Source organism: Furipterus horrens, unplaced genomic scaffold (assembly GCF_987537825.1).
Source record: "Furipterus horrens unplaced genomic scaffold, mFurHor1.1.pri manual_scaffold_1, whole genome shotgun sequence".
NCBI lineage: Eukaryota > Metazoa > Chordata > Mammalia > Chiroptera > Furipteridae > Furipterus > Furipterus horrens.
This window is the reverse complement of record NW_028327171.1, coordinates 136,894,276-136,959,733: the sequence shown is the minus strand read 5'-3', so window position 1 is coordinate 136,959,733 and position 65,458 is coordinate 136,894,276. Positions and strand designations below refer to the sequence as shown.

The window sequence follows — 65,458 nt, the reverse complement described above, 5'->3', positions numbered from 1 at the left end:
AAATAACATGTAGCTGTGAACGTGGCAGGGTTTTTGTCTGTTAGGGAAAGACTGCTGGAGAGTCAGAGAGCCTCTTAAAGGGCAAATGCACAAAATTTCACTTGCAGCCACTTACCCTGGGCTCCCACAGAGGGAGGACAGAGTGGACCAGAGACACTTGAGAAGAGTCTGGGGTTGATGTCTCTGGGGAGAAAACTGAAGGAACAACCACCAGGATCCCTGTGCTGAGTCATTCCCCATACTGCAGAGCACTAGATTTTAAGAGAGTCAGCCTTAGGGGAAGCAATAGCACCACCCACAGGAATGACTCTGCACTCCTCCCCCATGGGGGAGCTTAAGCCCAGCTGCTGATTACAGTTTCATTAGGTTAATAACTTATCAGTTCAACAGCTGATTATTTTGACAACTAAGGCGTAACTCTGGAAGCCCTTTGATGCTTTAGCTGACCCTCCCCTGGGCCCAGTGTCAATAAAAGCCAGATTTGTTGCACATCCTGGTTCTTTCTGCACACAAACAGATCCAACAGAGCGAGCTGCATGCTGTGGATCACTGACAGCCCCCAACAGGTTACCCAGGGCCAGTTGCAAGCAGTGTCAACAAATACACCAGGGTATTGCACATCTACTTAATACATAGAATCAAATACCAAGAAGTAGCCAAAATAGAAAGTCAAAGAAACAGAACCCAAATGAAAGAACAAGAGAATTCTCCAGAAGATGAAATGGAGGCAAGCAGTTTATCAGATAGAGTCTAGAGTAATAATGATAAGGATGCTCAATAGCACGAAAAAAAGATATAGAAACTATACACAAGGACCAAACAGAAATAAAGAATGTAATATTTGAAATAAATAATGCCCTGGAAGGAATAAACAGTAGGTTAGATGAAGCAGAGGATCAAATCAGTGATTTGGAAAACAAGGTAGAAAAACACCAAGGCAGTGCAGCAAAAAGAATAAAAGAATTTTAAAATATGAAGAGAGCTAAAGAAACATTTTGGACAACATGAAGCATAACAGCATCCTCTTGATGAGAATACCAGAGTGAAAAAACACCAAGGAAGCGATCAAGAAATTATTTGAAAAAATAGTGACTGAAAATTTCCCTAATCTGGTGAAGGAAAAATACATATAAGTACAAGAAGCTCAGAGAGTTCCAAACAAGTTGGACCCAAAGAGGCCTTCACCAAGACACAGCATAATAAAAATGACAAGGCTTAAAGACAAGGAGAGAATCCTAAAAGCTGTAAGAGAGAAGCAGGTAGTTGCCTATGAGGGAGCATCAATAGATTGGCATCTGATTACTCAACAGAAACATTTCAGGCCAGAAGGGAGTGGCGTGAAATATTCAAGGTGAGGAAAAGCAAGAATCTACAACCAAGGCTACTTTACGCAGCAAGGCAGTCATTTAAAATCAAAGGAGAAATAAGGAGTTCTCCATACAAGAAAAAGCTAATGGAGTTTGTTAACATCAAACCAGTACTGCAACAAATGTTAAAGGGCTTGCTTTAAGATCAAGAAGAAGAAAAAGAGGAAGGAAGGAAGGAAGGAAGGAAGGAAGGAAGGAAGGAAGGAAGGAAGGAAGGAAGGAAGGAAGGAAGGAAGAAAGAAAGTAGAAAGAAAGGATGGAAGGAAGGAAGGAAGGAAAGAAGGAAGGAAGGAAAAAGGAAGAAGGAAGGAAAGAAAGAAGGAAAGAAAAAAGGAAACAGGTTAACAATAAAATGGCACTACATATGTATCTATCAATAAGCACCTTAAATGTAAATGGCTTAAAAGCTCTGACCAAAAGACATAGGGTGGCTGATTGGATAAGAAGACAAGATTTATAGATATGTTGCCTCCAAGAGACCTACTTCAGATCAAAAATTACACACACTGAAAGTAAAAGGATGAATAAAGATAATTCACACAAATGGAAAGGGAAAAAAAAGCTGTGGTAGCAGTACTTATACCCACAAAATACACTTTAAAACCAAGACTACATTAATAGACAAAGAAAGACACTACATAATAATAAAAGGAACAATTCAACAAGGGGATATGACTCTAGTAAACATTTACACACCCAACATAGGAGCACCTAAATAGGTGAAGCAAACCTTCATGGACATAAAGGGAGAAATTGACTGAAATAGAGTCATAGTTGGGGATTTTAATACCCCATTGACTTCAATGAATTGATCTCCCAGACAGAATATCAACAAGAAGGCAGCAGCATTCAACAACACACTAGATCAAATGGATTTAATTGATATCTTCAGAGCATTTCATATTTTTCAAGTGCACATGCAATGTTTTCTAGGATAGACCACATGTTAGGACACAAAAGAAGTCTCAATACATTTAAGAAGTTTGAAGTTATATCAAGCATCTTCTCTGACCACAAGCTACAAAACTAGAAATCAGTCACAGGAAGAACACTGAAAAGCAAGCAAAAACATGGAAGCTAAATAACATGTTATTACATAATGAATGGGGCAACAATAAGATCAAGAAATAAATCAAAAGATACCTTGAAACAAGTGAAAATGAGGATACAACAATCTAAAATCTGTGGGACACTGGGAAAGTAATCCTAAGAGGAGAATTCATAGCATTACAAGCCCATCTCAAAAAGAAAAAAAAAAAAAAAAAAAGAAGAAGAAGAAGAAGAAAAGAAAGAGAAGAAAAAACTCAAATGAACAATCTAACTTCATACTTTAATGAACTTGGAAAAACAAAAAACATAGCCCAAAATGAGGAGAAAAAAAAGGAGATAATAAATATCACAGCAGAAATAGAGTCTAAAAAATTATACAGAAGATCAATGAATCCAAGAGCTTGTCCTTTGAAAAGATATACAAGATTGACAAACCTTTAACCAAACTCATTTAGTAGAATAAATAAATAAAGAGGATCCAAATAAATAAAATCAGAAATGAAAGAGGAGAAATAACAACTGACACCAAAAAATACAAAGGATTATAAGAAGTTATGAACAACTATTTGCCAACAAACTGGACAGGCTGGACAAAATGAATAAATTCCTAGAAACATACAATCTTCCAAAACTAAATCAAGAAGATCCAGAGAATCTGACTAGACAGGCTATTACACCTAGTAAAAATTGAAACAGTAATAAAAAAACTCCCAACAAACAAAAGCCCTTCACCAAATGGCTTCATTGGTGAATTTTACCAAACATTCCAGGAAGAACTAACACCTCTCCTTCACAAACTATTTCATAATATTCAAGAAGAGGAAAGGATCCCAAACTCATATTACAAGGCCAGACTTATCCTAATTCCAAAACCAGATAAAGACACTACATAGGAAAAAAAAAAATCATAGGCCAATATCTCTGATGAACATCAATGCTAAAATCCTCAACAAAATATTAGAAAACCCCTCTGACTCTGAGCGCGCACTTTCCCTTTCCACTAAAGGCTGGGGATTGCATTTTCCCCCGCTGGAGCTAAAACACTGAAGATGTCTCACTGGAGCGGAGTGGGAAACCCATTACAGGGCAGGGCAGAGCAGAGCGGGCCAGACCATAAGGGGTCACTGTCTAACTGCAGAAGTGCTCTGGTCCCAGGGCAACTTGTCCCAGGGCCTCCTGGCCCAAGGGCTGCCTAATAGCAGTGCTGTGTTCACAACCTGCTGTCACAACTGAGGTGAGTCACAGCCATGCTGTGTCACAATTGAGCTACTTTCACAAAATAATGTGTCCTTCTTTATCACACCCCAAGCTGGAGATTTCTTTTGGTGTACAATTGAAGCCAATAGCCTTCTGTGAATAATTAAATGCATAACTAAAATTAGGAAATCTGTCTTCAGAAAAGGGGGAACTAAACCTAATTAGGCTCATCTGCTGTCTGGAAAGTGGATTTCAATTCAATTTATCCCCAAAGGATAAAAATGTATTAATGATGGTCCACATGTCTTTTCATTGGGTAGGGCTACAACATAGCAGTCACTAAAATACTTCTGGAAAGTCTGATTTTTGCTACTTGGAAAATCCCCACAGAGTCCCATAGGCATTCAGGAACCCGTCCTACTAGATGAATTCTATCCCAGGTGTGCAAACTTGGCTGATACTGCAGCATTCTCATTGTACTCATTGTCCCCAGTCCTCTTGTTTTATAGAACAATTTGATAAGATAGGTAAAAGGCGACTGGTAAAATCTGTTGACTCTTTTAATCTACCTTGGCCTAAAGTCTTTCCCTCGGTATTGCTTAACTTAAGATCAATTCCTCCTGGCTGCTGTGGCTCAGTGGATTGAGCGTCAGCCTGAGAGCCAAGTGTCACTGATTTGATTCCCAGTCAGGGAACATGACTAGGTTGCACATCAGGTCTCCAGTTGGGGGCGTGAGTGAGAGGCAACCACACAGTGATGTTTCTCTTCCTCTCTTTCTCCTCTCTCTAAGACTAAATAAATAAACAAATAAATAAATTATTTAAAAAAAAAATTTAAAAAATGTATTCAGAGAAAAGGCGTTCTACAAGGATAGGAACACAAAGATGACAGATTTCTTATTAGAAGTAAAGGAATCTAGAAGTAGTGGGAAAAAATCTGTAGAGTATTAAAACAAACAAAACCAAAGCTTTCAACCTAAAATTTTTTATCGAATGATAATATTTTTCAAAAAGGAAGACAATATAAAGGCATTTTTAGAAACACAATTTTGAAATAATTTATCTCAACAGACTTGCACTATAAAAATGTTAACACAAGTTCTTCAAGGAGGAGCAAAATAATCCTCATGGGAACCTGGCCTCTACAAAGGAATAAAGAGCACAGGAGATGGTACTGCATAGGTAAAATAGTATTTTTATTACTTAAACTTCTTTAAAAGAAAATTCAGTATTTTCTAGATAAAATAGTGCATATTGTGTGGTTTATAACAGTATAAAGAAGAAAAATGTATGACTATAATAGCACAAAACCTGAGAGAGGAAAACTAAAGTACACTGTTTTAAGGGTCTTATTTTATTCATGAAGTAATGTAATGTCACTTGAAGGTAGACTGTAAGAAGTTAATATATACCCTATAAACCCAAAATAAGTACAAAAATAAGTTGTACCTCAAAAGCTTAAAAATTTGGTAAGAAGGCATAAAAAATATATAAGACAAAAATAGTAGGGGAAAAAAAAAAGAAATATGGGATAGATAAAAATAGAAAGATGGTAGTTTTAAACACATCATATCATTCAGCACATTAAATATAAGTGGTTTAAACTCTCCCATTTAAAGTCAGAGATTTCCAGATCGATTAAAAAGATCCAACTGCAAAGTGCTTAAAAAAAAACATTTATATATAAAGATTCATTCGGCAGCCGTCCGTCTCGAGAGACGATGGTGTAGCTTCTTAAGTGTCTATCTGTACCGCCAAGAATGGTTGTGCAGTCCGACTCGGGAGTGACACGGTATCTGTCTCCTCCCGTGTTGAATCGACATCTTACGATGACACTGGAGTGTCCTCTCCAGTGAAGCTGAAGCTACAGAGCCTCGAGAGATGATGGTGTAGCTTCTTAAGAGTCTATCTGCACCGCCGAGAATGGCTGTGCAGTCCGACTCGGGAGTGACACGGTATCTGTCTCCTCCCGTGTTGAATCGACATCTTACGATGACGCTGGAGTGTCCTCTCCAGTGAAGCTGAAGCTACAGAGCCTCAAGAGACGATGGTGTAGCTTCTTAAGAGTCTATCTGCACCGCCGAGAATGACTGTGCAGTCCGACTCGGGAGTGACACGGTATCTGTCTCCTCCCGTGTTGAATCGACATCTTGCGATGACGCTGGAGTGTCCTCTCCAGTGAAGCTGAAGCTACAGAGCCTGGGCAGGGTGATATGGAGGGTCTGCTGTTGCCCATGCAGCAGACCCCCCCTCTCTTCGCAGCTGAGGGATCCAAGGGAAAGAACACAATAGATTAAAGGTGAAGAGATGAAAAAGAACATATGCTACTAACATTAATAAAAAGCAATCAGGGAAGTCTATACAAATGTAAGACAAATAGATTTCAGAGCAAAAATAAGGCCAAATAAAGATATGTCTTATAAACAAAAAATGAGGAAACTTACTGTAGCATATGCACACTATAAGAAATGTACAAGATTCCTGGCTGGATAGCTCAGTTGGTAACAGCATTGTATGAACATACCAATGTTGCAAGTTCAGTCCCTGGTCAGTGTACATACAAGAATCAACCAATGAACCCTAGTGCTCTGTTGGTGGGAATGTAGACTGGTGCAGTCAGTATGGAAAACAGTATGGAATTTCCTTAAAAAACTAAAAATGGAACTGCCTTTCGACCCAGCAATTCCATTGTTAAGATTATACCTGAAGAATCTTGAAACACCAATTCAAAAAAACCTATGCACCCCTTTGTTCATAGCAGCGCTATTTACAATAACCAAGTGCTAGGAACAGCCTAAGTGCCCATCTGTAGATGAGTGGTCAAAAAACTGTGGTATATTTACACAATAAAATAATAGGCAGCAGAAAGAAAGAAGAAATTCCTACCATTTGCAACAACATGGATGGAACTAGAGAGAATTATACTTAGAGAAATAAGCCAGGCAACAAAAAACAAATACCATATGATATCACCTGATATAGGAAAGTAATGAACAACATAAACAAATGCACAAAATTGAACCAGAGGCATGTAAACAAGAGGAAGACTAACAGTGACAAGGGGGGATGAGGGAGAGATAGAAGGGGAGTAAGTAAGGGAAAAGTCTAGTCAAGGAACTAGTATAAATGACCCATGGATATGGACAATGGGGATTGACTGTGGGGGAAGGGTGGGCTGAGTGGGGGAGAGCAATGGGGGAAAAAGTGGGACAACTGTAATAGAAAAACAATAAATAAATCAGAAAAAGAAAAAATGTCCTTTAGTGAATACAGAAAAAAAAACAAAAAACAAGCAGATATTGGGAAAAAAATAAAAGAATCAACCAATGAATGAGTGAATAAGTAGAACAATAAAATTCTCTCTCTCTCTCTCTCCTTCTCTCTCTCTCTCTCTCTCTCACTCTCTCTCTCTCAAATCAAATTTTGAATTTTTAAAAAATTACTTTAAATAAAAAAGATATGTATAAGAAAGTTTTTACTAAAACTTGTATCTACACAATAGATTGAATAATGCTAGAGGTCTGAGGGAGGAAACCTAAAATATTCCCCTCAGCCCAAACTAAGTATAGTGGGCAAAAGGGTTTTGGACAGGTGCGATGTGCCTTGCACACCTTCCTCCAAAGAGCCTCGCCCCCTCCCTCCAATATGGGACATTAAAAAATTAATCCTTGCCTTTTGTCATCTAGTGGTTATGGATCGAATGATGCCTTTAACCCTGTTGCCAAATCTGTTGCCCCCAGAATACAACAAGAATGTCAGCCTGTTAAACCAAGCATGCTGTGGTCTGGGGACAGCCAACTGACCTGGAGTCTGCAAGATGTTTCCCCATGTGGGAAGGCCACCTTCCCCTCCACACCCCCATTCTTATTAGAGATTTCTGGACCCAAGGGTAGGTAGGACAATGACCATGTCCAACTTGAAGCAGCTAGAGGAGCACAAGACCTTCGACCATGGTCCTTTATAAGACTATAAAGGGCTTAAGTCTGAGAAGGGGAAATTGTTATTTTTTTTTGTTGTTATAAAAAATTAATTAATTGAAAATAAAAAGGAATATAAGAAATGGTGAAGCCAAAGAACTTGTATGCACGACCCATGGACATGAGCTAAAGGGGCTGGGATTGCTGGGGGAAGGGGGTTACTGGGCAGAGGGGAGCAAAGGGGGAAAAATTGGAACTATTGTAACAACATAATCAATAAAATATACACAAAAAAGTCTATACCATGCAAACCAAAAAAAAAAAAAAAAGTAAGATAATTGTTTAAAGAAAAACCAAAATTAATATATTGTAGGGCTTATAAAATATGTCAAAATAACGTGTATGTTGCAAATATAAATTGTGGTGCATAAAATGGAGCAATGCTGTTTTGAAGCTAGACTGTGATAAGTTAAAGATATATTGGAAGCTGTAGGGCAACTGCTGAAAAATAAGAATAATATAGTTAATATGAAATCGAGCAAAATAAAATAATAAAAAAGACTTAATCGGAACTTTTTAAAAAAGGAAATGAGAAAAATGGGACATATAGGAAGATCATAGACATAATTAACCAAAATGTAATTGTAACTAGTTGTAATCTAAGTAGAATCACACTCCAGTTAAAAGACAGACTGTGCCAGCTGGGATAAAAACACAAGATTCAACTATATGCTACTTATCAGAAACCAATTTTAAGTATAAATATACAAGTTAAAAGCAAAATGATTTAAAAAAAAACAGAACAAACTTTCATGATAAGGTGAAGTGGCTAAATTAATAACAAAATAGAATGCCAAAGAAAGATTGTTTTTTGAGATAAAATGAGAAATTTCATTATACTAAAAGGTGAAATTCATGAAGAAAACATAACAATCCTAAATGTATATTTATCCCATAAAAGAGCTTGAAGCCTACATGAAGTAAAATTGGACAGAACTTAAATTGAAAACTGATGTAGCTACATTACAAGTGAAGATTTCAACATTCCTCTCCCAGCAATTGATAGAACAAGCAGACAGAAAATTAGTATGCATACAGAAGACTTGAACAACACTATAACCCAACCTGATTTAATGATCATTTACAGAACACTCTACCCAACAAAAGCAAAATGACATTTTCTCAATTGCACATCTGCCATTTACTAAACCAGACCATATGCTGGGCTATACAAGTCTCAATGATTCATTTAACCTTCCTATAAAATATATACTAGTGTTACTTTCATTTTGTAGATGAAGAACTGAGGGAAAGGAAAGTTAAATAAGTTACTTATTTGTTAAGAGTACGAGATATTTGAACATCATGCTATTTCAGAGCTCATTAGCTTTACTTGGAGTTATTTAAAATATTGCTCAGACCACCATCTTCAGTTCCTATGAGGTTCATGATGTAGTCAGATGAGTGGGAAGTAGTGCAAAACAATTACAAAATTGTGATAAGCTGGGCTGACTTGGAGGAATAAAACATGTTTAGCTGATATGTTCTTAATTTTTGCCTCTTTTCCTAGCATAATTATTAATAGTGTTCCTTTCACTCACAAAGGTTTGCTGATTTGGATTATAAATACCATGGTTTCAAATTTAATAGGCTTCCTTCCTTACTAAATTCAAGACAGATTTTTGGAAATTACCATATTCTGGCAAGTCACATGGAAAAAAGCAATGAAAAAGAAAGAAATATTGGAAAAGCCTCATCTGATAAGGCTAAACCTGGGAAACTGGCATCCCAACTACTTTGCAGGAAGAGAAGGATGTTTGACCTCCTTTCTTGATGGAGTTCTGGATGATTATCTGGTGAAATATTCTTAGAGAGAGGAAGTGAGAGGTCAGAAAGTGGTGGTAGAGGGATTGATTGAGAAAGAAAAATCTACTCATTTGAATATGCTTTTAGCAGAGATCCGACCATTGTCATCAACTTTAACCTTTTTATGCCTGATTCCTGATTTCTTTTTGCTCAAGAACGATAGATAAACACAGGAAAAAAGAAACATCCCCTAGTCTAGTTACAGTTCCAATTGTCATATCACTGGCACCATCACAGGACTTTAGTTTTTCCTCCTTTTATTTGTGAATAGCCATCCATTGTAACAAAATACACATTGTAATATAAGGCAGCAACCTCCAAAGTAAACACAATATGACAGGATGTTTGATGGTCAGCAAAATAATCAAAATTTGAATTTAATTTTTGCAAGACTAATGGTCTAAAAAGCGAGATCACTTACTCTTAGGAAGGAATAAAAAAGTAACAATTTTAAAGATAAATTGGAAACAAAAACTGAAATGTTTTAAATAAATAGTAAAACATTAAAATTCCAAGTCAATCTGTCCAGAGTACCAACTTGATGCTGTCACAGAATAGAACTGTGCCACCTTATAAAAAACAGTTTCAATACAACTTTGTTTGTCTTGCTATGAGGACTGATATCCAATAAGAAATGTATTATAGCAGCAAAACTTTTATTGATGTGAAGAAATAGCTCCACATTTTAAAAAAGACAAAATTTTCTTTTATCACTAGGCCTAATGAAACTATTTTTATGGTAACTTTCTATTGCTCTCTGGTCATTAATTTGCAAACATTTCTAATATAAATGAAATTAATGACAAAAAATATACATAATTATAAATGCTTTCAATTTCTCTTTATTCTTCTGCTAGTTAATGGGAAATAATTTGGAGTGTTAAATAAAACAAACCATTAGAACAAAATCTCTTCACAAGTATACATATTTTTGCATAGGGTTTTCTTGACCACTCAATAATAAAAATGGAAAAACATAAGCTATTTTATTATCCATCCTGTTATAAAAAATGAGAAGGAAGTGGAGAGAAGTAGAACTTAAGTAATTAATAGATTGTTGTGAGTTTTTTGTTACATCTTTGTTGGCATGAGAACAAACATGTAAGAATATGTTAAATGTGGTAATAATCTCAAAAATAAAATTTAAATTGACTGATTGGGGTTCCATGGTAATTCTTTGAATAATGTCCATATCTATATTTCTAGCATGGATGTCAAAGTTTTTGTTTTTCTAATTTCCAGAGCAGCAAACTCCACCTGGGATATCAATCTGTTTTTGTTTTCTTTCCCTCCCCACCTCTTAAACAGATAATAGTCTTCACAATCTTTCACTCAGATTTCACAGTTATTTGGCTTAGCATTTTTATAATTTGGGTAAAATCTTAAATTTAGAACTGGAATATAAATTCATGCATTTTATTTGAAAATTCTAATCTACAGATAATGCGTCTTTCACAAATAGAAGTGGCATCTTTGTATTTTCACATTCAAAAGAATAAAAAGAGGACTCATGCTTTTTTAATTTGTCATGTTTTGTCTCTTTTATTTTAATGAATTTGTAATTCAGCAGTATAAGGAATATTCTGGTTAACTAAGAAATTATTATGGCTTGTAATATGAAAAAAGGAGAGAAGTTTTTCCCAAAAAAAAACTTTGGAAAAAAATAAAGAAATAACAGTAATACAATTTTTAAACAATTAGTATAGAAAATACAAATATGAGGTTTGTCCAGAAAAAGCTCTTAATGCACAGTGTTTGGTATTATTTTATTATTGTTATTATGTAGTTAAAGTAGACTGTGACATTTAAATCAGAATAAGTAATCAAAATCTAATATTTTATTTCAAAAACCTTTTTAGTAGATATTTTAGGTTGAGTGCCTACTTACTATTTCTCTCGCTTTCACATCCAGATTACTGTAGAGTGGGAATCCATTTTCAATGTAACAGCTGAGGAATTGCATGAAAGCCATTAAAAGAAGGCAGGTCGTTTCCCTGTACTATATTTATAAAGGCAGGGAAGTGGAGCAGTACATTATGAAAGCTTTTCAAGAACAGGGGCTTATACAAAAAGCACTTTCTGTTTTTATTTTCAGAGATTAATACTACTAGATTAATGTATCTACTAAGAACCTACACTGAGAAGAAAGGCAGCAATCCCATTTACAAAAAAAAAAAGTCAACTTTCAAAAAACTGTTTATATATTTGATAATTCCAAGATAATTTTTTATAATAATGTTATTGTTTAATGACTAACACTCTGATACATGATCATTCAAATAACTTACTGAGTTTAATTTCTACTTAGTAACCACTTCTCCAACACTTGAACATTGTGTCATCAACTTTATTAGATGAGATATTCTAAAATATTTATTAGTTACTTATTTCTACATAATAAATTGCCCCCCCCAAAACTTAGTGGTTATGAACAACTCATATTTTTTCTATTTAATACTTTGTAATAATCATAAATCTGAGCACAACTTAACTAAATCCTCAGTTTTATGGTCCCCCAAGCCCTGACCAAGTAGCTCCGTTGGTTAGAGCATGATCCTGATATACCGAGGTTGTGGGTTTGATCCTCGTTCAAGGCACATACAAGAATTAAGCGAATTTATCAATGACATCACAGACAGGGGACTGATTTCCAAAATATATAAAGAGCTGATACGACTCAACATCAAGAAAACAAACAACCCAATTAAAAAATGGGCAAAGAACCTGAACAAACACTTCTCCGAAGAGGACATACAGAAGGTCCATAGACACATGAAAAAATGCTCAACATCATTAGCCATCAGGGAGATGCAAATAAAAATCACAATGAGATACCACCTTACACCTGTCAGAATGGCCATCATCAACAAATCAACAAACAACAAGTGCCGGCGAGGATGTGGAGAAACGGGAACCCTACTGCACTGTTGGTGGGAATGCAGGCTGGTGCAGCCACTGTGGAGAACAGTATGGAATTACCTCAAAAGATTAAAAATGGAATTGCCTTTTGAACCAGCGACTCCACTAGTAGGATTATACCCGAAGAATCTTGAAACATCAATTCAAAAGAACTTATGCACCCCTATGTTCATTGCAGCACTGTTTACAATAGCTAAGTGCTGGAAACAACCTAAGTGCCCATCTGTAGATGAATGGATTAAAAAACTGTGGTACATTTACACAATGGAATACTATGTAGCAGAAAGAAAGAAGGAACTCCTGCCATTTGCAACAACATGGATGGAACTAGAGAGAATTATGCTTAGTGAAATAAGCCAGGCAAAGAAAGAAAAATACCATATGATATCACCTAATACAGGAAACTAAAGAACAACACAAACGAAGGAACTAAATAGAACAAAGAGCAGAATAGCAGTCAATAGGGGGGAGGGGAGAGGGAGAGAAGGGGGATAAGTAAGGGAAGGGTTTAGTCAAAGAACCTGTATAAAAGACTCATGGACATGGACAATGGGGAGGGATATGATTGCGGGAGAGGGGGTGGGTTGGGTGGGGGAGAGAAATTAGGGGAAAAGGGGACAACTGTAATTGAAAAACCAAAATAAAACACACACACACACACACACACACACACACAAAGAATTAAGCGATGAATGAATAAATTAGTGGAACAACAAATCAATGTTTCTCTCTTCCTCTAAAATCAATAAATTAAATAAGTAAGTAAATAAAGTCTCTCAAAAGACTGCTTAATCAAGATGTTAACCAGGGCTACTCTCATAAAAAGCTTGAATAGGGAAGAATCTGCTTCCAAACTTAAGCAGTGGTGGCTAGGATTTAATTTCTCAAAGGCTTTTTTGGTCTGAGAGCTTTCATTCTTTGCAGGTGATTGGAAAGGCGCCACCCTCAGTTCCTGGTTATGAGGACCTCTCCAGTTTGATTCATCAGAGCAAGCACACAGGAAGAATAAGAGGGTGCCAATAAGGCAGAAGTTATAGTCTTCTATAAACTTATCTTGGAAATTAAATTTTTGTTTTGTTCTAATCATTAAAAGCAATCACTAGGTCCAGCCCACACACAGTAATGAGGGACTTCACAGTAGTGTAAATACTGAAAGCAGGATCTTTCAAAGATATTTTAGAAGGCTACCTGTCACAATCTCAGACCATTTTGTAGATTTGTATGTAAATTATGCTAATATGTCATGATTAAAATATTTTTTCAGAAAACTATTTTTGCTTATTTTCAAAAATGATTTAGATTTTTTAAACTGTAATTTGATAGTCACTATTAGTACAGTGCTTTTTAGAGATTTAAATGTAGATATTTTCTTATAATATGGGAGGTAGACAGGTGATTATGTTTTCCCCCCCCTGAATGATGTATCTGCCATACAAGTAAAAAATTGCTCATATTACCAATGTACCTGTAATCATTTGCTCAGAATGCCAACACTCTTTCTCAAGATTTCAGAATTTCCAAGGGTTTTCTACTTTCCAATTTTTTAATTATGTTCTAGATTTTCATCCTTGAATTTTAGGGCATTTAAGTGACTATTTTTTAAAATGATGAAATTCACCCACCAATTCCAACATTTTATTATTTCCCTATCATTTATTCATTCTCATGCCAACACACATACTTACATATATTTAACTGATGTGCCACTTGTTCAGAAACTCCTTATCAGACTACTTTATTACATATAACTCTCTAATGGTAGTACATCCTAAATTATTACTTATGGCTATAATTGGCTTTTATTCTTCTTTAGGGCTCACCCCATGGCAGCAAGCTGAGCAGAGAAATATAAACTTTTGGATTTGCATCTTATTTCTTGCCTCATTAATTTCATTAAGTTCCAAACTGATACATTTTGCAATTAAAATATCATTTACATTTAATACCCTGAATCACTTTTTTTGCATTTAAACATTTTAATTGTATTTGTTGAGTCCTAGTTCTAAATTGTGTTTGTCATGTCTTAATTAGAGGTATCTCATAGGGATACAGGAGTTAACTGAACAGTAACACAACCAAATAAGAAAGTTTTCTTTCAAAGAACTTGGAAAAGGGCTTCATGTATCTGGTATACAATGTAGATTTCCTATACTGTCTAACTAAAGTTATGTGTCTAAGATCAATGAATGGTGTATACAGATAACTACTGATTTATATAGGAAGATCAAATCTAGGTGCCTGAAGAGGAGGTCTTTCTTTTTTCTTACATGTATAGACTGTGTGGAATTTGTAACGAGTCTCATTTAATAAGAGAAGATTTTATTTTACTGTTTACTTACAATAGTGATACAAAAATGGTGACCAGAGGGAAAACAAAGTATGTAATAAATCTTAACACCTTTGTTGTTTCCCTGAGAGAACAATAACCAAAAAATAAATAAACAAAAGAAAGCAAAACAAAAAAAAGAACAAAATACAGAATATACTTTGAAAGGCAGAAAAGCGTTTTTGACTTCTGCTATTAATGATGATGATGATGATTTAGGACAACAGTGATAATAACAAAAACAATGTACAGCATGGTTACTATAGTTAATAGTTTATTTGTATATTTGAAAATATTATATATTTGAAAAGCATATTTGAAACTTGCTAAGAGAGTAAATCTTAAAGTTCTCATTATAAGAAAAAAAAGTGATCATTTAAAAGAAATAAAAACTGTCATCACAGACCTTTAAAAGGACACTGAAAGTTAAGTATTAATATCATAGGTTCACAAATGAGGATATTTGAGATTTATAGAGAATAAAGAGTGCCTAACCCAATGCTTCTAAAAAATAGCAGAGCAATATTCAAACCTAGCTCTGTCTTTCCGTAAAGTGAGGATCCTTTCTATCTTTTCATGTTGCCTGTCCCAAAGACACTCACTGACATTGAGAGTTACAGTTTAACTTATTATTTCTATAGCAGTAGTCACATAGAAAGTTCAATTTCTGTAACTCTTTCCTGAAAACTGTTTGGAATTTGTATTTTCTCTTCTTTAAAAAATGATATTTTAAAAACCCAAATATAACTCTACTACTATGTGGACATATTCAAAGAAACTGAAACATATTGTGAACAAAATATAACAAAATTTATCTTGAAAAAAAGATAAATCAAATCGTGGATACTAAACTCTGACTCCTATCACCTGACTAAAATTCCGAGGCTCAACAAAATGTATGAATATGAGTGGACTCATTCAAGTTAAGATAAAACAACACGACTCTGACACTTTTTCTGACATCATGATGATTTTATAAGTGCTGATTCACTTCTTGCTAAGAGAAGACATTAAGACCATGAGATTGGAGTCAAACATGGAACAAATCTCAGTTTTTCAATAGCCATGTAAATTATATTTAACTTCTTAATAATATTTTTTTTAATGTAGAGATTGTGCACAACAGTGTTATTGTGCACAATAAAGGAATGATGTACTCTATGGATGGACATTATATTATTGCCATTATTATCATCCTCAACATTGATGACTAAAAGATCATCACCAAAAAAAATTAAAATTAAATAAGTATGGCAGAGAACACTACAATGATGATAAGAAATATACAGGTTGAACTTCTCTGTTTCATTCTTCTAGCCTTCTGATTTTGGGTGTTCTGAACACTTACTTCCATTTGGAATGTAAATCTTTTCAACAAAGGTAGCTTTGATTAAGTCCTGCAAGTTCTTGGGTAAAATTTCAGCCAGCTCTCATGGTCTTCAGTACATTTTCACATTATTTAGTCTCCCAACTCTCTTCAATCGTATTAAAAGCAAAGCCCTTATGAACCGTGCATTTTTTTGGTTGGGGCGCTCTACATCATTTGCTCCTCATTTTCGTACCTACTTTAAGTGTAGGTAGTTTTCCCTGATGTTTCTTTACTTTTCTTAAGATAAAAAATTTGGATTTTTTTTGCTTAATCTATGAAGAAAGGAAAGTACTTGGTTTTCAGGCTTGTATCTTTACCCTTAATTTGTTTAAAGATATTTTGGTCATATTTGAAATCTCATTACTGGCAAGGAAACTTGAATATAACAACATTTTCTAATGCTGAATATAGATAACATGTAGCACTTGCTCAGAGGTCTTAATACATAGATGTCTAAGCTATTAACTTCTGCCAAATCATCATTTATTTTGCCAAAAGTGCACATCATTTAAATGGAGTCAGGATTTTTTGCAAAATAACATTCACATTCAAGCTCGCTAAATGCATCAATATGTATTAACATTTTTGGGTTTGTTTCTGTTTTCCCTTTGAATGACTTAGGCATACTGTCAGTCTTTTACTTTTTCATTTTTTAAAAAATTCTATCTATCTTTTAAAACACAACATTTCGTACATCCCTCAGTTTGTTTTAGTCTACCCTTAAATAAACTGTTAACACTTAGAAATAAAAACCTCAAGTTATATTGATACAATTTTAGTTTTAGAGAAAGCAAAGAATGGTAGAAAGAATCTTATTACTCAAGCTGCACTGAACTGGTTTTGTGTTTTGGCTTAGCGTAATTAAATTGGTAAGCTTGGGCACATTTTTAAATATATATATATTTTTATTTATTATTCCATTCATGTATCTTAAATATAATGAAAATATTAAACTATCAATAGAAAAAATTGATTGAAAATACTAGATAACATAGAAGAAATAAATTTGTTTCATCTGACAGAGTAGATTTTATTATTACAGAATTTAGGACATTATGGAAGCAGAGATAGATATTCTAGACTGGATAACTCAATTTTTCTTCCAACCTCTTCCTAGAGTGGACTGTGTTACCCAGTTCCCATGTAGCTAGAATTCCAAGAATGACTGTGAAACAGAAAGTGAGCAGAATGAGACTGGGAAGACCAAAACTTCTAGAAAGCACATCACCAGAAGGTGTGGATTGACTAAGGCTAAAAGTGGTGACAGTGGCTTCCTGATGTGGTAGCTTCTCAAATGCAACAAGGTTGAGTGGTCTAAAGCATGGGTTAACAGCATCACTCTTGGTTGACCAGTTCTACAGTAATAGTCTTGGAGTTATTCCTAGAATTTCTGCCTACCCACCAATCCCATGCACAAAGGTACATATAATACTCCTTAATGAATTATTTTCTACTCTTTCACTAGAAAAGATTCTGTTTCTACAATAATTGACCAGTACAACAATGGTTTATATATGAAGAAAAAATAAAATTCTAATTTATTTAAATCACTGGCTTTTTTTTTGTTTTGAGGTGGGGTTGCCTTGTCACTTTAGTTAAGCTTTATGATTGAAAAAGTTATGTTCAAAAAAGAAAAGTTATGCTTAGGAACTAGAACTTATGTGGAAATGACTAAAGGAATAAATAGTGAGTTACATATTAATAATCAGATATTGAAGAATAGAAGTCAAGGGTAATTGAAAAAAATCAAGATAGTGAGGTATCTGGCTTCTCTAGGTCAGTATTACAAGCCCAGACATTCAAATTCTTACTCTGTTTTTCTACTCAGATATCCAGTTAACCTAGCACTATTTATTAAAAAGATCATCATTTCCCATCATGTCGCAGTAGCACCTTATGTTAAATCAAGGGACTGCATATGTAGGTTGGCTCTGGGTTCTCTTTTCCATTGTCTTATATGTATCTAAGTGCCAAAACCATAATATTAAATATTGTAGTTTTATAAGTATTTTTTTAATTTGCTAGTCTTTGTTCTCTTTTAAGGTTTTTACATTATTATTCTATATAAACATTAGATTCAACTTGCTACTTTCTAATATATATATGTGTGTGTATATATATATATATATATATATACACACACGTATATATTTTGGAGATCTTTTTGACTGAGGTGGTTTTGACTCTACTTTATTTTGTTAGAACTGACATCATTAAAATATTTATTCATCCAAATTGAGAAAATAAAGTTTCTTAAGTTTATTGAAATAAATTAAAATATTTTTCAATAATGTTTTATACTTTTCTCTAAATAGGTCTTACCCATCTTTTATTACACTTATTCCTAACTATACCAGGGTTCTTGCAGCAATAGTTAATTACATAATTTCTCAATTTTACCTTCTAATCATTGCTAGCACATAGTTAACTGTTACATATTGATCGTATATCCAATTTATTTTCTAATTCTAATAGTTTGTCTCTAAATGCTTTGGATTTTCTAAGTGTACAATTATAACCTTGGTAAATGACCATATATTGTTCCTTTTACATACCTAATAACTTTACTTTTTTTGTTGCTTTATGTTGTCTTGTACCTCAGATAGTGTTGAAGGGTGTGTTGATAGTGAACAGTGCTATTCACTTATGATATAAAGGAAGAAATTTAGGGGAGAAAAAAATGTTACTGTACTATAGCACAGGAGCCCCAAACCAGGGAGCTACTTAAGTGTTCATGATAGTCTGAAAAAACCACCCAGTGGTCTAGCCTATGTGGACATGCCATTTATTACATTACAGCGGTATGCACCGATGGTGGTGGGTTAGTTAGAGAGAGACTTTACCTCCTCCAGTCTGGGGCTCATTATATGGGGTCCCAGACAAAAGAGGCATGTGTCCTACTCATGACTGTGTACTACATCACCTCAGTGTTTACATGCAGAATGGTCAAGGAGCAGTCACAGGACCAGAAGCCACTCCCAAAAGGAGATAGGGAGATAAGGCAGGAGCTAGAATTCATTCTCAAAACAATATACAGTCTCTCTGTGTAGGGGCCCTCTGGCCAGCCCTGTCACAGGTGGTGGGAGGGCCTTGTATTAACCCCACATGTACCCTTCTAGGCCCTTGACTGAGAACACTTTAATAAAAGACAAATGTTTTCAGAGCTACTTTTTGTGTGTCTGCTGTTTCTTATAAATATTCAGCTTGAGATCATTCTTATGCCAAAGAGACACATTTTTAAGTGGCATATTGTGCTCCCTTTTAAAACCACACAGGGATTTCAGATTTTGTGAAGGTGAGCAATTAAATGTTAACACATATTGTCTTTGATATGCATGAGAATTGAATGAGTGCTGACTGTTATTTGTTATCTTAATATCCATTGAGAGTTATCCAGATAAAATTTTCCAGCCTTAGTTAAAAAAAAAGAAAAAAGATTTAGTTTCCAAAAACCAAAAACTGCAAATAAGTGGAGAAGAAATATGTGAATATAGGACAGGCAGGCTGGGGGTTGTAGATAGATATTTTTAAGGAGAAGCTTTTAAGGTGAGAAATAAGATAGTTATGGGGTACGGAAAGTCTGTCAAAGACAAAAATTAAATAAAAAAGAAATTTAAAAACCACTATCTGTCACCAATCTGGCCAGATAGTTCAGTTGGTTAGAGGGTTGTCCCAATACTCCAACATTGTGGGTTGTAAAAGAAAAGCAGTGACATGCAAAACAGAAACTAGAAAAGCCAGTTTCTGGATCTGGTAAGTGCTACCTATCACCTACCAGACCCAATAAGCAGAGACAGGGATTGAATCTTTATGTGCGCTTTATTCAGAGGGTCAACAATCTGAGAAGACTGCGGGTTTGTACCCTAACAGATCATCTTTAATTCCATTATAAATGGGCCCTTTTTATAAGGAGAAGAAAAGTGTAGATAAGGGGTGTGGAATTCAGGGAAAAAGTTAATCAGATAAAAGCGGAAGCATTCTTTCATCTGTGTTCTGGATGGTGGCCTTTATCTGTGGCCTGTGGTAGTGTCACCCTTGAGTACAATGGCTCAGATACTGTCTTGATTGCTTGCCGTCCTCCTGAGGCACAAAGGCAGAACTGCTTATGGCCTCCTGGAGTCAAGGTGGGTCATACCTCCAGTTCCTGGAACAATAGCTTTTTACATATAGTGATTATTAAGTTTATTAGCTATTACCTGAAACTAAACTTTTTCTGACATTTGAGTGCCCTGTCAAAATCTGACAAGCTCTAAAGAGACCTGCATGGTGGCCTTGCAAACTCTGAGACCTAAAGTAACCAAATAGGGTGATGGTCTGAAATTAGAACCTTTTAATTAAAGGCAGTTCATGGAAAGTAGTTATGTCCTAGGCTGGTATTTTTCCCTAACAAAGGTCAATCTTTATCTTAACTGAGCCTGTCTGTTGTTTTTTTGCATCTAGGATAACATACCTTTGGAATGTCAAATTTTCTTTTTTCCAGACCATTCAAAGCACAAGCACCATACCAGGGGGAGATCATGGATCCCCTCATAGTTATTGTTATCATGTTAATTGACTGTTGATTATCCTGTACCCACCTGTGTAAAAGTAAGTGTCTATCATTTTACTTTTTACCCAATCCAGGAGATTTCCCTGCTTTGCTTTCTCCCTCCTCCTTAATCTATTACCAGTGGATTTCATGTAACCCTCTTATGCCTCCTCTTTTGCTGTAATGTATAAAACAGAGTGCTATACGGCCATTCTCCAGAGCATTTTCTCAGCTCACTGAGGTTTTACTTCCCAGTAATTGATATTAGTTTGGCTCAAATAAGCTCACAAAAATTCTTACAGGTTTACACATTCCTTATGTTGACAGGGTTCAACCACCAATCAGGGCACATGCAAAAATCAATGAATGCATTAATAAGTGGAACCACAGATCAATGTTTCTTTCTCTGTCTTCCTTCCTCTCTCTCTAAAATCAGATTTAAAAATTATAAGTAAAATAAAAAACTTGAATTACTTTGAATTTGTTCTGTTTTCATGGGCTGTGTCACTTTAATTACAACATTGCCTTGAGTCTGAATTTCATGGGTCAGGGCTGTTGGAGTAGTTGTATGCATTAGATTTATAATTTCCCTATGAATTGGGCAAATTTTGCCCAGTGATATATATATACTGTTTTCAAATAATACTTCTGCTTGCTGCTGTAGGGAAGAAAGAAAAAAATTCTACCCTTCTAGGTTCTTTGGCTGGTCTAATAATTAAGTTGATATAACACAGAATAACAGGAGAAAAACAAATTTAATTTCATATGTATGGGAGTCCCAGAAAGACATGAGACCCAAAGACAATCAGACAGTTGAGATTTATATGCCATCTTGAGCTAAGGAATGAGGTTAGAGCTTGGGGCTGCAAAGGGGAAGAGGGCAATTCAGAGGAAGATAAAAAGAGGAGATGTTTGCCCCAACACTCAGGTTGGACTTTTAGACAAAAATGTTACCTTTGGTAATAGTTCTTTTTCTGGTCCAGGCTCCTTCTCTAAATCCTTTTAGCCTATTAAGGGGAGGCAAAAGTTTATCCTGAGTTGGGTGGATCTAGATTGTCTTTAGTTCAAAATAATTCACATGTAAAAGTGACATGTGGGGATAATATGTTCTACTCACCTTAACTGCTTATCTTAGCAGTGTACATATTAATTTCTGTACATGTTTTTAATTTTCCCATATCCTTTCTTATGAACACAGTTAATTAAATTGACTCTTAACTGTTCAAACCTACAGGATATTTTGTAATGAATATATAATGGGCAAGTTTTATTATTCTTATACTTATGTTCATAGTGTTGTTTATAATGTTTCTAAAAATGGAGGTATTTATTCTCTGGCTATGCTAGCAAATGAGAAAGTTAAGCTTCTCTGATAGCTACTAGTCACTAGAGTAGTCTGATTCATTTCACCACTATTTAATAGGACCATGTAAATTTATCTGAGAAAAAATAAAAGAAACATTAAAAAAAAAACTCCAACTTTGTTATTTCCTGAGATATGTGGAGAATTATTGGAGGAGCAAAAATGACCCCACTAAATAAGAAATGAATGCATAGCTTAAGCTACATTTCCAAATAACTAATACCCAAAAACCTGGCATCATGGAAGCTAATACTCCACCAATGCTGCCCAGAAACACTTTATCTCAAAGAGAAATCAACAGAGATCAGATTGGTTTAGTTTGGGTCTTCCAAAAAGCAGACCCAAGTCAAGGATCTGGATACAAGTATTTCAAGTGGATGTAACATTAGAACAACAAGGAGGGGTGGCATAAAGATGTGCTCAAGTTCTTTGACACCTTTCTCATTGAGAATGAGGAGAATGAGATCTGTTTATTTACTCAATCTATCTGGGAACTCAGCCTGAGCTGCTGTATAAAATGTCAAATTACACTGAAACTGCCATGGTATAGAGGTCCCATGATAGTTTTGTAGCAGATCTTCCCTGCTTTATGCTTGTGACTCAATGGGTAGAGAATGCATTTAAACAGAATTGGAGGAAGCCATTAGCATGAAAGGAAATTACCTGTATGGGGTCCTCATAGTGAGGACAGGGAATATTGATACACATGGATATGGTACAGAGATTGTTTACTGATTGTGTGGATTTCAATTCCTTGATGTTTGAATAAAAAAATCCCCTTAAGACACTTAGCTTGTTTAGTTTCTGTGGTTGATACATAGAATTTTAAATCCTGTCTTGAACTTCCTACTGGGTCAGAATTAGAAGAGAACCTGTTATTAGCAACAGATAGGAAATTGGCTTTTTTTTGCAAGTGTGAAAGGAAAATAAAAGTCATGAAAGACTTATGTAAAATATAAATGTGACATCTTGTTGTGTCTTGCTTGGATGGACAAAACATAGGGAGTATACCAAAACAGTAAGATTACAAAGCCTTCTTCCAGGTGGGTCAAAAGAAGGGGTTAAGCTTAATCTGTTTTAGACACCTAGCTTTCTTGTGTCTGTCCACCTTCCAGCTAAAAGCTAAATTCTGGGTGCAGCCTAGGATCAGGCTATCCTGGCAAAGAGTGGCAAATTTATTCTTCTTTGGGTGTTCTAGAGGGCACAAGCTGTGAAGCAGAAACCTGCCATTCTTCCAAAAATTGTGTAGCTTTTGCACCTAATGTTGTTTTAGTTTGTAAACTAACCATATAGAAATAAGATAATTAAAACTAATGGGGGTGGGGGAGATGATAGGAAAACTCAGGTATTAAAGAATTTAGCCTTAATTGATAGGCTTAAGTGACCAATGCATGTGGAAAGCTGTTATTGCAAAATTGTAAAGCTTTTGAATAAAGACTCCTTTCCTTTATCACCAAAACTTTGCCTCTGGAATTTTACCTAGAGGATGGCAGCAGGCAGCAGGACCTTACTTGCTATTCATGAAGATGATCACTTGTGTAACAGTTTCTATTATTCCACTATTGTTTTTACTTAATTATTTGAGTGATTGCACTATTTTCTCCTAAAGTGATTCATTTTAAAAGTCCTGTCAATTAGTCTTTCACACATTTAATGATGTTTACTACAGCAAATAGCAAGATTTACTTCAAATCTCAGTCTCTCTCAATCTCTTCTTCTTTCCTGGTAAAAATCTATGAAAATGAGAACTGAAACAATAATATGACAAAAAACATTATTTTGGAAAACTTTGTTTCTTTGGTTGCTACTGATTGGGAAAAATTTTGCTACCCCATAATATATCTTCTTTGTAATATTATTTTAAGTTGGTCATTTTTAAGACAGGACTTAGGAAAACCATTGATTTTCCTTCAACCTGACTTAAAAAATTAGGAAAATAAGACCTGATCCAGGAAAGGAGAGATCATGACTTAGAACTATAGTTTAATATGAATTAGAATGTGATAATGTTACAGAGTGGGATCCCTAAAATTCCCCAGAGCCTGCGGGTTGTAGGAGGGGAGAAGGGGGCAGCTTTCAAGATTCCTTTGCATATCTGTGGCTGGTAGCTAGTATCTTAGTTATACAAATGGCTTTAGTTCTTCCAAGGCATCAAGGAGATAGGAGGGGTTTTGACCATGGAATGGTGAGGAAAGAGCATACAGAGCCTGTGCAAGGAAGGTTCTGTGAAAGGTCAAAACTGGTTACCATGACCACTGCATCACAGGCTGCGGTCAGAACTTTAAAAATAAGGCAGCAGCCATTTTGGAGAGGAGAACCACGCAGTATGCAGAGAGGAGAGATCCATGCAGTTTACAGGGAGGCTGGGAACTCCACGGGGTTCTGTATTAAGAGCTGGAGAGCACCGCAACACGGGCAAAACCCCTCTATCAGGCTCGAATGATTGGGAGCTGCTGGTAAAACTGAACTGTGTCTGGGAAGTAGGAAAACTATATCTCTGACTTTTCTAAAACTAGCCTGGTTTGGCAGGGGGAGGCAGAACTATGTGTTTGTGGGTGTTTTAAAGAAAATAAGACTTAATGGCAGAAACCCTCCCATAATCTAAATCTGTATAACCATTAAATTAAAAATTCTTTTTCTTTTCACCAAACTTTGGTATCGAGAGTTATGCTTCTGGTAGCTGGCAATTGGGCCCCTCATAACTGAACAGCCTGTGGGTTCTGTTTCAATCAAGGCAGCGTGTGGGTTCTACATTACAATAAGACAGAGAGGAACCTAACAAGGCCCATTAGATCAAGGTTCTTTCTGTGCCCCAGTGTTAAAGATGGCCCAGCAAACACTTGTTTATCAAACATTTGTTTTTCCACCTCCATGTGAATGCCTTTCTCCCCTGTGAAGTCCAAAACACTACTCCTTCTCACCCCACACCTCTCTTTCGCTCAAGATGGCATATAAGCCTCAATCGCTGGATTTGTCCTACTGCCCAAAATTCTTATGGATCCCCTGTATGTATATACTTAATTAACTTTGGTTATTTTCTCTTATTAACCTATCTCATGTCAGTTTGATTAGATCATACAGAAGAAAACTGAGAAGGAAAAGGGGTGGGAGCAGTTTGCCTTTCCAGATCACTGGTAACTTTTGAAACCTAGTAACTAAAAATCAATCACCAAAGACATAATGAATATACAAAGATATGGATGATGAAGTGAGGTAAAATTTCATATAGATATAGATATAAGCTAAATCAAAATATACTAAAACCAAGGTGGGGATCCATCATGGCGGCCGTTCAGAAGCCAGTGCTGCTCAGGCTTCGAGATGCTGTGGTGCATGGCTGCCCCACAGGGCCCGGTGCCTGGACTGCTGGCAAGCTGGGCGGCCTTCCAGATGCCCTGCCAACAGCAGCAGCACTGAGGCCAGTGTGTGACTGTTGCAGGCAGCCACTTGGCTTGATCATGCAGGTGTACTGCCCACTGGAAGGCTCCCCATTTCATCAGCTGCTGCACATGTTCGCTCGCCCAAGCCCCAGGTGCGGCAGTGGTGGGGCACGCAGCTGAAAGGTTTTCTGCTCCCAGTTCCTAAAATGTGAGAGAAAGGAGAGCCGGACACTCAGAAACAGGAAAATGGCCTTTGCAGCTGAGGAGTGGTGTGAAGGTGCGGATGACTGGGCAAGTGATAATAAGAAGGCGCCTTCACCACAGCTTGCCTTGGTTTTGGAAATGATTCTAACAGTGCCAAAGACATAGACTGGACTGCCCAGCTCCAAGACCTCCGCCTTCAGGATGCTGTCCAGGGTGCTGCTGTTCCTGTGCCTGCTGAGGAAGGGATGGCCTTGCCTTCTGGGGGGCCACAGTTCCTGTCCTACTACATCGGTGTGGTAGATGAGGATGACTACAGAGATGTTGTCAGTCTAGATCCTGCTCACGGCCTCCTCAGGGAATATCAATGGTGAGAAGGAATTGATATGGAACAGTTGCTTTCCCAAAGTCTTCCTAGTGATGGGAATGAAAACTATGAGAAAACCATAAGATATTTCACAAATTCATGAAGAGAATTGCTACTTGTCAGGAGCAGATTTTGAGGTATTTCTGGAGTGGAGAACCACTTTTTTTGACCCGTCTTACATCAGAAGACACTGAGCTCCCAACCTGCAGTCACTGTGAAGCCCAAAGGACGTTTGAGTTTTAGCACATGCCAGCACTGGTCAGCGTGCTGAGAAGTGCTGATTCAGGTTTTTCCGTGGAATTTGGAACAATTCTAACCTATGCACATGAGAAGTGTTGCTGGCCTCACAATCAGCGGACTCCCATGGAAGAATTTTGTATTGTACAAGAAGACCCAGATGCATTATTATTGAAGTAGAATATTTCCCTTTATTTGTATAAAGGAAAACAAATTTTAATTTCCAAATTTGTGTTTTTACCTCATTTTGACTTACAAGTTACTCACTCTTTTGTAAGCGTTATCTCACTTTTGGGCACTGTACTGGGACGGCAGTGAAATTCAGAACTTCCTGGCTGTGGGCTCATCTATCCTTCCAGGGTCAGTGGCCTTTTTCCACAGTGGAAGCTTAGACTGAGGGTTCTCTGTAGCCCAGAGGGCAGGCATTCCCTGCATAGGCAGGCTGGTGGGCATCTAGGAGGGAGAGCAGCTGAAGAGCCATGAGCAGTGGTCAGCCTCTAATTACACCTGATGCCAGTGCACCTCCTTGGACTCTGTTCCGGTCCCAGGATGCTGACAGATCAAGCCATTCCACCTGCTCCAGCTGGCTCAGGCTCCCATCCTGTGACACTAGCTGTTTATATCGACATTTTCCACACTGAAGAGCTGGGTAAAGGAGTTTTGCCAACATGGCCCACCTAATATTGTGGTTACCATCGCAGGAAATAAGTGTGATCTGATCGATGTCAGAAAAGTCGTGGAGAGGGACGCTAAGGACTACGCCAACTCCATCCATGCAATTTTTGTAGAGACCACAGCAAAAAAATGCGATAAACATCAATGAACTGTTTATAGAAATTAGTCGATGAATTCTATCTACTGACTCCAGCCCACCATGCGGCGGGAAGGGCTTCAAGCTCTTGAGACAGCCTTTAGAGCCGAAGCAGATCTGCTGCTGACTGAGCCTCCGCCTCTCAGGCTCAACGATAAAGTGGGTGGTCCTGACAGCTAGCAGGAGGGCTGGGGGCCCGCCACCAGGCTCAGCCTAGCTGGTCTGCGGTCTTCTTCATGCAAAAAAGAGTCACAGAAACTGATAGGTCTTTCCCTCTTTGAAGATGGCAGCAGTAATATTTCAATCTGTGGACTTCTGTTATGTAAAGACTCACTGGTGTACAGTGACTTTTGACCTTGCTGAAAAGGAACATGTAATTGTATGGATGGTAGGATCAAACTGTTCAGTAGTTTTATAATCAAGATGTTATGTAACATTTATAAAGAGAAAATGAGCACTTTCGTGGTTCTTAAGGGAAAGGAGACCCATGGAGATGATCGTTTCCTCGGTTTCCCATTACCACTGTTCTGGGGAGTTGTATCATTGAAAATGGGGTAGGATACCATTAAGTGAAGGGATGGCAGTTATTATCTGAAGGTAAAAGAGGGGTTATTTATAGAGTTGATGAGATGATTACATCTGCCATTGCCAGAGCACTTCCCATTGCATACATTAGCCCCGGGTCACCCGTGAGCTACCAGCCGCCAATGCCACACACCACGGGCGTGCGTGCTGACACCGGGAAGTATGTGCCACCAGACTCACTGCTGGTGCCTACTGTGATCAGTTCTCGTGACCAGGATGCTGGTGGTGGAGAAGCTGCCTGGAATCAATTGAATTGCATATGTTTAAACCAACTAACTGGTTTTAAAAGGAACAAGAAAGTAAAGAAAGTGATGTAAATGCTGTCAATTTCTTATTTAATCCAGATATTTTGGTGGGGAAAACAATTATCTGTTGCTTAGCATATGTAAAGTTATAGTCTATATTTATGAGACCATTGCTTAAAAAGTATAAATTATGTAAGTACATTAATAAATTCTACGTAAAAATACAGATATACTAAAACCAAATGCTTTTTAAAAATCCAGCCCTGGCTGGTGTGGCTCTGTGAACTGAAAGCTGGTCTGTGAACCAAAGGGTTGCTGTTTCAATTCCCAGTTAGGGCACATGCCTGGCTTGCAGGACAGGTCCCTAATTGAGGATGCACAAGAGACAACCACACATTGATGTTTCTCTCTTTCCTTATCCCTCTCTCTAAGAATAAATAAAGTCTTTTAAAAATAAATAAATAAAATAAAAATCTAGATTGTGTGTGTGTGTGTGTGTGTGTGTGTGTGTGTGTGGTGTGTATGGCATCATTCCTAATATATTTGACAAATATATCTTATGAGACTTACACTTGTAATTTTCTCATATAAGTACATAATACTGAGGTTCTTTATATAAGCATAAAATACATGAAGACCTTTATGAGACAGAATTTATTAATGTTCTTAGGAGAGTATGTTTGGAAAACTTTCATGCCATTTCTTTTTTTTTTTAATATATTTTATTGATTATACTGTTACAGTTGTCCCAATTTCCCTTCCCTCTGCTCCCCTCCACCAGGTGGCCCTCTTCCCTCCAGTTGCCCCCCCCCCTTTTAGTCCATGTCCATTGGTTGTGCATATAGTTCTTCTCAACCTCTTCCTGTCTACTCCATTCCCTTGTACTATGCTTCCTAATTCCTGTACCATCTCCCTCCCTTTCACCCTTCCACCTCCCTGCTGACCTCCCCCCAGTATGTTCCCCATACCTATAGTTCTTTTCCCACTCTCGTTGCCTATTTAGGTTGCCTTTGTTTCAATTCCCTAGCTTCTGTTGTTGTTTCCTGTGATGCAGTTTTCATTTTAGTGTTCATAGTTTTGATCCTCCTTCTTCTAAACAAGCCCCTTTAACATCTCATATAACAGTGGTTTGGATCTAATGAACTCTTTCAGTTTTATTTTGTCCTGGAAGCACTTTCTCTGCCCTTCTATTCTGAATGACGATTTCACTGGGTAGAGTATTTGTGCCTGTAGGTTTTGGATTTTCATTACTTTGAATATTTCTTGCCAGTCCCTTCTTGCCTGCAGGGTCTCCCTTGAGAAGTCTGCTGATAGTCTAATTGGGACCCCTTTGTACATGATTCTTTTCTTCTCTCTTGCTGCTTTTAAGATTCTCTCTTTATCTTTAATTTTTGACAATTTGATTATAATGTGTCTTGGAGTGGTTCTCCTTGGGTCCAGTTTTTCTGGAACTCTCTGTGCTTCCTGGACCTGTAAGTCTATTTCCTTCCCCAAGTTTGGGAAGTTCTGCTTTATTATATTTTCACTTAATTTTTCAATTTCTAGTTCTTCTTCTTCACCCTCTGCCAATCCTATAATTCGTATTTTTGATCTCTTATAGCTGTCCCAGAGGTTTCTGATTCTCTTCTCACTTTCCTTGCTTTCTGTTTCCTCTTTCCGCACTGGTTGACTGTTCCTTCCTTATGTTCTGGTTTGTTGATTTGAACTCTGGATTTTAATTCCTCGCCACTTGTCTCATATGTGTTTTTGTTTTGTATGAGTGGCTTTCAGTCCTTTCTCATCTTATTCCAAATCTTTTGTTAATTCTGTAAGCCACCTAATAACTATAGCTCTGAATTGAGCCTCTGACAGGTTTCTTATTTGTTCATCTGTCAGATTCTTCATCTGCTGCCTGGTGAGCTGCATCACCAGGATTTCTATAGTTGTCTGCCTCATTTTGACAGATTTGCATTTTGCTTTGCTTCTGGGACAGGCTATAGGGGGCGGAGCCTGTGTAGTTGTCACAACCTGGTGACCCGCGGTGATCCACAACCTTTTTCACCACACTGTGGCACTTTGTTGTCACTACCCAGTGACCGGTTGTGATCCACAACCTATTTCGCGGAGCTGTGGCGCTTTGTGTGGGGGTGGGGGTCCAAGATGGATTCCTGCCATTATTCTCTGCTGGGAGACCAGGATCTGTCCTCCCGCCCTCTGGGCCACACCGTCCGAGGCAATGCGGTGGCTGCTTTTCCCAGCATTGGGGTGAGGAGCTGCTGGGGTTCAACTGCAGCCAGAATTGCTCTCCCTGCCGCTGTCCCTGGTGCTACCACAAACAGCACTGCCCACTTTCGCTCTTCCTGTCTGATGAGTGCCACTGGTTTATAACTTCCTACATTGGGCTTCCATGTAGTTTTATTTTCTGGAATTTCTAGTTATCTTTTGTTTTGGGGTAGTTGTATTCCTTTCTAGTTGTAGAGGGAGGCCAAGCGTGTAAGTCTAAGCCTCCATCTTGGCCAGAAGCCCTCATGCCATTTCTGATCAAAGAAAATCAAGTTAAGGGAGGTGACATTAGTGAGAAAAACCTCTGTGTTACTGAGCAAAAGGGGGTTCTTTCATGTGGCACCTTGGTGTAAAACCCAACAATGAATGTTGAGGAAAACAAATCTTTATTTACAATATTCCAACCTGGGGAGAGCAGTGGGCATGCCTGCTCAGAGCCCTGTTCTCCCATGGGACCCAGCACTTTCCTTGCTCCCCAAAAGGCTATAAGCCAAACCTGTGCCCAGAAATTACCCATTCCTTATCTGTATGATGTCATTAGCCTCCATATAATAATCCTGGAAAACATGTATCACGTTGCACTGGATCATGGTAAAGTCCAGGTTTTAACAAAGTCCTTTCTGCCTGCCCCAAATTTCAAAAGTCCAGGTTTTGGAGTCTACTGAAGTCGGCATGATTAAGCAGCAGCCTGCTGGCTTTCTTACTAGCCCAGACCACATGGCCAGACCATTCCTACAAACTGCATAGTTGCTCCTTCCTTCTCTCAGACCATATGGCCCTCTCCCTTTCAAAACCACATGTTTTTTTTTCTCTTTTTACAAACCACATTGCGTTTCCCTGCTTAATGGCTGCTGTCTTATTTTTAAATCTCCGACTGCAGCCTGTAACAGAGTGGGCAGGGTGACCAATTGCAGCCATTAGCAGAACTCTGTGCAGGCCTCATAAGCTCTGTGATCTCCATTCTATGGTCAAGAATGCTCTCATCTCCTTGTCTCCTAGGAAGGCCATGGCTATTTGCATAACTAAGACACTACCTACCAGCTACAGATATACAAATGCATCTTTTAGAAAAAATGGCTGTGCTCCACTGAGTCCAATCCCCCATTCCCAAACCACAGGCTGTTGGGAATTTGGGGGGTGACCCTTTCTTCCATCCTGTAACATCTGGACCATAGATGCTATATTTCTACAATTTTGGGGAGTGTACAAACATAAAAATATCATGCTTTATTATTGAAATACATGTTGCAATTATTGAAGTAAGAATATCCAAAGCTTTAAAGAATTTTTATATGAGTTTATTTGAGTCAAACTGATAATATGCTGGGAAGCAAGATTTCAAATGCTTCAAAGAATGACAGTGTTGCAGTTTCTCTTATATATTTGGAATTAAGAAAGGGATATAAGGAAGATTGCATAAAGGTGAAAAAAGCAAGGTTTTAGATTATAGGATAGCTTGAGGGTGCTTATACCTCCCCAAGGGTCTGAAAAACATTACTCTGGCATTTCAAAGGTGTGCTAACCTAGATGTACAAGACCAACAACAGGGCTTGCTTAAACAAGAATAAACCTTTTACTAAAGAAGTTATAGGCCTAGGGCATGACTACCCACCATGGTGTTTCCAGTTAAGAATTTAAGACCAGATCATCCTGTGATCACTGAACTTGTCAGTTACTTCAGAGCTCCTTTTTTTGTTCACAGGGTATCTATTTCAAGCCTCAATCTACGTATATATTTATTCTGTGTAGTGGAGGCAATGCTCTGACCACCAAAGATTCATAGTCTTTTTCCACAGTATGGATTAGGTGGTAGGAGAAAGCTATTCAGCTAAACATATACAGGGTGGGACAAAAGTAGGTTTACAGTTGTTAATACACAAAACAGAGTTTATTCTTGTGTTACTTTTTATTCACTCTTGTGTTATTTTCTGTGTGGACAACTGTAAACCTACTTTTGCCCATCCCTGTATTTTTAGCTCTCTTCTAAGCAGTCACAGGATAGCTAATGAAATGTAGCAGAAATAATGAATATCACTTCTTCAATATGAAAATAATACATCTTATGTGTTTTTTCATGCTTTTCCACCCACATCATGATAAATACATTGGTCCTCAAATGCTAGGGGTTCAAATCCTTGAGTCAGCTTGGAGGAAAGCTGTCTAACAGAGCACATCTGTTTAGGTGGGCAAGATTTTTCTTGTAAAAGTCCCACTTTGTAAATATTTTGGGATTTGTGGGCTACTTTTGAAAATATGAAAATTATTTTTAGTTTGTGAGTCATCCAAAAGCAAGCTGTGGGATAGAGAGGTCTACGGGCCCCACTTTGCCTATATTTAATCCACTGACCTTTGAAGGTTTTGTGACAGTAGTAAGCATGTCCTGATTAATGCTCTCTAGAGCATGGGCTGGTTGCAGACTTCATTCTCAGGCTTAATCTGATTAGTAGCTTATTTGTATAAATAAAATTTTAGTAGAACACAGCCATGCCCATTCACTTCCATAATCTCTATGGCTGCTTTTGTACCACAAAGGCATTATTGAGCAGTTGCAACAGAGACTCTACTGCCAGCTTAGACTAAAATATTTACTACCTGTGACATCACAGAAAAATCCTGCTGACTCCCTTTCTATAACTCTGATAATAGTTTCCTTGTCTCTAAAAGTTTTTCTTCATTAAATGGCAGTCACAACTCTCAAGGCAGCTCATTTCCGAACTTGATAGAAATTTATCTCCCACATTAAGCCAAAATTGCTTTCCTTGTAACATCTATCCATGGATTCTATTTTTTCCCCTGTAACCTCACAGCATGAAATGTTTCCTTCTCTACAGAGCAGCCACTCAAACATTTAAGAACTTTTGAGAAGAAAATGAGATACAGTGAGGTATATCATTTGCTCACTACAAACAAAGGTAGTTTGTTCTCTTTTCCCCAAAGTTTGTGTTAGAAACTTAAAAAAAAAAATTACTAAGTTGAATTTGACCTCCAAAGTGAATTCTTCATGTATAAGTCTTAAACTCTCAAAATTGAAAAAAAAAAAAGAGAATGATCAGTGTTCAATATCACCTGTGGGTGATAGTGAAAATACTTCCTTTTGCTTAAATGATGTTTGGGATGAGATTTATATGTAATGTGTAATGATTAACATTCAATAGTGGGACTGTGGGGCCAGACCTAAAGCCTAAGTATAACTTTATCAAATAATATGTGTAACTGTGGGCAGGTTTCTTGAGGCCACTATGCCCCACTTCCCTGATTTGTAAAATGGGAGAATTATTACTCAGAAATACTATCTTCTAGGTCTATCCTGAGGATTAAATAAAGTTCGGTTCGGTTCGGCAGCCGTCCGTCTCGAGAGACGATGGTGTAGCTTCTTAAGAGTCTATCTGCACCGTCGAGAATGGTTGTGCAGTCCGACTCGGGAGTGACACGGTATCTGTCTCCTCCCGTGTTGAATCGACATCTTGCGATGACGCTGGAGTGTCCTCTCCAGTGAAGCTGAAGCTACAGAGCCTGGGCAGGGTGATATGGAGGGTCTGCTGTTGCCCATGCAGCAGACCCCCCCTCTCTTCGCAGCTGAAGGGTCCAAGGGAAAGACGGAGTCGATACAGCTTGGCTTCAGGTGCGCCGCAGGAGTTGCCGGTGTTGACTACAACGTCAAACCGCCTTAGGGACTCCGGCTCCGGATTTTCTGTCGGGGTTTACTCCCTTAGCCTTTCCCCTGAAGAGGTATGCCGCAAGGCAGCGGAGGTTTTTTGGAGTCAGAGTTTTCCTTCTCTGATGTGCCCTGAACCAGCGACACTTAGCTCGCAGGCCGACGCTCAATCCACTGAGCCAAACCAGCCAGGACAATTAAATAAAGTAATACATGTATAATGTTCTGTACTATACTGAACACATCAGAAGCATTGAGAAAATATTATTTATTATGATATTAAATCATACTTTTATTTCTTTCGTAAATATGCACTAGAAATATCATCTTATTGCCATGCTGCCTACACACGACGTCACACAAAAACTACAGTGCATAGATTTTGAAATTTTGTATTGAATTCAGTTAACAATTAACTTACATTAAAATGATTCTAACTCCCTTGTGCACTTCTTAATGATTTTTCACAAATTCTACAATATAATTGTATATTCACTTGAACATAAACATTACAGAACATCTTCCATTTGCTGCCTTCATTATTTATTAGACTAAAAGGAGAATCAGGTTCTTACAATGAATGAGAATGTAATCTCATATTACTTCAAGGCATGAAAATATTCAACAACATTTATTCAGGATTCAACCAATATTCACTAAATGTCTGCATTGTGCCTCACAAAATTGTGATCTATGTTCTCTTGAAATATTAATTTTTCTAGTGGGGGAGAAAAATAATCAAAGTTAAAAATAAATAAGTGCAATGTGGTAATGAAATCAGGGTTAGTTTACAAAAACAATCAAAGAAGATAGCTCTTATCACTAAGGCTCAGCCCAGATGCTGCCTCCTCAGAAAGAAAGATGCAAGCACTTTGGGATAAAAGAACCACAAATAATAACTCCTTGATTCAGAAATGAGACTATGTGGGAGAAAAGTATCAAGTGGGCAAGTCATTATCTCAGCATGGCTTAAAATAACATATTCTAACTGGCCTGGTCAATAGAAAATTCTTACTACAAGAAAATGTCCCTTTTACTGCTTCCACTTGTTCCTAGTTTAATCCTTTGGAACTGTGCAATCTTTCTAATATTTATCTTTTTTAGTACTAAACTTTCTCAATTCCTTTTGGCATTGCAAGGTAGTATAATAGGAAGTGTCCTGTCTTTGTTGTTAGATAAACACCAGCTCTAATATATTTTAGCTGTGTGATCTCAGGGCACCTTTTCCAGCTCTAGCATACATTAACTATGTGTTCATAATCTTTCTTAGCTCCACTTTTCTGTCTTGTAAAATAAGGAAAATCACACCCAGCTTCCAGGAATATTGTAAGAATTAAATAATAAAAATATAAAGTATAAAGACAGCACCAGACACATAGTATGTGTGAAATAAAAGGTAGCTATAATAACAGTTATTATATTCTTATTAACTTTGTTTTATAGCAGCTGTCCTGTTTGTCAATATTCCTTTAAAAATGTTGCTTCCAGAATTGAATACAGAACCCCAGGTAGAGTGCATTAAGGTAAGCTAGGTACTACTGCATTTTTTTTGTTCTCATTACTTTACTTTTATAATTGAAGCCTATAATAATTTAAAAGATTTTTGGCAAGTATATGATACTTATATTAACCTTGCTGTAGGCAAAATGTCTGTCTTGTTAAGATATGCCTGCTTTTTCTTTCCTTTTCTGAATTCAGAGTTAAATTTCTGAGGCTTAGATGACAGGCAATGTAATGCAGAGAATAAAATACTGTCTTTGTGGCCACATCTGGCTTTAAATGCTTGGCTTTGTACCTGACTGAACTGGAACAAGTTATAAAATTCTTAACATTTTCCTCATTTGTTGAGTGTGGCCATTAATAACTACTCAAAGGTTTTTATAAAAATTAAATGAGATAGTATATGTTTTTAGTTGTTAAACTTATTGGGGTAATATTGGTTTATAAAATTATATATGTTCAAGTGTTCAATTCTATAATATATTATCTATATATTGCACTGTGTGTTTACTACCCAAAGTCAAATATCTTTTCATCATCATATATTTAAAATGTTAGCATAAGGCCTAGGATACAATAATAAATCAATGAATGGTAGCTGTCATTAACATTAGATTGTAATAAACTGTATTTTGTGCGTTTAATTATTACTCTAGTTAAGTATCACTCTTTTTTTAGATCTCCATCATATATATGGCAGATACTAATTCTGATATATATTCTTCCATTTCTGAGTCAGACATAAATTTTATGCATGTTCTATTAAACATATGACCACATGATTGATGCAACTTTGAAAGGGAGAATGCTAAGTGTGGCACTCTAAGAAAATCTATATATCTCTTCATATGAAACTAATCTACTGTTCAGTATACTTGTGTATGCACAGTTAACCAGTGTCAAAGATACCTTTGTTCTTTTGAGATGTACAGACTGTTGATTCATGTGTAGTCCAGCTTTCTTTGGGTTCACATGTGATTATATAAAATGGATTGGCTAAATATCATAATGAAAATTTACTTTATCATCCTTAGTTTATGGTATATATTAATCAAACTTCTATTTTAATGACTGCCATACATTTATTAAGATCATTTTTGCATGAATAACACTCTTATTTATTAGAAGCAAATGAGAATACATATGAATGGTCATTTTACTGCAATTACTACAGTCTCATCATTTGTGATGATTTCTGTTTATTACTTACTATGGACAGGACAGTCTTTCATTCCAACAAATTATAGTATAAGGATATATTTGAAAAAGCATTTTAAATTTTCCTGTGCAAAATTGCATGGTACTATTTTAATGTTTTGACTTGTTAAATCCCCCATCAGATGGTGCCAAATATTACCATTAGATTTTGATGTAATTCATGTCAGTACTTAGAATTTCGATAACAACTCTGTTGATAAGTGGTGCAGTAGAGGACTTCTGAATCAGGTAAATGAGATGAGCAACCAATTCTAATTAAACTATAAAAGGGAATCAAGACTTTTATAAATGTATAAAAGAATCAATTGAAGTGAATAAATCAAATGACATATATTTAAATAATATAAAGGCCACTAAGCAATAGTGATTCCTAAATTTTACCCCAATTCACTAGTTTTCAAGACTTTAAAGCTTGCAAAATTCTACTTTTAGGAGAAAAATAGAAAAATAAATGTTTTTGAAACAGCATATTTTATATTCTTGTTCTTTAACTGGAAAAAATAATTCTCACATAGATTCTAGTGTACATCATTTTTCTTCTTTGTAGAGATTCTTAGGACACAGTAAATGTAAATTTGTGTTAAAATTAATTTTACAAAGGACTTTGATCAATAATATTATATTTTTTAATCTTCACCTGAAGATATTTTTTTATTCCTTTTAAGAGAGATAGGAAGACAGCTAGAGGGAAAGATAGAGAGAGAAAGACATTTATGTGAGAGAAAAACATCAATCAATTGTCTTCTAGTATGTGCCTGAACCAAGGATCAAACCCTCAACCTGGGTATGCATGTCTTGACTGGAAATCGAACCTATGACCTTTTGGTCTACGACACCAGGCTCCAACCAACCAAGCCACAGCAGCCAGGGTTATACATTCTTAGTTCAATTTTAAAATACCGGTGTTATTGAATTGGTAATTATGTTTTAAAGGTGACATTTCTTTGAAGAAGATAATCTACATGGTTTAATTTATGATCTCGTTTTTATATTATCATTTACAACCATATCATTATGTAAAATATGAAATATTTATTTTAAAAACTTCAAAAAATCAATAGTATTGAAAACTTAAATGGAGAATTGATTGTGGGGAAAAAAATCACACAATTTGTTTTTATAAAGTTTTAATTTATTATCATCTTTTTTCTTTTAATTAAAAATGTTATGTTTAATGTGATTAAATTGTTTATCATTATTTCTGAAGATGTTAATAACATTACTGGGCAAACAAATTCATTGCTATCATTTATTGATATAAATATTTGTATTCTGATCTAATCAAACAGTGTATAAATATAGGGCTTGGGGATAAATTTTTTTTTTTTTAAGAAAAGGCTATAGTACTTCATCAAAACTAATTTTGGTTGAGCTATATCTCTGAATTATTTTTAACAAAATATATCAGAGACAATGAAATCACATAGTGTATTTAACAGATGGCCAAAGATAATGCATATAAGCTTTATTGATTTGATGTTCTATTGGCTTCATTTTTAAATTATTTATTTATCTGAGGTAAACAGATTTCAATTTTGACTTTAATTCATTGAGTGCCTTAAAATATATTACAATAAACTGTTGAAAGACTGTGGGCTATGGGTAAAAGATGGCTTGTGGTAATATGTGATAGGTGTAGTAAATGGGCTCCTTGCAATCAGTAAAATTAAGAGCTAAAGTCTGTTATGCTGTTGCAATCCTGCTCACACGAAATGCTGAGCAGGTCTAGGTACACCATAAAGATTTTTTTGAAGAAATAGATGAATGAATGAGTGAATGAATTAGTGCTAGAAAATATACTCAGAAAAAAAATATTGGCAGAAAAGGTAGCCTTGAATTTTCTGGCATTAGTCTAAATAAATACATATATTTATAAACACACACACATTTTTAAAAGATTAAGACTTAGTTTTGTGGGATTCCAATCAAAGATGGTCACGTAGGAGACTCCTGAACCTCCAGTGGACATACCACACCTATAACTACATATGAAACAATTTCTCTGAAAGAAATTTAGAATCTAGCTGAGTAACATCTACACATAAATGAATGAGAAAATACCCCCATCAAAACGGATAACAAAAGCTGAGATGCACTTCCACCATGAATCCCACAACTGGCACAGTGACATATAATCAGGAAAGAATTCATGACTCTCAGCTTCTCCCTGAGGTATATCTGATACCTCAACTTTTAAGACTTCCACCTAAGAGATGATCCCGCAAAACACCTACTGCTAGAACCTAACAGGGCTTGTACGAACAAGATCCACAAGACTAATAAACAAAGAAACAGTTATTAACAGGCTTGTAAGGTGCTGCAGTTGTCCTCACTGGATCAAAATCCAATTCCATCTTTAATTTTTTGAGGAAATTTTATACCATTTTCCACAGTGGTTGCACCAGTCTGCATTTCTACCAACAATGCACTAGGGTTCCCTTTTCTCCGCAACCTCATCAGCACTTGTTTGTTGATTTATTGGTGGTAGCTGTTCTGACAAGTGTGAGGTGATATCTCCTTGTGGTTTTAATTTGCTTCTCTCTGATGATTAATGATGTCGAGAATTTTTTTCGGCTATCTATATGTCATCTTTGGAGAAGAAGACACAGAAAAAAATAAATAAATAAGAAATACCAAACAGAAATCACACACCTGAAGACTATAATAATTTCACTGAAAAATTCAATAGAGGAGTGCAACAACAAACTAGAATAAGCATAAGAAAGTAAGCATATACTCAAAGAGAAGGCAATAGAATTCATCCAATCAGAGGAGCAAAGAGAACAAAGAATGTTTAAGATACTTATGGGACAGCATCTAGCAGACCAATATTCATATTATTTTGGGTCCCAGAGAAGAATAAGAAAAGAGAAAAAGGCAGAAATCTTATTTTTAAAAAATAAATTGCATCTAAAAGAATAAAATAAAAATCCCTGAAAGTAAAATTAACTAAGAGAGTGAAATATCAGGGGAGGGACAGGATGCTAGGTGGAGGGGTGCAAAGGTAAAAGAATGGGGAGCATCTGTAATAGTGTCAACAATAAAAAAAGAAAGATATTTTTGCTCACAGATTGGAAGAACTAATATTGTTAAGATGTCTCTATTATTAAAGTAACCTACAGATTCAATTCAATCTGTATCAAAATTCTAATGGCATTTTTTTCAAAGAAATAGAAAAAATAATTTTAAATTTTGTATGGTGCCACAAAAGACCTCCCATAGGTAAAGCAATTTTGAGGAAGAAATACAAAGACAAAAACATCATACTTCCTGTTTTTAAACTATGTTACAAAGCTATAGTAATCAAAATGATATGGTATTGACAGAAAAAAATAGATATATAGATCAATGACACAGCATAAAGAGCCCAGAAATAGACTCATGCCTACTTGGTCAATTAATTTTTGGCAACAGAGCCGAGATATACAACAGGAAAAAGATAGTCACTTCAAAAAAAATTATTGGAAAAACTCCACAGTCACATGAAAAGGAATAAAGCTAGACCATTATCTTAAACCATACATAAAAATTAACTGAAATGGATTGAACTCTTGAACATAAACCTGAAATCATAAAACTGTTAGAAAAAAAATAGGGGCAAGCTCCTTGATATTAGTCTTTGCAATGATTTTTTTGGATATGACACCAAAATCAAAATTAACAAAAGAAATAATAAACAAGTGGAACTATATAAAACTAAAAACCTTCTTCACAGCAAGGGAAACCATTAAAAAATGAAAAGGCAATTTATTAAATGGGAGAAAACATTTTCAAGTAATATATCTGATACAGGATCAATATCCAAAATATGTTAAATAGTCATATAACATAAACGAAACAAAAACAAAAAGAGTTTTCTTTAAAAATATGAGCAGAGGAACTGAACAATATCCCAAAGAAATATACAAATGGCGAAAAGATACATGAAAAAGTGTTCAACATCACTCATCACTCATCAGGGAAATGCAAATGAAAACACTGTATCATCTTAGAATGGTTGGTTAGAAAGACTGTCATCAAAATGACAAGAAATAGCAAGTGCTAGTGATGATGTGCAGAAAAGGGAACACTTGTGCACTGTTGGTGAAAATATAAACTAGTACAGCCACTATGGAAAACAATACAAAATTTTTTCCGAAAATTAAAAAGAGAACTACCATATGACCCACCCATTTCACTTCTGGTTATTTATCTTAAAGAAACAAAATCACTATCTTCAAGAGATATCTTCATAACCGTGTTTATTGCAGCATTATTTATAATAGCTAACACATGGAAACAACCTAAATGTACATTGAAAAATGAATGAATAAACAACATTTATATATATGTATATACACGGGTGGGTAAAAATATGCTTACAGTTGTAACATAAATATAATAATTAATAAATGATAATGTAAGAATAAACTGTGTTTCATATACTTACAGCTGTAAACCTACGTTTGCCAACCCCTGTGTAACATATCCACACACACAATGAAATTTATTAAGCCATACAAAGGAAGGAAATCTTGCCATTTGTAACAACATGGATGAACCTTATAAAGACCTATCGTGTTAAAAGAAACAAGTAAGAAAAAGAAAGACAGATACTGTATAATCTCACTTATATGTGGAATCTAAGACAAACAAGTAAACTCAGAGAAACAGAGACGTGATTGGTCTTGCCAGAGATGAGATTTGGGGGTTGAGGAATATGGATTAAAGCAATCAAAAGGTACACATTTTCAGTTACAAGATAACTTAGTTCTGGGAATGAAATGTACAGTACAGTGACTGTAGTTAACGATACTGTATTGCATATTTGAATGGTGCTAAGAAAGTAAATCTCATCACGAGAAATAAACTTTGTAGCTATTTGAAATGACGGATGTTAACTAAATTTATTGTGACAATCATTTCACAATATATGCAACTATCAAATAATTATGTTGTACTTTAAACTAATACAATGTTATTGTCAAACGCATCTCAATATACCTGAAAAAAATCAGACTTTTTTCTAATTTACATTGACATTAAAAATATTTTAAAAAATAAATGACTGAGGATAAAGGAAAAAAATGAGTGGGAATATAACAAAGTTAGTTAATATTAACTCACAATAATTTAGAATGTGACATTCTATCAAGTTGTTCATTTCTTTAAGCCTTCCTACAGCCAACACAATGAGAGACAGTGTTACCTGATTCACAATGTCTTTAGAGCAAATTGTTCAAGGGAACCTAAAATTTTTCTGAAACTCAGACATGAGAGAAACTTTTCTCATGGGTCTTTAAATAGAATTATTTCTCACAGTGAACATGATGTAGGCAATATGACAAATGTAATTTACTTAAAGCTTGGTCTAGATACACTAGAATTATACTCTTTTCTTCGATAAGTTAAATTGTCCAAAGCAGTCGTTTTCATATGGTATACTGCAGATTCCAAGAACTGCTGGCAAGTGTCCTTCAGAGAGACAAGCATGGGTCTGGTTGAAGTGGAAACAATACAGGCAAGAACTACCTAGATTTTGTGTAAAATATAAGACATGGTTTCATTCCAATAGAAAATATTGGATAATTATTCATCTACAGAAATGTTAGACAACATAACGTTTAAATAATCATTTCTAAATGTTTTCAAAAATCAGTTTTTTTATATAAAATGAGAAGTAAAAAGTTTAAAGTTTTGTATATGGTAAGATCAAGCCAGTTCAGAACAGAGTCCTATGTTTTGTCAGTCAGTTTCATAATAGACAAAGTTATTGTCCTCTCAGAAAATCAATGCCCTTAACTGAAACACAGTTCAAATTGATGGGGTGACATTTTTCATAACTAAAATCATATGCTGAGCCTGAAAAGGCATGGATTAAAAAGAACCTATAAATTTTTTAAAAGAGAAAACAGTGACCAATCATTTATTAATATTTGATAAGTAAAAGCTACTTTGTAGTTTGAGAAATTGAGAGAACAATGGTATGCTTTTGAAGTATTTGTTAGTGCAAAGTTCTTTCGAATTGAAACTACAGATTAAAATGTCAGTGTGAAAGAAAAGAAAAAATAAGTAGTTAACCAGAAAAAGCTTGATAGTTAAGTAGCAAAGGTTGGGGAAATATAAATATGTGTTAATATTTACTATGTGTGTTTATAGGTGCTTACATGTGCACAGACATATACATAAATATTTAACTTTACAGTAGTATATAGTCATTCCCAAATATAAAAAGATAAAGAAGATAATAAGAATAATCTGTGGGTATCACCAATGAGAGATATTTACTCCTACCTGCACTGTTACAATTCTGATTTTCTTATGTATACATGTATTTCATAGAGTTGAGATTATATTTTTCTAAAATGATTTTTGAAAGAATGTTACATTATAAATATTTTCTTTCATATTAAACATTTCTGAACATAATTTTAATAGCTGTATAATACTTTTCCATGGCTATAATTCATTGAATTATTTCCCTGTTTCTAGAATTAAGCTTCTTTCATTTTTAAATGTTTAAGAATTTTTTTTTTTAGTATTTGTAGGCATTTCCATGTTCTTTGTTTTTTCCTTAGAATGCCTTTCCAAAACTGAAAATAACAGAATAAAAACAATAAATATTTGTAAGTCTATTGTACACATCATTCAGTTAATTTCTAGGAAATTGTAGGCATTTATAACATACCAGCTATGTTTTAGGATTCCCATCTCACTCCACACTCAACCGCATTGAATGTTATCTATGTTAGTCTGTGAATTTTACAAAAGGGTTTTTTAAATTTACATCTCTATGTTTATAAGTAAGATTGAAGATGCACAAGCTATTTAATGAATCATTCAGTTCTTTCTTCTGTGAATTGCATACTAATTTACTCATTTATCTATTTAACACTTAATGTTTTATCTCATTAGTAGTTCATGACTGTTTTAAATAGTTATTTTAAAATTAAAGTAAAGGGGATCTTTTGATGACTTGGTAAAAAATATTTTTAAGTGCCATTTTGAATTAGGTTTAAAGGAAATATAGTAATAAAGTTTCCATCGCATCTAGACAATGTGACTTTTATAATTTCTACATTTATATGATCTAATTCTTGGAGAAAATTATATTTTGAGGTTTTTTTTTCTTTTTTTTGCTATCACCTTCCAATTTCAGTAACAACTCTAAAATATAGAGTAATAAATACATGTAACATAATCACAGTTTTTGTGGAATGTACTAAACTCTACATAATATTTACATTAAAAGTTTTAAAAATCTATTACCTTTAATTTCTTGTACTTGTCTCTTCTTACTTTAAGAAATACTCTTGGAATATCGTCGTCGTCGGCAGCCGTCCGTCTCGAGAGATGATGGTGTAGCTTCTTAAGTGTCTATCTGCACCGCCGAGAATGGCTGTGCAGTCCGACTCGGGAGTGACACGGCATCTGTCTCCTCCTGTGTTGAATCGACATCTTGCGATGACGCTGGAGTGTCCTCTCCAGTGGAGCTGAAGCTACAGAGCCTGGGCAGGGTGATATGGAGGGTCTGCTGTTGCCCATGCAGCAGACCCCCCCTCTCTTCGCAGCTGAAGGGTCCAAGGGAAAGACGGAGTCGATACAGCTTGGCTTCAGGTGCGCCGCAGGAGTTGCCGGTGTTGACTACAACGTCAAACCGCCTTAGGGACTCCGGCTCCGGATTTTCTGTCGGGGTTTACTCCCTTAGCCTTTCCCCAGAAGAGGTATGCCGCAAGGCAGCGGAGGTTTTTTGGAGTCAGAGTTTTCCTTCTCTGATGTACCCTGACTGGAAGATCGAACCAGCGACACTTAGCTCGCAGGCCGACGCTCGATCCACTGAGCTAAACCAGCCAGGGTTACTCTTGGAATATAATGCACCATGAATTGTGACTTTCCCTAGATGAGGTCTGATTTCTTCAGTGATAATAATTGGCTTCATAGAATAAAACAGAAGCGTAACTAAGGTCATGCCTATAACCAGAATGTTTATACCTGCAGAATAAAACATATGAGCTACTACCCAATAATTTGGCTGGAATATCCAAGTACCCTTTTATTCAAAATAGAATCAGTATTCAAAAACATGTTGTATCTTCAAACATATCATGTCCATGAGGATAAGGTAAGTAAAAAAGTATCTACAAGGCAACAAACACCCAACTTGGTATATTATTGAAGATCAAAATGTTTCTTCTTTGAAAAACTATTGACAATATAATTCAGTGACTAAGAGCAGGGTTCAAATTCAATAGTCTACTCTCTTTGTTGCTTTTACATCCCTGATAAATTATACATGCACATGAGTTTATTCTCTACAAATAAGGTGATAGTAAAAACCAAAAGACATATGTTTTCACTATTTCACATCCTTTGGAAGACGGCATCCATGTTATGTCATTTATAAATTCAGTTAATTTTACCAAGTTGATTATAGATCACTGTCTTTATGAAAATTTTGTAATTTATTTTGTTCCACCTGTGAAATATATTTGTGGGTTTGTCATATGTATGTGCTTTCAGATATATGGAAGTAGGAAAATTTAATTTTGCCTTTTATTTCTTAGTTTTATTTATTTTTTAATCTCATACATGTTATACACTCCTTGGTACCAAAACTTTGTTCCACTCTGAAACAGAGTTCTATAGTATGTTCATTAAACCTAGTTGATGATCACAGAGTAGTATTGACAATGGGCTCCTACGGATTAATAAAGCACTAGACATAATGAGAGGGCTTGTTGTGAGCAACATTTCTAGAGCTGGGGGGTAAGCAGTTCTGTAATTATCTTTCAGCATCTTTAGCATCTTCCTCTGCAGAACTAGTTCTACCTATAGCATTGGTTTGAAACTTCAATTTAGGTTCATATTATGCCCAACCCACTTTAATTTACTTCAAGGGAAACTGACCCTTTGAAAGAATAGTTTACTAAAAAAAAAAAAGTATTAATTATAGCATCAACTTTAAAAAATGCCCCCTTCCACACCAGTGAATCACTTTGTCTTGGTTATTTTAACAAGGCTCTCTTCATTTACATAACTTTCCCCTTCCTACAGCCTATTGAATTACTTTGTTTTCTTATTTTATGACTCTGCTAATGGGTACATCATTTACAATCCATGAAATCAGCTCCTCTATTCAATTGCAGCTTTTTTATCTCCATCTTCCTTTTTCTTAAGTGCCATTTGGAAATCAGGTTTGTGTAATGAAATTGTTGTGTTCCTATCAGTTGTGACATGTTCAAATTCTCATTGAATAAAAGCTGAGGTCACTGAGAACTCTGTTAGCCTAGCAGTTTTAAAAATTGACTTAATTCTGAGTTGTTTGAGGAATTAATAGCAAGACTAAAGTTGAGTCTATGGTTTTGTATTTGTAGTGTGTTTACCTAAAAAAAAAAAAAAAGCTGAAAAGTTATTGACCTGATTAAAAATATACTATGTTTGTAAAAGAAAAAATATTCTACTTTCCAAGATCAAACTAGTTATGCATGGTGTAGATAAACCAGCTCCTCACTTCAAGATCAGTCACACCGTGGGCTGCCAGAGACTGACAGAGAAGATAATTTAATGAGTAGAGAGAGCTAGTTCTATTAAATTTATATGAAAGGACCTGAGAATGTAATTGCCTAGGGTGAGTCCATCCACAGTCTCTAGGACAAGAGCTGGCCCTGAGAAGCAGAGCATGACAACTGTAAGGTGTATTTATAGGAGGGATGTGTGTGCGTGCTGGGGAATGAAATTCCTTGATTAGCTCCACAAAGTTTCATGCCCATTGATACTTTCCTTCCTAAACCCCTATGTTTGAAGAAATAACTCTCTATTTGATTATTATACATAGCAGATACTAAAAAAAATGTATTATTCATCAAATGCATTTAATTTGCATGTTAATATTCTCCAAAGTCAAAATTTCTTTCTCATTTTTTAACACTTGGTTTGGCATATGCACCCCAAGGAAAGTATATCACTGAGTTAAGAAACTGGAAACAAGTGTAATACAAATGTTTTCCTCCTTCAGACTCTACTGAAGAAAAAAGGAAAACCTGAATAAAACATATATGTCATATTTTCATAAAGAAATGTCCCAATTAAACTGTTGGCAGGGCACAACAAAACAGAGTTGTACAAAAAACTAGGGGCTCAAAAATGCTGATCTTCTCTCACAGGGATGTAGAGTACAGCACAGGGAATATAGTCAATAATATTATAACTGTGTATGGTGCCAGGGGGGTACTAGATCTATCAGTAGTATCACTTTGTAATTCATATAAATGTTTAACCACTATGCTGCACATCTGAAACTAATATAAAATAATACTGAATGTCAACTATAATTGAGGGGGGGAAAAAAAACCAGTCTTCTTGATAACTTTTCTCAATCCATTTATGGTAGACACTTTGGTCCACCAGAAGGAAAATTAGAGAATAAGGACTATATTGAATTTAATCATCAAGTAAGCAGCAATTACGTTACTCATATGCTAACAGAATATACTATATAAAATTTCTTGTTATAAGTTTTATGGGAAACCATTTTTGTCTAACCCCTAAGGCTAAAAAATTATTGATCAACATAACATTCAAATACATTGTTCATTTTTTTCAAGTAGAAAGACAAAAACAAAACAAAACAAAACAAAAAAAACCTTCTCCATGTGACAACACAGCAAGAAGACAGCTGGCTGAGAACCAGGCAGTGACCTCTCACCAAATCGGCCAGCATCTTGATCTTTGACTTCCCAAACTCCAGAACTGTGAGGAATAAATGTTTACTGTCTAAGCTGCACCCACCCCCAAATGTTTTTCTGACTGCTTGTAATTTTGCACTAACTTTTAAATTTCAACAACTCTTAAAAATGAAAGTTAACTTTTATTTGGATCTTTCTTTTTCCCAAACTACTATGAGCCAGTTGTATCATGAGATAGGAGAAGACAGTAAAGGCTTTATCCATAATGTAGAAGTTTGAATGATAAGGAAATCTGGCTATTTGCAGCCAAGTATCCCTAAGTCTAGGTTGCTACACTACTTCATATTTTATTTCATTTACTTTTCGCAGACTTTATATTTAAACCATCTCCAATACCTTTTCCTCTCATGGATTTATGGAAGAATGCAAATTGGTAAGGGAGGTTCTGGGGCTCTGTAGGTATATCCCACCTGTCTGTTGCAATTGTATCATGCAATGACAAAATATAAATGTGTCTGATAATAGTATATTTAATGTTAGAACTAATAATCTTTCATTATTCCAGCTTCAGTTTTGAGAATGTGTGTGGAATTGTTTTAAGAATATCTTTGTTTCTTTTACACACAACATGGTTTTTATTTCAGCTCTGACACTTACTTGCTGAGTGGCCATGGGCAATAACTTAAGATTTCTGAGCTTTAGGTTTTATATCTGTAAAATGAAAAATAATACCCATCTTTCAGCATTGACTTGAGGAGTATCAAAAATCTATACTTAGAATAATGCATAATACCCAAAAATTGCTTTGCAAATGACAGTTTTTATTATTTTGTTTTTAAAATAAAAATCTTTAACATATCAGTCATCTACTAACTGGGCCACCTTATTCATCCAAACTTCACTTGTTAGCAGGCAGCACAGTGATTAAGAATGCAGACTCTGAATTACCCTATCTGGTTTCAAATCTTGGTTCTACTACCTACTGTTCCATGAACTTGAAGAAACTCTAAGCCTTTTTATTTCTCACATGTCAAGTGAGAATGTCCTCATTTTTACCATCTTGTATGATTATTTCAGTGAATAATGAAATAAAATAAATTAATAATCAATAACCAATAAAAGCATACCCTAAAAAATACACCCCCTGCTAGAATGGACCTGATACGGAACAGCAGGTTGGGGTACTGCTGCCTGCTGCCACCCTCTAGGCAAAATTCCAGAGGCACAGGGTGGTGATAAAGGAAAGGAGTCTTTCTTTTTCAAAAGCAGATAATTAAGCCTATCACATCACAGTTTTAATTACTTAAGTATATCAATTAAGGCTAAACTCTAACACCGGGTTCTCCTAGTCTTCCCCCTGTTAGTTTCTATAGGGTTAGTCTACAAATTAAAACAACGTAATACACAAAAGCTACACAATTCCAGAAGAATGGCAGGCTTCTGTCCCAGAGCCTGTTCCCTCTAGAACACTCAAAGAATACACCTGCTACCCTCTGCCAGGCCAGCCCAATCCTAGGCTGTGCCCAGAGTTCCTTCTCATTCAACATACTGTCCATTGGGAAATACAGGTAGCTGCAACATGATCAACCAGGCATCCTCATGGAAGAAGAGCCCAAGAGCCAGAGACAGCCTGCTCAGGAGCCAGGTAAGCTCGAGTCAGGGCCAGAGCCTGAGAAAAAGTCAGCTCAGAAGCCAGAAAAGTTTGTGAGCCAAAGAGCCAGCCCTCATTTTATTTCCATTGGCTCTGGAGGCATTCAGCTTGTCAGCCAGTCCCAACCTAGACTGCTTTCCATTGCCTCAGCAAATTCCTCCTATGGCCCGTCTTATTTCTCCCCAGTGGTCTTAATCAGATCACTCTGTATCAGACCCAAATGTGATCATGTGACTTATCTGTCTTATCTGTCACCACTCTATCTCAACCATTTAAATGGTGCTTGGCACATAATGGGAATTCGGTGAGTAAAAATATGATAGTTGAAGGAATAGTGCCTCTCACACAATATACAGTCATCATCTACTAATAATTCACTCAAATATCTCACAGTTGAGATCTGACCTCATTTTACTGATGAAGACCTCACTTTGTAGCAAATTTCTTGCAATGGTTTCACTACTTTAATTCTCTCAGTCCAAGTTTATACCTAATATCTTTCAGACTAAACACTACCTCATTCTAAAACTTTCTTCTCCAAAGCTAGATAGAGTTCTGTCTATACCCTGTGAATTCTGCTTGAACTCCAATTCGTGTGACTCCATATATAACTATTTCCAGACTCTTAGTTCCCTTGTTCCATTGTATATGTCAGGACACTACTAATATCATGTATACAGATTTTCTAAGTCAACCATTTTCTTTGATCAACACCTTCTCTATCATTGTGTCCTTAATTCAGCATCATGCCACCACAGAAATTTTGCACTATGGTACCTACAACATTCTGATTGATAAAAGAAGACTTAGGTAATTCATCACCACTTAGATGAGTCACTACTCTTATTGTTTTTTCAGTATATGTGTATATCTCCTCTAGCTTAAAATGTATTCCTTTGATTCTGCCTCTAAACAGATTTCCACATGCTCTATCTTCTGCAGAACAAGGAGTACTGGTAAAGCAAGAGAGGAGCCTGGTGCACAAAATTTCATAAAGTATTAACTCACTGTCAGGGTTACACAGCTGCAAGATCAGCCCTTGCATGATCCTGAGAGTGAATGTCTCTTTCAATTTTGTTTCCTTGGCTTTTCTCTTGACTCACACTAGTCCAGGCCTGGTGCTTCACCTTCAGATTTAATGGAAATTATTATTAAACCTCTACTTATCACTTGTCATTATAGGAGAAGAAAAAAAAACTACATCATGTCACAAAATAAGACATGATCCCTTAGAGTATTCTCGACATGCAAACATAATCTTTCAATCTTGACCGCTTCTCATTGATTCATCAATTCCAACTTTTTCCACCATGATCCATCAACCTCAACTTCTACTATAATCTGTAGTAGATCTACTAAGATCTATGATCTTCTACCATAACCTGTCAATCTTGACTTCTCCACTCTATTCTTCCAACACTAACTTCTTCTACCATGACCTTTTACCCCCAACTTCTTTCACCATGAGCTTTGCCTTTTTCTACAAGAGCAACTTCTGCATGTTTTTAGAGAAGTTCCTTACAAGCAATGAAATTATGTTGCATTAACCCATTTTCTGGCCTGGATTTGAGATTTCAACGGTAAGAATAGTAAGAAAGAAAAAAAATATATCATCAATTGTAATTCCCCCAGAAGTTGGAAAGAGAGATAGGAAGCAGTGCTGTCCATGTCTCCCTCTATCTAGACGACGTCCCCTGTTCTGTGCTATCATAGAGCTCCCTCTTAAGGATCTCTGCTGTATTAGATTTTTAGCTTCATCCATTTTTCTGTCACTTTTCATTCTTCTCCTGCCATTAACTGACTCTAGTGACAGTCTTTGGACATTTGTGTTTATTGAATTATTTATATAAGACAGAGAACAAAATGTTGCCTGCCTATGAGATTTTCTCTAGGGTCATGATATCCTTAATTTTATATTAGTTTCCTTTTTACTGGGATAAAATTCAATATTTTTATTTAGGTCAAGTGGTAGGTTAATGAGAAGAGCTTATTTTTTAATTTCAGAACCATTTTAATGATTTTTATCATCTCAAGAGTATTTCAATTATTGATGATTTACATCTTATGTAAATTCTTCAAATGTGCTTTCTCTCAATTAGTAATCTTATGTTGTTTGTTTTTGTTTTTATTGCTTTAAAATTAAATGTCATAAATTAGCCACATATTAACCTATAAAAATGGTGAGATATCTTTATGAGTGAAAGCAAAATTAATTATTAATACATCCAGAACTCTTTTCCTTACTTATTTTTCTTGTTTGCATAATTTGAATATCAACATTTATGCTAATGAACTGGTATGACCTGGTTTCATAAACTCTTACTTTTCTGGTCTTATCAGTTTCTAAATAACATTAAAACAACATATCTTTTTCCAAGTAATCTAGAAAAAAAGGCATGCAGCATACCTTCAAAATTAATTCCTTAGGTATTTTTACAATTCCAAAATTTTTAAAAAGAAACATAAAAGAGGGGAAGAAAGCAACAATTCTCTTGTTAGAAAAGATATCTAGCATATTCAAAGGAGGTGCTTCTAAAAATGCTCTAGAATGAACAAAATAAACTGTACTTGACATTTACTTTTTTAAAGGTTTTATCTTCGTGATGCTAATTAAAGTGTTTTAGGAGGAAGTATCAATTAAATGCTAGCTTACATTTAACACTTTTCATCTGTCAGAGTTCAGTCAGAAAAGCACAGATACTGAGTGTGAAGAGAATAAATGACCCAGGAAAGAAATAGATACTGGATAAGATGGGAAAGTAGAAATTTGGATGGTGGAAACTTAAAGAAGGAGATAAAGGGTCACTAACCCATTCTCCTGGGAAACCAGAGCAGGTGAATGAATCAGCTTTCAGTAAAATCTGTGGAGTCAAGTATACTGAGCTGTTACAGAACCCCTGGGCTGCTCCAATTGAAAACAAACCCACGGGCTCTTTAGTTAGGGGCCCGATTGCCCACCGCCAAAATTATAACTCTGCAATCAGATGTGATGCAGAGGTGCTTTACGGATTTGATTCTCTACCTCCTGCTGGCCAGCAGCAATCCCAGGCTTATACTAGATGCCTGACTGAGGAGCCTCAGAGGTGACACCACACAGAAGCAGCAAGTTCAAAGACCTCTACAGAGTTTAGTGAAAAGAAAAAGAATTGTTTATCTAACAGTTATATAGCTTTAGATTATTTGTGGATTTCTGTTGTTAAGTCTTATGTTCTTTAAAACAGCCATAAACATATATTCTTGCCTCCCCCCTACCAAACCTGGCCAGTCTTAGGTAGGTCAGAAACACCGTTTTCCTACTTTCCAAACACAGTTCAGCTTTAGCAGCAGCTGCCAATCACTCAATTCTGATTGGGGAGGTCCTTTCTGTGCTGTGGTGCCCTCCAGCTCTCAATGCAGGACCGCCTGGATTCTTAGCCTCCTTGTAAACTGCCGTCTTCCTGCAAACCACATGGATCTCCTCTCCTTCTCAAAACTGCATGGCGAGAGCCTCTTAAAGCAGCCTGGAGACCCCTTCTCCAAGCCACATGGAGGGAGCACACGAGAGCAAGAGAGAGCTAAAATGTCCACAGCTGCTTATATATCCCTGACTGCATCTTCTGACGCAGTGGGTGTTGCAAACAGTTCTGACCATTCACAGAACCTTACATAGGCTCTGTCTGCTTTTTCCATACCATCCCCTGGTTCAAAACCCCTCCCATCTACCTGAGGTCTTAGAAGCATCCAAGCCATCTTGCATAAGAAAGACACTAGCCACCAGCCTCAGGAATGTGGAGGCATTCTGAAAGTTGCCTCCTTCTCCCCCATCCCTGGCCACAAACTCTGGGGATTTTTGGGTTCCCCTGTTTCTGTAACAGAGCTGCTAAGGGCGGGTGACACAAGGTAAGGTCATGTAGGGGTCTTTGGACTTGCTACTTCTGTGTGGTGTCACCTCTGAGGCTCCTCAGTCAGGCATCTAGTATAAGCCTGGGATCGCTGCTGGCCAGCAGGAGGTAGAGAATCAAATCCATAAAGCACCTCTGCATCACATCTGATTGCAAAGACCTTCCAAGAATATTAGCTGCTGCTTCACTTCCACCTTCCAGATCATATGCATATACCTCATTTGGCCAAATTTAATCTGGAAGCACAAGGGAAAGTGGGTCCAAGGAAACATGGTCATAACTGTCACTGGTTAAAATAACAATATCCAGTATTTTACTCCCTATGAGTCCCTAATTCTTGTTGACTAGGGATTTTACTCACAAGGGGCAGTAACAGCAGGCATTGCCAGGCTTAACTGGAGGGACACCAAGAGAAGTGAAACTTTAAAACAAATAAAAAGAAGGGAAAAATAAAAAGCCCTGGCTGGTGTGATTCAGTGGATTGAGCACCAGCCTGTAAACTGAAAGGTCACCAGTTTGATTTCCAGTCAGGGCACATGCCTGGGTTGCCAGCCAGGTCCCCAGTTGGCAGCGTGCGAAAGACAACCAATCAATGTATCTCTTACACATTGATGTTGTTCTCCCTCTCTTTCTCTCTCCCTTCCCCTCTCTCTAAAAAATAAATAGATAACATTTTTAAAAAGAAAAAAAGAAGTGAAACTTGTGAATGGTTTTAGAGACAAAAATAAACTGAACCCAAATAAATTGTTGAATAATTTCAATTAAAAAGTTGGTCAAATTTTGCCACTACTTTCTATGTGATATTATGTTAATCTGTAATCTCTCTGAATATCAGTTTTTATTTTGTAAAATGGACTTTAGATTGTAACTAGCTATCTTAGGATGAATTCTCTGGTTGCAGATCTTGAGGTGAGTTTTTGTGCGAAAATGTTGGATTAGAAAGTATTCGCAGGAAAGGAATGGAAATCAGACATGGGTGAGTTATCAATACAGTACCAAGGAGGGCTTGTTTTAGTCCTACAGGAAAACTGTGATAAAAATGGATGCTTCACCTCTGTGTTGACTCAAGCAGGGAATGAGGAAACTGGAGAATTTATACTCATGGGTTAAGGCTACCTTGGAGGAATGTCCCAAGAACTTGCCTCTTCATATGCTTAGGCAAAGCAGTCTGGAAACATGAGGGAAACTCTATCACAAAGAAACACAGGCACTGGCTGTTTGTAATAAATCACAGGGAAGACAGTGTGCAAGAAAATGGTAAGAGAATCAGAGACAATATGCTTCAATTGCTTGACAGCTATTACAATAATTTGAAAGTTTCTTGTTCATCCTTAGTAAGAAAATATATTTAAAATGCCTAGAAAGTTAACAGACACAAAGAAAACATCCAATAATATGTAGTCAACAGTAGCAGCAGCAGTAGAGGCACTGTTGGGTGGAGAGCATTCAAAATAAACTACCTCAAGTAAGATAAGGAAAATATTAGTGACAAGACTGGCTTCAGTAAAAATAGGAGAGCAGTGTTGATAAATTTATGTATACTCAGTGAAAACACGACACTCCAGGGACGAAACTGATTCTCATCCTGCAAACTATCAAAATATACTGTAAAGCTATTGTAATTTAGACAGTTTGGTGATCCCATGGGAATTGAAAATAGTTAAATGGAACACACACATTGAAAAGCAGACAAGAGAATATGTGGTAATAGATCTATCACATGATAAAGGAGGCACTTTAAAATAATGAAAAAAAGGACGGTATTTAATAAATGATGTTAGAATCATTGGCAATCACTTTGCAAGTAAAAATTATATTTTGCTTTTTATCTCACACAATGTATGGAAATAAATCTCAAATGCAATTATGATAAAAGTATTTAAACTAAATATACAAATCTTGAGATAAGGCCTTCCAAAGTTTGACAAAAAAGCAGATGCCATCATTAAAATTTATGGCAGATATGACACCTATTTTTTTAAAGAATAAAAAATAACATACTCTGATGAAGTACTTGAAGCATATGTAGCAGAAGGAGGATTAATATCCAATAGGCACAATACATTCTCCGTAGGAAAATGAGAAAAAAATCAATAGATGAGAAACAGATTTATAATATTCAAAAAATAAACATTAATAGACATGTGTAATGTTTAAATTCTGTAGTAGTAATAAAAATTTATGAGATATAATATTTTTACCCATCAGATGGGCAAAATAATAAGAAAACTTGTTAACATATTGTAGGGGCTGTAATATGAATAGGTATTCTCATACACTTTTAGTGAGAGTGAAAATTGATTTGGGATTTGAGGAGACAATTTGTTATTGTTTATCAAAATACAGAGTAGTATAATCAGCAGTTCCACATATACATATATATCCTAGATGTACACACATAACTGTACAAAGAAGCATATATACAGATATTTCATTGCAGCATGTTTCGTAATAAGATTTGAAAATAATCTAAATAACCATTTTTTAAAAATTGGCAAATCCCTATGAAGGAATATAATGCAGTAGTTAGTATAACAAACCAATTTCTTCATGAACTTATATGAAATGCTCTCTAAAACATACTATTAAGTATAAAAATTGACTTTTAAAAATGACTACAAAATTATTTATTTATTAAAACACAATACATTTGTTGACATATGTAGAAACACATTTTCTCAAAGCATACCAAACTGCTACTGTTTAGAGAGAAAAAATCTAGGATCTTAATTATTTTGCTGATTTGTGACTTATGATATAATTTGATAAATAGTAGATATTGTTTCAAATCCAAGTCTTTTGTTTGTTTATTTGTTTTCTAAATTGAGTAATTATTAAATGAAGCATTATAAGAGTCACATAAGAAATCAGAATTGCCAGCCTCTCTTTTAAAAATTAGATTTGGCAACAGTCGGCAGAAATTCTGCATGGCAGATCATCCTTTCAAGCCCATCACAATACCTATTGACCTTACATTTACTTTATCTAGCTGAGACCTGTAGGTTTTGTTTAGTATCTAAAATTCTTGCTACACTTCCTTGGATCATCATGTACTACTAGAACCAATGGCACATCTGCAAAATGATGATGTAAGTAAGCTTGTCTAAGTGCTCCCTAATGGGTGTATTTTCTCTTAAATATAATAATGACCTCATTGCCCATCACAGTGTGCAAGGCACATCACAGAGCATCAAGGACAGAGAAAATGAATGAATTAATATGGTAGTTCCTCATTTATTCACAGTTTCCTTTTCCTTGGTTTCAGTTATCTGTAGTTAATCATCATTCAAAGGTATTAAATGAAAAATTCCAGAAATAACCAATTCACAAGTTTTAAATTGTATGTCATTCTGAGTAACATGATGAAATCTCATTCTGTCTGGTCCATGAAATGAATGCTTTCTCTGATAATCATCTTCATACTGTATATATCCCCCACCTATTTGTCACTTAGTGGTATCATAGCACTTATGTTCAAGTAATCCTTATTTTACTTAATGCCACATTAACATAACTTTTATTACAGCGCATTGTTATAATTGTTCTGTTGTATATTAGTTATTGTTTATCTCTTACTGCACCTAATTTATAAATTAAATTTTATCATAGGTATGTGAGTATAAGAAAAAACACCATATATATAAGGTTTAGTAGTATCAGTGATTTCTTGAAACATATTCTTCTTGGAAAAGGGCCCTACAGTAAGTGAAATCAATGTCTGTGGATCAGAATGAAGGCAATGGGCTGGATCTTTGGTCTCATTAGCTGAACATTATCATTGAGATGAACAACTATAGTTTTGGTTGACTACAACAGTTGAAGTTTAAAGAGGAAATCTAGTGTGATTAATGTTCCTTAGTTCTCTGCCTGGCAACAGAAGTACCCTCTGACTAGCGTCTAGAAAACTGTGAGTTGCTTGCCTCTTGATGTAGATTAGAACCAATTTGGCAGAACCATGAAAGTGAAAGCTACCACTTAGGTAATCCTGTTAAACCTAAATGATTAGGGAAAAACTCAAAGCCACCATTCCTGTTTTCAAAGATAAGATAAAGAGTTTGTCTTTTCTTCTGTCTGGGAAATCTTTAGATTTAATTTGAGAAATAAATAAATTCTAAAGCAGTGGACTAACATTTCACAGTCTCATCCGACTTCTCAGATAAGTTGAACATCCTGACAACAGAGTGTTTCCCTTCAATTAGCATTAAATTGAAAACCTATCTGTCTCTTAATCTGTCTTGAACATTTCCTATATGTAAGGGGTATTATTGACCTGGGAAATAAATATATGAAAAATCAGGATTTGCTCACTAAAATTTTAAATTTTATCTGATTACATTTGTAAATCCTGAGGAAACAACTTAATGTATATAACTCATATTTTAATATTTTCATTTGACCTGTCACTCAACCTTTCTGTTTTGAGCTAAATGGCCCCAGTGTACTCATTGAAAGACTTGCAAGAAAGTGAAGTCTTACTTTGTAATTAGAGCAAATGTGTTAAGTGGATATAAAGTAATCTGAATACAGCAGAGACCTCTTAAATCTCTATCAATAAATTTGGAATTGCAATAATTCTATCTCTGCACCATTGATTTAGTTAAGGTTGAGCATGAAATATGACAGTGAAATGAATTTGTTACTAATGCAATCAAGTGTTTCAGTAATTCATGAGAAAGGAATCCCTCAATGTACATGACTCACTTAATAATTTAAAATGTTTCAGGCTTGATAATAGAACCAATGAGCTCTTTTTTGATTAAAAAATAAAGACAGTCAGGACCTGCTTCAAGAATTGTATTCCTTACATTCATTTTAATTATCATGCTGTTTATTTTGTGAAATAAAAATTTGGAGCATAATGGTCTGTCCTACTTTCCCTTTGTGATGTTTCTATAGATTCCACACAAAAATTATTTCTTACATTTTAATAATCAGTTTGGTTCTATTATTAAACATATGAATAAAATAGTCAATTATTCTACTAGTTGGATGTTCATCATATATAACAGATTCATTACAGACAAAGATTTATTTTGAGGAACAATAATCAGTGTAAAAGATCAGGGTTAGTGAGATATCCATTTTGACTTTGTCTATTTTATAGGCAACATTTTTTTTCTAGAAATGTTTATTTGAAAATGCTGGCCAACATGTATTACCTGTGTTAAAAAAGGATTAAATAATTTGACAAGCTATAAAAGGGTAAAATATTTTTTTCCAACATCACATTTACTATATATATGCTCTTTGCTAAAACAAAACAAAACAAAACAAAACAAAAACTAGTTGTCCATGTAAAAAAAAAGTCCAAACCTGTAGAGAAATTTTAGAGGAGTTTATTTGAACCAAAATGATGACATAGGTCAGGGAAGCAACATCTCAAATGCTTCAGAGAATAACGGTTTTGCAGCTTCCTTTATTTACTTAAGATTAAGGAGGGAGTTAAGAAAGATTACTGAGGTGGAAGAAAGCAAAGTGTGGATCAAATTACAAGATAGTTAAAATTATGTGCTCTTTTGAGGGTAGTTACAGTTTGTTTCAAAGGTGTATTAACTTAGATGCACACAATGGACAGAGCTTGGCTAAAACAAAGATAAGACTTACTAAAGACATTCTATGCATGGGACATGACTACGCACCATGACCTGCCCAGGTAGACATTTATAATCATATCACCCTGTGAGGTTACTTTCCATAGAACCTCCCTTTTTTATCCACACAGCAAAATTCATATCTGTTTTCATCTTTTTTAAAATACTTTTTATTCATTATCCTTTGTATACTCATTTTTTTTCTCTCCTTAATGTTATATGTTATATATGTTTTAAGAGTTCCATGTAATACTACAAAAATGCTCCTATTATCATTGTTTTCGGTATTGAATCTTCAGAAGCCCTTTGAAAGTGTATTGTGTATAGGGGAGTAAAATTTGCCGACTCAAAATATGTCTCTTTGGCATGAGGATTATTTTCAGCTGATTACTTATAAGAAACAAAAAGCTTAGGAAGAGCTTTTTGCCACCACTTTAACTGACTAAAAGAATCTGAATAGAGGGCTCGTTGCAGGAAGAAAAGCTATCTCTAGAAATAACTATAAACAATATGAGCTTGATGTGAGAGACAGGGAACTAAACTAGTCCTATTCCTCCAAAGTCTTCTCTGTGTCTCATTGTCTACACCTGGCACAGCAAACATTTGTTTCTCAGACATTTGTATTTCCACCTCCATGTGAATTACCTTCCTCCTTTTGAAGTCCCTGACTAACCCCTTCTCCTTAGGATGTCATATAAGCTCTGGTACCGGCTGCCCTTTGAGCTTTATATTATTCTAAAATGTACAAAATTTAACTTAATTTTTTTTTTGTAGTCTCTCTATGTTGAAAGCAGAGAAGTCAGCATCTGTGCTGTCTGTCACTACCAGAACCATTAAATATAGACAAGGACTGAATCTTTATGGGTACTTTATTCAGATGCCAGCGATCTGCGAAGATAGTGGGTTATGTTCTCTCAAAAACTGTCTTAACATCTCATTTGAAGCCAACCTTTTTACAAGGAGAAGAAAGATAGGTAGGGATTTTGGAAAAAATATAATCAGATAAGAGTTGCAGTCCAGAGGGCTCTTAGGAACAGATGCCTCAGGCGCGGACCGGTATCCAAGGACTGTGACTTGCAGGGTCCGCCATGGAGCCAGAGCAGATGCTGGAGAAACAGACGCAGGTTGCGGAAAATCCTCACTCTGAGTACGGTCTCACAGATAACGTCGAGAGGATAGTAGAAAATGAGAAGATTAATGCAGAAAAGTCGTCAAAACAAAAAGTGGATCTCCAGTCCTTGCCAACTCATGCCTACTTGGATCAGACAGTTGTGCCTATCTTATTACAGGAACTTGCTGTGCTTGCAAAGGAAAGACCACCAAATCCCATTGAATTTCTAGCATCATATCTTTTAAAAAACAAGGCACAGTTTGAAGATCGAAGCTGACTTACTGGGAAGAACAAAAAAATTTGGTTTCTACTATAGATTTACATGATTAAGAGGCAGCTTTAATTGCCATGATCCTCACCCCCCAGCCTTTTTGAAAGTATAAGAACCTTCAGGACAACAACTTGTTACTGGAGTTGCAGAAGAAAATATATTTCCCTTATTTTGATTTAATCACCATACTTATTAATGAGTGTATTATGTGCAATTTTTTTCTCAGATTATCTTTAACTTTGTTTTTAAAATGACCTTCAAAATAAACTGTTAAATGTCAAAAAAAAAAGAGTTTCAGTCCAACAGCAATTTTTCTAGTATTTATCTGCTGATCAACAATTCTTTATGTGAGTCACTGAGTTCTCTCCCTGGAACACAATGACTCAGATACCATCTCAATCTTGCAGACCCTCTGGGGCACAAAGTTTGAATTGCCTGTCAACCTCTTGGAGTCACACAGGTCAGGTATTTCAGTTGTTGGAATAACAGCTTTCTGGTGCATTAATCACTTAAGCCTATTGACTATAATTGCAGCTTAAATCTTTAACTCTTGAGATTTCTGATCAATGTCAGTTTAGTTTTTAGACTAGCCAGAAGACCCTAGAAGAACAAAGGAGAAACTTTTCTTCCCTGACATGTATCTATGAGGGTCTCTTAGCTACGTGTTTATTTCAGCTCCTTAAACATACTAAGTTTTCCCTTCACAAAAATAATATTGGCTTTTATACAGTAGGATGTTTGTTTTTTAAGTTATGTAAAACATGTTGATTTGGAAATGTGCTTAGAGGGAGAATAGAAGTTTGTTTAAATTTAATCTGAACTAAATTCTAGCTACAGAATACCTCAAGACAATAACTCAATGAAAAAGAGGCTATGTTGCAAACCTGATAAACTCAGGCGTTCACATGGCAGGCCTGACAAGCTCAGTGAAGAATAATAGCTTCTTATAACTCACTTGCATGACCACTCCCTTAAACATTAAGTTCTCAAGACAGTTAGGTCCTAACCCACGTCAAATAATCTTAGGAACAAAGCCTCAGATCTACTGATCACAGACACAGAGTTTCTGTCAAACTGAAGATAACATCTAGGCCTCAGGTGTGCTTTAGCTCCTGGGCCAAGGGAGCAGTAAGGCCAGGTAGAGCAACACAGTGGCTGACCTTAGCACCAGCTGCGATGACTAATGATGCCCTGCCCTGGCTCCAACCCATCAGTGGAGACCACGACCTGAAAGGACACACCTGGAAAAGCTGATAAATATTCTATTGAGATCCTCCCCTGAGACCTCCAGATAAAAACCCTCAAGAGGAAAGACTTAGTATGCACTCTATCTCTTGAGCATGCTCAAGGTTTTTCTCCCCATTTCTTTCCTCAAGGTGCATACCTTTCCTTTCTTTCTCCAAAGTTCTAAGGGCCCTACTTTTGCCTCTGTGACTTGTTTCCTGAGCCAACACAGCCCAGCTGGCTCACTTCTTCCACACCTCACTTCTCCCATTATGACATTCTAAATAAACTTTTGCTTATATTTGAGTCCTAGCTCTGAATTCTTTCTCAATCAAAACTCAAGGACGAAGGTCTAACATCTGGTGCCATTTGCCATTAACAAAACTAGAGATAATATCTGGGCCTCAGTTGTATTTCGGCTTCAGGCCTAACAAAATGGGAAAAAAATAAAAATAAATGCCATGACTGACATCAAGACCAGATGCACTGATCAACCACCACCTACTCTAGCTCTGACTAATCAATAGAGACCAAGACCCTGACCATGACCCTAACTCCCTTAGTCACCATGATTAATGATGTTTCCAATATAACTCTTCCCCTGTGTAACAGAGCAGGGAGGCCCTCCCCAAAGTCTCCACAGCTCATGGTTTTGGGGATGGGGAAAGGAGATAGCACAGTTTGGGGGGTACTTTGCATATCTATGGCAAGTTGGTAACTGGATAATGGCTGTGCTGCAGCCCAGGGCAAAAGGGCAGATGATGGGTTTAAAATTCTTTTCATAACAATGACATATGGTGCCCTGGGTTAGCATTTAAAATAAGAGCAGGCAGCCATAAAAAGAGGAGAAGCCACGTGGTCTAAAAGTGTGTAAACGGGAGTTGGGTAGGAGGTCTGGGACATAAGGGGGAAGCCATGTGGTTTGCAGAGAATCTTCCACAAGGTCTGGAGTAAGAAAGAGGAGACCCACTGGGAAACCTGCCTGGCGAACATGGCAGCATGGCTGATGAGGCTGGAATTTCAGGGACCTGCTTAACCAGGTGTGGATTAGTCAGAAATGCCTGAAATGCTGAATTGTGACCGGGAATGCTGAGCTGTGGACTTCAGTTTTTCTGAAAGACAGTACCTCTGACTGGAGAATTCTGAAAATGACCTGGTCTGGCAGAGGAATGCAGTACTAAATGCTTTGGGGTTTCTTTTGTTTGTTTGTTTTTGTTTTTCCTATTACAGTTGTCCCACTTTTCCCCCATTATTTTCTGGGTGTTTTAAAGGGAGTGGGACATAAGGGTAGAGACCTGTCATTATTGTGAATCTGTAAAACTTTTAAATAAACCCCTTTCCTTTTCCACCAAACTTTTGTATTGAGAGTCACACTTCTTGGAGGTGGGCAATCCGTACCCCACAGCTGTTCCAGAACAACATAGGCTGGGGTTCTGTAACACCTGGAAGCCATTGGGGAGCTGAGTCATTGAGCGTTAATTCATCTTTCTTCGGGTGTGGGCCATTTCCTAAAGATAAACCCTAGGCTTTTGTTTTAAGATTTTATTTATTTATTTTTAGAGAAGGGAAGGCATGGAAAAAGAGAGGGAAGGAAACATCACAGTGAAAGAGAAACACTGATCAGTTGCTTCTCATATGTACTGCAACAAGGGACCAAAACTGCAACCTAGGCATGTGTCCTGACCTTGAATCAAACTAGCAACGTTTTGCTTTGCAATACAATGCCCAAACAACTAAACCACCCCAGTCAGAGCAAATCACCCCCCATTTTTTTTTTATGCAAACTCCTGTTCATGTTTTATTAAGATCTGATGCATGCAGGCAAACAAATCTTAGTCCAGTAACAATTTTAGAAACATTTTATAAATTCTTTTCTGATAGTTGAAATCCTTTCAGCAGATTTTAAGGTTTTGAGTCAGGATGTGAGCCAGAGGAGTTGGGAGATAAATCCTCAGATAGGTCAAGACTCTTTTTTCCTTCAGATTATATGGGAATAATGAGGAATTGATGGTGTCTGTTTTATGGACAAGTTTCAGTAACACTTCGTACCCTAAAAAATGATACTATGTAACAGAGTGAAATTCTTGGTTTCTCTGACTTTATCTTGTTCAAGCTTGTGTTGTTTCCATGACCTCCAGGCCAATAGCTCCTGCTTTGTCTTATATACAGACATGCTAATCATTTCAGGAATTCTGCAGTAGCTTGAGTTTTTCAAAAACAGCTCCCTCCTCCCATTTCCCCTTCCCTTGACATTAAAAAATAAGCTAAACTCTGTTCTTAAGATGGAGTTGAGAAACCACTAGGGCTCCCATCTTCTTGGTTGGTGCCTTCTCAACCTTTAAATCATTCCTTACTCCAAACTCTGACATTTTGAGTTTTGACCTTTCGAAGTGTCAGGCTCATGGACTTTGGACCAGTAACACCACACAAATTCTGTGGCTAAATTAAAAAGTGTCTATAGGTAAGATACAAAGATATTTAATTTTTTACTATATCTATAGGTTCACAGTGTCACACTACTCAGGGTATCTGTTGCATCATTTATACTTGTGTCAACATAAGAAATAACCAAACCTGAAGAATTTTTATGAGTTTATTTGAACCAAACTAAAGACCATTGCCAGCAAGCAAAATTACAATGGATTGAGAAAATGCTCCAGTTTGGCAGTTTGGCATCTTGTTTAGTACATTAGAATCAACGGAGAAGATGTAAGTGTGTTACAGAGCCCCACCGATGCTGTTCTGGGACAGCGTGGGGTTCAATTGCCTGACTCTAAGAAGCATGACTCCCAGTGCAAGTTTGGTGAAAAAGGAAAGGGGTTATTTATTTAAAGGTTATACAGATTTAGAATAATAGCAGATTTAAGTCTCATTCCCTTTAATACGCCCCAAAACACATAATCCTGCCTCCCTTTGCTAAATCAGGCCAGTTTCAGAATATGCCAGTCAGAGGTATGGTCTTTCAGAAAAGCAGAAGTCTGCAGATCAGCATTCCCGGTCACAGTTTGGCTCCAAGCGTCTCTCATGAATCCATGCTTGGTTAGGCAGGTCTCCACACAGCTCCATCACTCTGCCACCATCTTCTCCAGGCAGAATTCCTAGCAGGTCCCCTCTTTCTTACTCCAGCTCTTACTCCAAACCACATAGCATCTCCTACTCCCAACCATGTGGCATTTCCTTACACACCAGACCTCATGGCGAACCAGGACCCATTCTAAATCCTTTAAGACCGCGTGGCTACCCTTCTTTTTATCTCAGCCTGCCCTCATTTAAGATTCTCATCCTGGAACTTCCTACGTGCCCTCATATCTGGCCCCTACTATAACATGCTACTTTTGCCTGTTCCCCTGTATCTTTTACCTTCTTTCAGCTGCCACCTTTAGTCAGGGCAAGTTTCCCACGACACAGGGACATCTAGCTCCCTTGGCTATGTCACTATACACTCTGAAAGTCACATATTCCTTTTGCCCAAGGTGCCAGCACAGCTGTTAACTTGCCATAGTCATGCAAAGTATCTAAAATGCCATATCATCCGCTTCTCCTTCCCCCAGAGGTTTGTGGGGATTTTCCTATTTTTCAGGGTCCCCCACTCTGTACCCTGTTATAAAGGGGCTACATGAAGTACATTGGGGATGGGTTAGGGAGGTGTGAGAAAGAAAAGTGGGGAAATATCTGGGATTGGATAAAAAGTAAAACAAATAGACACATACTTCTTTTACATAGTGGTTACTGGACAGTTAACAGTGAACACAATGACAATAATAATGAAGGGCTCTGTGGTCTCTCAATCTGGTGGGAGATTGTGTACTGAGGGGTCTGGAATAAGGAAATTACCCTGACATTCCAAAGGTATGTTATCATAGATGCAAAACAATAGACAGGTTCAGTTAAGGTAAAGATTGATTGTCAAGAAAGATATCGGCCTATGATATGACTATCTGCCATGGCCTGCTTTAAGTTAGGAAGTGTTAATTTCAGACTATCCTATGTGGTTACTTTAGGTCTCTTGAGTTTGTAAGGCCCATTATGCAGGTCTCCACTGAGCTTGTTGGGTTTAGTATGTATCCCCCTTTTCACCCACACTTGTAAGTAGCTGACATTAATTTTAAGGTTAAAAATTAGGTTGGTGTGTTTGCTTTACACTTCAATATGTTGCCTTCTGTATCATATCACTAATCATGAAATATAAGAGTTTGGTATTTAGTATTGGCACAGCTACCAATAAAAATTCTCATCCTGCTCTTAATCTCAATGTTAAAATTTATTTATCAGTATTTGGGCAACAAGCTCAATGATAGTACCCATCAGAATAGCATTTTCAGTAATTTTCTCTATTTGGCTGGGGATGTTCAAAAACAGGTGCTGGGAATTTAAAGGGAAGCAGAGACAGCCATCCCAACATATACCTCTTGGGAAAGTTGATTGTTTTAAGTTGATTAATTTTAACAAACAGAAGACTTGGGGGACGCTCTAAAAAATCAAGTAGAGGTTACCCTTTGAAAAAGGACATTTACACTTGTAAGGATACCCTCCATTTATAAGGATGCTTCCTTCATTGTACCAGACCAGCCAAAGGAGAAGGCCTGAACTTAAATATTCATGACAATCTTACCCTTGTTCTCTTTTCTTGATAACCTCCCATAACTGGCTATATACCCCAACATCTTTTTTCTTTAACTGAAGGTGGTATTTATGGTGATGG

At 36.3% G+C, this 65,458-nt stretch overlaps 2 pseudogenes; both read left to right on the top strand.

Moving 5' to 3' along the window:
• The first annotated feature begins 25,183 nt into the window (after positions 1-25,183).
• LOC150021964 (uS5 assembly chaperone PDCD2L pseudogene) lies at positions 25,184-26,267 on the top strand (annotated as a pseudogene).
• Positions 26,268-59,197: 32,930 nt separating this feature from the next.
• On the top strand, positions 59,198-59,662 carry LOC150021963 (protein dpy-30 homolog pseudogene; annotated as a pseudogene).
• The last annotated feature ends 5,796 nt before the right edge of the window (positions 59,663-65,458 follow it).